Source organism: Numenius arquata, chromosome Z (assembly GCF_964106895.1).
Source record: "Numenius arquata chromosome Z, bNumArq3.hap1.1, whole genome shotgun sequence".
NCBI lineage: Eukaryota > Metazoa > Chordata > Aves > Charadriiformes > Scolopacidae > Numenius > Numenius arquata.
In genome coordinates, this window is record NC_133616.1 from 47163434 (window position 1) to 47235522 (window position 72089).

A 72089-nucleotide genomic window follows, 5' to 3' on the forward strand; every position below is an offset into this window, starting at 1 on the left:
GGCAATGACAGTGTCATGGTTTAGCCTCAGATGGCAATAAAGAACCACACAGCCTTCTCTTGCCCTGCCCCCACCCCCCCAGCCGTAGGGGAGAATAAGAAGAAAAAGGCAAAACTTGTGGGTTGAGACAAAGGCAGTTTAAGAGAACAGCAAATGGAACAGGAAAACAATAACACAGATAGAGGAACGTACAAACACAACAACTGTACTGGACCCCGCGTGCCTCAGCCCCAAGCTGTGACTTTCCTCCCCTTGCTGCCAGCCAGCTCCCAGCTGTAGGCTGGGCATGATGTCACATGGTATGGAATACCTGTGTCCCTGCTAGATCCTGGGGAGAATTAACCTTATGCCTGCTGGAACCAGAACAGACAGGTTTGATCAAACTCAGAAATGCCACACAGCATTGGAATCCAAGACTTAATAAAATAAGCTGATGTGCACTTACAAGCACTATATGTTCTTTGTTTGCATTTAATAACAACTCACTAAAAATGCATCAGCAACCAGGTAGACGAGTCAACCCAGTCTTTGAAGGAACATGGTCCTATGACTTACTGCTAAGAATGTAAAAGTTTGTTTTAAAAAAAATCTCATGGATTGAAATGTACCAGTAAAGCTTTCCCAGTCCAGTAATTTATTCAGTGACCTTGTATAATTACATGACATTTTAAGTTCTGTTTTTAGAATGGATTCACATGCTCTTCTCCACCAGTTTTTGACAATGAGTGTAAGGGATTTTACTTTGTGTTACCAAAACTTGTAGTTCATTACCAATACAACTAACCGTAAAGAATTAAATAGTATTTTAATTGTACTATAAAGAACAGAAAGAGAAGAAAACATGAAATAATTATATGGGTACTAAAATGCATGCAATATTTTATTAGAAACAATACGCTTGCAACATATGTCTACAAAATAAGAGTAGACATTAGATAAAAGACCTACATTATCTTCCATACTAATAGCCTTTGGTCCCAATTACTGAAAATCTATTTTGTTGTAGTACCTGTCTCTTGCAATCACCTATCTGCATTTTTGTCCTTCACATTTTATGAATACACAAACTCTTATATCAGAATATTTTAACTCCCTTTAAACTGTAGCTGTAGTTTGATTTACTTTTTTTTTTTGTCAGCAAACAATATTTTAGTACTATCAGACCATCCTTATATGTTGTTCCCAGTGTCTGCTGGTTTTCTCCCTGCGTTTTCTTATGTTACAACTTAAAAACAATAAGTGAAATGCCTATCCTTGTAATTTTGGAACCAAATTATGCAAGAGAACCGGGAGTCGTCCAATGGACTAAATGAGCTGGTGCCCACAACAAATCTTACAAAAGTGAGTTCATCCCAGTGGAAACACTTCCGTTCTGTATGACAAGAATTAGAAATTTAAAAAATTATCACAGAATGGTTGTGGTTGGAAGGGACCTCTAAGGATCATCTAGTCCAACTTCCCTGTCAAAGCAGGTTCACCTAGAGCAGGTTGCACAGCAATATGTCCAGGAGGGTTTTGAATACCTCCAGAGAAGGAAACTCCACAATCTCACTGGGCAGCCTGTTCCAGTGCTCTGTTACCCTCAAAGTAAAGAAGTTTTTCCTCATGTTCAGATGGAATTTTCTGTTTTCCAGGTTGTGCCCGTTGCCCCTTGTCCTGTCAGTGAGCACAAATGGAAAAAGACTGGACCCATCCTCCTGACACTCACCCTTTAGATATTTGTAAGCACTGATAAGATCCACTCTCAGTCTTCTCCAGGCTAAGCAGACCAAGGTCTCTCAGCCTTTCATAGAATCATAGAATGGTTAGAGTTGGAAGGGACCTTAAAGTTCATCAAGTTCCAACCCCTCTGCCATGGGCAGGGACACCTCCCACCAGACCAGGTTGCTCAAAGCCCCATCCAGCCCGGCCTTGAACACTTCCAGGGATGGGGAATCCACAACTTCCCTGGGCAACCTGTTCCAGTATCTCACCACCCTCACAGTAAAGAATTTCTTTCTGGTATCTAATCTAAATCTCCCCTCTACCAATTTAAAACCGTTACCCCTTTTCCTGTCACTACACTTCCTGACAAAGAGTCCTTTGCCAGCTCTCCTGTAGGCTCCCTTCAGATATTGGAAGGCTGCTATGAGGTCTGCCCGAAGCCTTCTCTTCTCCAGGCGGAACAACCCCAGCTCTCTCAGCCTGTCTTCATAGGGGAGGTGCTCCATCCCTCTGATCATCTTCGTGGCCCTCCGTTGGATCCATTCCAACAGGTCCATGTCCTTCCTGTGTTGAGGACTCCAAAGCTGGACATAGTACTCCAGGTGGGGTCTCATGGGGGCAGAGTAGAGGGGTAGAATCACCTTCCGCAACCTGCTGGCCACACTTCTCTTCATGCAGCCCAGGATTCAGTTGGCTTTCTGGGCTGCCAGAGCACATTGCCGGCTCATGTTGAGCTTCTCATCCACCAACACCCCCAAGTCCTTCTCCTCAGGGCTGCTCTCCAGCCATTCTCTGCCCAACCTGTATTTGTGCCTGGGACTGCCATCTCCCAGGTGCAGGACCCTGCACTTGGCCTGGTTGAACTTCATGCGATTTGCATGAGCCCACCTCTCAAGCCTGTCCAGGTTCCTCTGGATGGCATCCCTTCCCTCCAGCGTGTCGACCGCATCACCGAGCTTGGTGTCATCAGCAAACTTGCTGAGGGTGCACTCTATCCCACTGTCCATGTCTCCGACAAAGATGTTGAACAGCACTGGTCCCAGTACCGACCCCTGAGTACCGACCAGTCATCACTGGCCACCACTTGGACATTGAGCCATTGACCACAACCCTTTGAGTGTAGCCATTTAGCCAGTTCCTTATCCACCGAGTGGTCCATCCATCAAATCCATGACTTTCCAATTTTGTCGTGCGGGACAGGGTCAAATGCTTTGCATAAGTCCAGGTAGATGATGTCTGTTGCTCTGCCCTTGTCCACCAAGCCTGTGGCAGTATTGTAAAAGGCCACCAAATTTGTCAGGCACAATTTGCCCTTGGTGAAGCCATGTTGGCTGTCTCCAGTCACCTCCTTATTTTCTATGTGCCTTAGCAGAGATTCCAGGAGGATCTGCTCCGTGATCTTGCCAGGCACAGAGGTGAGGCTGACTGGCCTATAGTTCCCTGGGTCTTCTTGTTTTCCTGTTTTGAATATCGGGGTTATGTTCCCCTTTTTCCAGTTAGCGGGAACTTCGCCAGATTGCCACGATTTCTGAAATATGATGGAAAGCGGCTTAGCAACTTCATCCACCAGCTCCCTTAGGACCTGTGGATGGATTTCGTCAGGTCCCATGGACTTATGCACCTTCATGTTCCTTAGGTGGTCTTTCCCTACAAGAGAGGTGCTCCAGACCCCTGATCAACTTTGTAGCCCTCCACTGGACTCTCCAACAATTCCTTGTCTTTCTTGAACTGGGGAGCCCAGAACTGGACACAGTACTCCAGATGCGTCCTCACCAGGGTAGAGTAGAGCAGGAGGATGATCTCCCTTGACCTGCTGGCCATGCTCTTCTTAATACACCCCAAGAGACCATTGGCTTTCTTGGCTACAAGGGCATATTGCTGGCTCATGGTCAACTTGTTGTCCACCAGAATTCCCAGGTCCCTCTCTGCAGAGCTGCTCTCCAGCAGGTTAGCCCCTAACCTGTACTGGTACATGGGCTTATTCCTCCCCAAGTGCAGAACCCTACACCTTTCTTGAACTTTATTACGCTCCTTTCTGCCCAGCTCTCTAGCCTGTCCAGGTCTCATTGAATGGCAGCACAGCCTTCTGGTGTCAGCCACTCCTCCCAGTTTTGTGTCATCAGCAAACTTTCTGAGGGTACACTGTATCCCCTCATCCAGGTTTTTCATGAATAAGTTGAACAAGACGGGACCATTGAACCCTGGGGAACACCACTAGCTACAGTCCTCCAACTAGATACTGTGCCACTGATCACAAGCCTCTGAGCTCTGCCACTCAGCCAGTTTTCAATTCACCCCACTGTCCACTCATCTAACCCACACTTCCTGTGCTTTCCTATGAGGATGTCATGGGACATAGTGTCAAAAGCATGGGGGCTTTGTCAAAAGCCTGTCTAGGGTTGTGAAGGTTGGGGGTAGCCTTGGTTGCAGTGACCTGAGATGGTGGAGTTCAGGATTCTGAGTGTTGGCTATGTCTAGCAGTAAAGGACAACAAAATGCACTTACATTTCCTGCTGCTTTCTCAGTTCAAAAATATAGTAGGAAGTAACAAAAAGATACTGTGTTTATTCCTGATGTTACTTTATGCTTTACTATGAAATTTTCCTTTGGCAAACTACTCAGGAACCAATGTTTTCCTTCAAACATGAAAGATATGTCAAGGTGTTTTAGAAGACTGTACTGCATTGTAATGAATCATAATGCTGTTGTTGTAAGTATATATTGAACAGTCTAGGAGGTTCCTGGAGTGTGTCGGGTATAACTTCCTGACACAACTGGTGAAGGAGCCCACTAGGAGCACTGCTGGATCTGCTGTTTGTAAATAGAGAAGGACTTGTGGGGGATGTGACGGTTGGAGCCCGTCTTGGGCACAGTGACTGTGAAATGATGGAGTTCTCAGTTCTCAGGGAAGCAAGAAGGGGAGCCAGCAGGACTGCCATCATGGAATTCTGGACAATGGATTTTGGTCTTTTCAAGACCCTGCTCGACAGAGCCCCTTGGGAGGCAGCCCTGAAGGGCAAAGAAGTCCAGGAAAGCTGGACGTTTTTCAAGGTGGAAGTCTTAGAAGTGCAGGAGCAGGCCATCCCTGTGTGCTGTAAAGCGAGCTGTCGGGGGAAAAGACCGGCCTGGCTGAACAAAGAGGTATTGTCACAACTCAGGGAAAAAGGAGAGTTTATGGTCTTTGGAAAAAGGGGCAGGCCACTTCAGGAAGATTACAAAGGTCTTGCAAGGTTATGTAGGGAAAAGATTAGAAAGGCCAAAGCTCAACTAGAACTTAACCTGGCCTTGGATATTAAAAATAACAAAAAGAATTTCTATAAATATATTAGTAACAAGAGGAGGACTCGGGAGAATCTCCATCCTTTATTGGATGCGGGAGGTAACATAGTGACAAAGAATGAGGAGAAAGCTGAGGCACTTAATGCTTTCTTTGCCTCAGTCTTTAGCAGTAGAGTTGGTTGTTCCCTGAGTACCCAGACCCCCGAGGTAGCAGATAGGGGCGGGGAGCAGAATGAAGCCCCCGTAATCCAAAGGGAGGTGATGAGGGACCTGCTCCAACACCTGGATATAAACAAGTCTATGGGGCCAGATGGGATCCACCCGAGGGTACTGAGGGAGCTGGCAGAAGTGCTCACTGAGCCACTTTCCACCATTTACCGGCAATCCTGGCTAACTGGGGAGGTCCCAGCTGACCGACATCTAACAAATGTGACGCGCATCCACAAGAAGGGTTGGAAGAATGATCCGGGGAACTACAGGCCTGTCAGTCTGACCTCAGTGCCTGGCAAGGTCATGGAATAGATCATCCTGAGTGCCATTATACGGGGCATGAAAGACGTCCAGGTGATCAGGCCCAGCCAGCATGGATTCATGAAAGGCAGGTCCTGCTTGACAAACCTGATCTCCTTCTGTGACAAAGTGACCTGCTTGGTGGATGAGGGAAAGATTATGGACATTGTTTACCTGGACTTCAGTAAGGCCTTTGATACAGTCTCCCACAGTATCCTCCTGGAGAAATTGGCTGCCCATGGCTTGGATGGGAGTACTCTCCACTGGGTTAAAAACTGGCTGGAGGGCTGGGCCCGGAGAGTGGTGGTAAATGGAGTTAAATCCAGCTGGTGGCTGGTCATGAGTGGTGTCCCCCAGGACTCGGTATTGGGGCTGGTTCTCTTTAACATCTTTATCGATAATCTGGATGGGGGTACTGAGTGCACCCTCAGAAGTTTTCAGATGACACCAAGTTGGGTGGGAGTGTTGACCTGCTGGTTGGTAGAAAGGCTTTGCAGAGGGATCTGGACAGGCTGGATCAATGGGCTGAGGCCAATGGGATGAGGTTCAATAAGGCCAAGTGTCGGGTCCTGCACTTGGGTCAGAACAACCCCATGCAGCGCTACAGGCTTGGGGAAGAGTGGCTGGAGAGCAGCCTGGCAGAAAAGGACCTGGGGGTGTTGGTCGACTGTCGGCTGAACACGAGCCAGCAGTGTGCCCAGGTGGCCAAGAAGGCCAACAACATCTTGGCCTGTATCAGGAACAGCATGGTGAGTAGGACTCGGGAGGTGATTGTCCCCCTGTACTCAGCACTGGTGAGGCCCCACCTCGAGTACCATGTCCAGTTTTGGACAAAGACATTGAGGTGCTGGAGCGGATCCAGAGAAGGACAACAAAGCTGGTGGGGAGTCTGGAGAATAAGTCTTATGAGGAAAGGCTGAGGGAGCTGGGATTGTTTAGCCTAGAGAAAAGGAGGCTGAGGAGAAACCTTATTGCTCTCTACAACTACCTGAAAGGAGGTTGTAGAGAGGTGGGGATTGGTCTCTTCTCCCAAGTCACAGGCAATAGGACAAGAGGAGATGGCCTCAAGTTGCACCAGGGGAGGTTCAGATTGGATATTAAGAAAAATTTTTACACTGAAAGGGTTATTAAGCATTGGAATGGGCTGCCCAGGGAAGTGGTTGAGGCACCATCCCTGGAGGTTTTCAAAAGACGGGTTGACATAATGCTTAGAGACATAGTTTAGTAATGTGAGGGTTTTCTTTGTATGGTTTTCTTTTGTTTTTTTATCAGAGTTAGGTTGATGGCTGGACTAGGTGATACTAAAGGTCCCTTCCAACCTAGATGATTCCATGATTCTATGACTCTATTTACTTCCCTTATGGACTCTTTCCTCTCCTCATAAGACTTACTCACCATAAGACTTACCTTCACCAGCTTTGTTGCCCTTCTCTGGACCTGCTCCAGCACCTCAATGTCTTTTCTGTGGTAAGGGGCCGAAAACTGGACACAGTACTATATGTAGAGGTAGTAGTACAGTAGATATTAATCAAGGTCATACTTTGTTTCAGGTTTGCACTGAAAGCCACATGCAGCTGACACTACTAAAATAAGCAATTATTGTTCATTTTAGGAAGAAAAAGTTGGCAAGATGGCATAGCCCTTGTGGCTAATGACTGCAATGACGTGTTTTCTGTCTGTTAGTCTCCTGACTGTGCTAAGATTTGGGTAGACCTTCAACCTCCTGAGGTTATACTGCCCAAGCTTTATTGTTTCAATTTTTTTTTTTTTTAACTTACACCAATTTAATCAATTTTAAACACTTTTTAGAAAATATACACAGTATTTCCCTTCTAATATTGTATAGTAAAAAAATCTGTGAAGAGTATCTAAACTCAGAGGACTCTTGTCAGCAGCATACATATCATATTTCATATAGGAAGCAATAGTGGGCTGTTTGTACTGAACAAGGAATCTGGGATGCCACAGACAGCAAGAAGCACTCAGGGACACAATAAAAAGGGATGTAATTCATCTCAAAAAACCTCTGTGCTGAATGATTTGCAATATTATCTAGCAATTGTGATGTGCAGACAAAATGTAGATCTAGAGGAAAAAAATCCCAGTTGTACCAGCTGAATGCAGCAGATTGATTGTTTATTAGCACTTCAGAGTCATAACATATGGTGTAGGAAGAGAGATTATATGTAACATTTCCATTTTTAGACTTGACGCTAATAAGACTTAGCTAATAAGACCACAAAATACTAATATGGTCATATTCTTCTGTGGTTATATTTCCTTTTGCTACTTTGATGGACTGATCATAATGCACTTACCTCAGAAAATATCACAAATATGGACAATAGCACACGGAATAAACTTGTAGAAGCATTTGATTTCCCTTGGAACAAGTGGGAGATAGTTCTTGATTCTAACCCTCGGTAGACAGACTTAAAAAGAAATTTTGCTGTTGCCACTTTATGTTGTGGATTCAAGTAACCAGAGATAACGCTTAAGTTTGCCATGTGGTGCATGGGGAGAGAGGTGTACTTTAGAATATGATTCACATCTAGGATGCAAAGTAGGAAATGCTGAAAAACAGAGACCAGCTGAAAATCTGGTACTTTTTAAGATTGAGCTGTTGAATGCTAACTGTGAGAAAATGAAAACATATTTTTGTGCCTGAGTTCAGAAAAGGAAAGATAGTATGCTCAATAGCCTACAGATTTTGATAGCCAGGGCACACCTACCCTAGAACAGGTCCATATTGACGGCCATTATTTTTCATGTGATTTGGGGATGAAGACAGAACTAAAACAGCATGGGTTCTGGTGGTACAAACTCTAAGCTATGAGTGTGTGATGATCATCCTACCAAACTACAGGGACCACAGAAGGGGAAAGGGAAGAAGTTGGAGCAAGGCCACAACTAAGATGGTGGCAGAAATATGGGACTGGGCAATGCGGTGAAGAAGCATGGGAGGAGTGGGTAGGTGCTGTGCCGAAGCACGACACCCCAAGCTCTCTGTGAGTCCAATGCCTCAGCAAGTCTTGGCTGAGTTAATTCTGACAGCTCCGAGCTCTTTGATGTTGATGTTGTCAGATTTGCCCAAGACTTGGTCTGTGCACAGGGAGAAAGACCTCTCCTCAAACTGAAAGCTGGGCTCTGGGGCCAGTCTGAGTTGCTAGGATAAGGGACCAGGTGGTAAAAAAAGGACCAGGAGGTAAAGAAGGAGTTGAAGGCTGCCTTCTGCCAATTTTCCTAGTGCATGATAAATACTGTTCTCGCTAGTTCTTATCATTAAATAAACATTAACCAGATATGGCTATTATCTAGTTCAAATTTCCATTCTAAGAGGTGCAAAACAAAGTAATTTATTATAAGAAATCATCTTTTCCAGCAGCAGAAAGATTACTTTATGTCAACAGATGATGCATCTTCATTCCCTGCAGAATCTGGCTATACTGATAATTTTTCAACAAAGTACTACTTTTGTGGTTCTTTACAAGCTGCAATATTCTATGCACATCTGATATCAAATAAATTCATTTTATGGACCAAATATGAGCTGTATTTGCTGTTATCTGATATACTTATTTGTCTGGCTGTATGTTATATATCAGTTATTTCATAAAAAAAAAACCCACCAAAACCAAAACAACAGCCTATCTACATTTCAAAGATTGTAATTGGGATAATTTACTAAAGGTTGCCAGGTTCCCTCCATACAATATTCTCACACAATTTTAGGATGAACTGCTGCCTAACACAATAACACTGTGTTGCACCTCCCTGTGCATTGCACTCTTACCTCAGCAGAAGGGAATTAGTGGAGAACCAGGGGAAAAGGGTTAGAAATACAAGATAAATGCTGTGAAGAATTTGTCTAACAATAACAGAAAAGGAAAACATGCTGATTTGACATTATCTTGAACCATTTTCCCTAGAAAGCTGGAGTGCTGACAGCTGAGACTCACAAGGGCTTAAACACATAGAAATTGTGAAAAACAACTATGCTATCACTAGACCCCAAGAGAAGCTGGTCTACCTCTAAATTTAAATGTGCTTTTTTTTAAAAACAAAAAATAATACAAACCTGCAAACGTTGTTTGTAATATGCAAAGGCTTATACGTTATCCAAGTTATTCTTACTAGGAGACATGTTGCTTATAATAGGAAAAAATACATACGATAACTATACTTTGTGTTATTCTATGCTTAAGCACTTCTATTAGCTGCTTAAGGCACTTAAAGTTTTATTTTCATAAATACTCTTCATGTCATTATTCATATGTGGATAAGATTATGGCTGGAAAATTGTCAAAACCAATGTATTAACCCTATTCCATCAATGGCTGTCCATACTAGACCAACTTTCATATGCATTAACAGCTACAATTTACTAAACAAATTCAGATATTCTGTAATTCATCTAACTACAGCTAGCATCTAAAGCCTTTTATGTTACATAACTATAAGGACTAGGAGTGCTCTCACTATTACCTTTGTAGGTATAGCAGTTCAGAATGAGTAATCCTATAGGAGAAAATTGCCAAGAAAAATGCTAAAAATTTCTAGGTTAGATTTAATATCATTGTGCTTTCAACTGCTAAATGTGCAGTTATATATAAATATTATTGTAGATATGTACCTATTATACAAAAATAGATAGCCATTAATTAAAAGCCTTTAACTGGTGGCCCTTAAAGCACTACCCAGCAAATTCAATGGACTTATTATATTTTATATACATTCAATATCTGAATAAGACTTTAAATAGAAGTAGCATTTTTCAAGGAAACCTTGGTTTCTGCATGAAAATGTTGTGAACTGTGAGTTACAATATCTGGAAATAGGATAGTTTATTATGCTGTAAAATGTATGTATGTTTTAATTTCAAGGCCCATTACATCAGGCAAGAGAATGCAACTAGCCTTGTAGTGTCTCCAGCTGTATGCTGCAGAATTTATTATTTTTTTTTTTAAAAAGCTGCAAATCTCAGGAGAACACACCAAATTACTTAATAAAGGATTTGAAATGTAACTCTTGAAACATCACTGACCCTCAAAATGGTGCACTGGATTCTTATTATGTGAACTTCTATTGACGGCCATTAAACCTTTTTATACTTATGCAAAGTTCATATAAAGTTTTTTTTTAGTCTGAGCTTAATAGCTCGTCAAACTGTTAGGAGATTTTCGAAACTTCTTATTAACCTTTATTTATATAAGTAATTTTCCACTTTTTTTCTTTTCTTATTCATTAAAACAGAAGCAGGTTCTCCAGAGATTATTCTGCAAGACAGAAATGCATAACATTAATACTTACAGATAGTGAAAGATTAAAAGGAAGTGTCTTTGTGTCTTTTCCTTACTTTGTCTGTTTGTCAGTATGCAACTGAATAGGATGAAGTTAACATGCCCTAAAACACGTCCAATTTTTTTTAAAAAATATCATTACGAACATTTAATTGTTACTTGTGTCAAAACTCCTAATTAAATGCATGGAAAATATATGTTTTTTCATAAATTTGACTTTGCAATGTCACTATGATGCCTTCAAAAAAGTGACCTAAAGAAATTACTTTGTTATCTCCATACAAACAGTTTTACTTTAATATCTAAATTTAAGGTTCTTGATCCTTGGCAGAAAAAAAATAATAAAATAAAAACAATTAAGTATTTTACCTTTGTATCCTGCTTAAATGGGACACAAAGGCTGACCACAGGGAGTACAAAAAGTTACTCATAAATCTCTCACAGTTCTGTGTTCTAGAAGAGAAAGAGAAAAAAAAAAAAAAGAGAGAGAGAGAGAGAAAGGAAAAGAAGTAAGGTAGAACTTGCCTCTGGTTTTATTTATCTCAAGATTCTCAGGTTCAGTTTGGTCTGAAACATCTCTTAAATTCAGAAATTAAGATTTAATGGATCTGGAGATGTTCTGTATAAAGGAATGGTAAAGCCCTGATAGCTTTCTTCCTGTTATCAATTTCAAATCAAATAATCCACTAAGAGGTGCTAGTCATTTTAGCTAATTATATTCTTATTTTTTCAAGCATCTAATGCATCCATTTTAATTAATTTGCATTCCAACCCAAGTAATATTCACTGGACTTTGTCTCAAATACAATCATTTTATCTTTTGGATTAGATTAAATTAGAGGGTGGGCTGTATATCTAATTATACTAAATGTTATATTTTAACATCTGCTGCTTTTGGCAAGCCATTAGTCTGGGCTAGAGTTTTTTAGTTGACTCACAGTATATTCCTCTGTGTAAAAGTATCTTGTTATGTACAAAAATAATAGAAGATCATTCCATTAGTGACCTTGCCAAAATGTCCGTTCAAATATTTGCAGTTCCAAAAGTTGCAGCAGGGCAACTTTAAAGTTGCAGGGCTGCAATTTTAAGAAGGGAACTGAACAGAGTCCATGAAAAATCTTTTTTGCCATTGTATTTCAATTATTCAAAATTGTAACTGACATTTCTCACACATAAATGAGAACAGATGCTTGAATGTATAGTATTTCTAAGAGCATTCAGGAAGTACTTGACTTACAGGCCAAGTTCACAACCTTTCCATGCTAAATTGACCTCATCTGTTTAACATTAGACTTTCACACTGTATGTTGATAGCATTACACCTTTCTTATAATTTCTCAGTCAGTGCTTTCACTTTTTGTCTTGCACAGGAAGAAAGGTAAAAATAGTCTTACTGAACAACTGTAGTAGAAGGTAGTGTTGGTGTTATGCAGCTATAGAAGTTTCTACATTCATTCTTAGGATTTTCTACTAACCTTAGTAATCAGCAAAGGACAAAGCAACCTGTAGAAACTGAGGACTTTTGAGTGTAATAAGTTTGCCTAAAGATGAGAATTGTCAAGCTACAGTGACTTGATGCCTTGTGAAATTCCTTCAATATATCCAACATATTAACACCCAGGAGAGGAATATAGGTTTAGTCTTGGAGCAGCTCCTATAGAGTCTAGAGAACAGAATACCATAGAAATTCATAGCTGGGGTATCAGTTGAATAGTAGACTCATTTTGATGTTTCATTGCCTTTGGAAAATCCTGCAGATGTGGAAATGTCACCCACTTGGAAGTTATAATTTAAAAGAAGCTAAAGTTTGTGTCATTCATCTAAGGATAACACTCTTGCTCTTTCTTGCAGTTAGTACTGAAATAATTGAATCACTCTCACAGTTGCATGAAGTGTTCCTAAACATCTACTCAGATAACACCATAGTTCCTTATTACATATGCTTTTTAAGAATGATAATTTTTTGTCACTGTGTTTTCAATGCACAATTTATATTAGCTTATAAAGTGCATTTTCAAACTTTTATTCTAAGGGAGAGAATTCTACGGTTCTTACTCTAACAAAGGGTTCATTAGCCCAGTATTTTTTAAGATCAAAGTGTTGAGTCTGTACCTACCCCCATATTCAGTAGGGGAGATGTAATTATTTAAACTGTAGTAGAATGAAAAAAATGGCAGGGGAACATTATGGTTTGAGAAATGCACAATAATCTATTGTCATTTAGACAGTTATTTTATCACCCGATGACTCTTCCCCACCCAGGAAGGGTAATCAGAAAAAAATAAAGAAACACAAAGGTTGAAATATAAACAGTTTTAATAGAATAAGTCTAAATAGATAACATTAACAATACTAAAGAAACAATATCTCTTTAGTCTGGAGAAGAGAAGGCTGAGGGGAGACCTTATTAATGCCTATAAGTATCTCAAGGGTGGGTTGAAGGAGGAGGGAGCCAGACTCTTTTCAGTGGTTCCCAGTGACAGGACGAGGGGCAACAGGCACAAGTTGGAACATAGGAGGTTCCACTCGAATATGAGAAAGAATTTCTTCACAGTGAGGGTGAGAGAGCCCTGGAACAGGCTGCCCAGGGAGGTTGTGGAGTCCCCTTCTTTGGAGATTTTCAAGACCCACCTGGATGCAGTCCTGAGTAGCATTCTCTAAGCAATCCTGCTTCAGCAGGGGAGTTGGACTAGATGATCTATACGGTCTTTTCCAACTCTAAAAAAAATTCAGTGAAATTCAGTGAAATTCAGTGAAATATTGATCCTGATACCAATATAAAATATATAAGGATTATACTCATCCAATTATATCAGTAGGAAGCTGTGCACTCCCAGCAGTGGACAGCAAATGTTGGACACTCTGAGTGCTATGGCTTCAGGAGGAAGGGGAGGCCTCAGGGTTCCGGCACTGGGGCAAGAATTTTTCTGGATCGCTGCCATTAAAGGGCAAAAACTTTACATCAAACTTTCTAATTTATATTGAATGTGATGTTCATGGTATGAAATAATCCTATTAGCCAGCCTGGGTCAATTGACCAGGTCTTGCTCCTCCTCATCCTCACACCTGGCTACATTTGAAAACATTCAGACCCTTAAACCCACATAGTATAACTGGCTATGAAGTAAATATTTTCACAAGATCAGACACTAGAGGCTTCTAAAAGTGCAGTTTTCCCAAGCATTAGAAGATAAATTAGTCCTGTGTCACTCAAACACGGTCAGGGAGATATTTCTCTCTAAGGAAAATACATGTCTATGTACAAGTGCTCAATAGGATAAAGGAGGAGAAAGCAAAGATTCTTGACTGAGAGAAGATAAAACATTAAAGAGACAATTGGCAAATAATTAGAGCATAATTTGGATTATCAAAATGTCACTTACTTGAACATACACATTATCTGAAATGAATTTGTATTTTCCTTACATTTAGGAAGGAACCAGGTATTGCTTCATCTAACACTGAATCTACTGATGGGCATGTCTGCCGGCACAAGACCTGATGAGAAGAGATCAAAATTGAGGGGATTTTGAGAAGGAAATAGGAAGGTAGAAGTGTGTGTGAAAAAGGTCCTAGCATTGTACGTAAACTGAATCCCCTTCCTGTGTGCAGGTTTTAGCATCTAAAAGCTTAAGTGTATAAACATCACTGTAAGCATTTTGAAAGTCAATATGGGAGATCAATAGCTGCCTAACATGCTTGTAACAGTCGATCTAAGAGTGTATTAGGTTTGCACTCAAATAGATCCACTCAGTGGCAAACTTTGCAACTTTTTAAGAGTATGGAGTCTAAAGTAGACATCATCTAGGTATATCATACAGTGACTATAAAGACAGCTGACTCAGGATTGGTAGCAGTCTTGAAGCAGCGTTACAGAATTTAGTGCAGGCCAATTTTGGTTAAATTGTTTTGCAGTCCACTCCTACACATAGACTCATCTGTGGCCTTGAAATGGGTTCAACCTCTACACAGTGTTACAGTAGTTGGCTGAAGCTGTGGCAGATGTTCCAGCTGTGGCAGTTTCATGGTGGCATAGTGGTGCTAGTTCTACCATTTACCTTTCATTTCAAACTCTGCAAAGTTGTTCTTTCTATATATCTTAAATTACAATGATTAATTTCAGTATTGAAACTAATGATAACAATGCTTTATAAAAAGAAGAAAAAATACCTCTGTAAGCATTTAAGAGGATTTTGGCAGATCAAACATTTGATTAAACCATACTAGCCTTATAGAACTCCTGAAGTAGTAAGATCAAGAGTGTCTTCACTTAGTATTTGGTCAGGCCTAAATCTCGTTTGCTGCTTCTGCATACTAAAAATTTAGAATGCTTCTGTATTGTAAAAATTTGGTGCATTAGAGTTATCTAAATGTTCTGATATTTCGTATCAAGCTGCACCCAACCTTTCTTGATTTCTTAGTCATCAAACTTTGCAATAATAAAAATGTAATTAGAATGTAGAAAATTTCATTAAAATAACTACACAGACCCACTATTTTGAAAATTACTTTGCAATGATAACTGCTGCTGATTAGCAGGCTTACTATAAATCTGGGAGAAGCATTTATACCAAAAAGCATAACCAAAATCAACAACCTCTTTTGAAGTACATTAAAGCTGATGAAATTATCAACAAAATTAACTATTGGATTTCAGACCCCAGGTAAAATAATCAAGGAACATGACCATAGTGTCAAAAGCAGAAGAGAGAGAAGGCTAAAGTCCAAGAAAAGGAAACAAGACAGTAATAGGACAGCAATTGAATATAAAAGGTAGATGAAAATGTTAGACAGTGAAAACTATAATTTCATCGACTTACAATTTGTTCTGAGATGTGTTTTAGGTCAATTTTTATCTTTGGGTAACAGGTCACTGTCACTGAAAAAAGGTAGAAATCATTTTTATATGTTCTGCTTCTCCCTAAGGGAACGAAGTGTTTAGCGTTAAGCAATGAAACAATACATTTCCATCTCTGTTATGAATTCACCTCTCTATTATTCATAGGAAAAAGAAATATTTTACAAGTTTTATTTCTAGGTTTGGTAGATGCTAAAATGCAGCTCTGTGTTTCCTGAACCACAAATAAATCAGGTTCTTCCTTCAATGATAATATAAACTGTGACATCAGAGAGTGTTTTATTTTCACTACTAGTAAAAGGATTGAAACAATTTCATCATATACTGTTACTCATTAAATGTTTTCCACTTGAATGTGGCAATTGCCTGTTAAAAGGCAAGAGATTTCTTTTCTTTATGTAGCTAAGTTCTGACAGCCACTAAAGGAAGCTTACTGAAGTGCAGCTTTAACAGTTATTGATGATTAGCCGTATTTGTATACTTGTACAAATACTTGTACAAATGATCAGAAACATGGTTCTTCATTGCACAGACACAGAAGTGAGAGAAATAGTAATAGACTATGCCTCAGCTCTCTCTTCCGTTGTGCACCTGCTTAGAATGATCATGAGTAGCATTTAAAAAAAAAAAAAAAGTTTATTTTCAGCTGCTGTAAGGTATTAAAATCAGTGGATCTGAAGAGAAGGGTTTGAATCTCAAAATTTTAGCTTAGACTTTTATGTCATTAATAAACTATATATTTTACAAATTCACGAGATTTACAAGGTATGAGGAAGTGTCTGCATCATGTAGGTCTCCCTGGGAAGGTTGGCTGTCATTTTAATAATGTAAAGACATTTTAATCTGTGGCAATGGCCTTTTTCCTCACTTTGTGGTTAACAATATAATTACATAAGGATATGCAAATAGCCAGATTTCCTAACTCCCCACAGTAAATATGACTTAGGTTTTGCTCATTCCAAAACCTTTGTAGAATTCCTTTAAATGTCTTCAATATGTGCTTAAGTATATTAAAAGAAAAAAAAAAGCAGATGAGTAAAAGCCAGAGACACATAAGTGTACCTCTTATTAGCAAAAAACTTTAGTGAGACACATTTAAAACTCCTTAAATTTTAGCTGATAATACCTCTTTCATACTTTTGCAATTACACTGGAGAAATATGATGACATTTTGGTATAAATTTTTGCTTCATTTCTAGTTTTACAGCTTTGAAGGTAAAGGAGGTAAAAATGATCTGAGCTGGTGGAAGTCAGTTCAGTTTCACTAGCTGGTGCAATAATGCCTACTGGATAAGAATCTAGCTCATTATTTTCTTAGGATTGTATTTTCTTTTACAGTTATGATTCTTGCTTAGACATTGTCTAGGTAATGTTCTGTAGGCTGAATATAAACTGTAAAACTGTTATACCAGGTCCATTCTCTCTAGTAAAGTGACTAGTCAGGGGTTACAGACTGAAAATGAGACTTCTCCACTGTTGGCATGCAGCCCAGGCTAGAATCAATCTGCTGGAGTACAAGGAGGGTTGGGGTGGCCTTGTCAGTAATTGCAGTGATCTAATCACACAGCTAGTGCAGAAGCAGTCTGCCATGTTACAGTCAGATATGCTGACTGTGTCCCCTTTCCTCTGATGGCCCACCAGCAGGCACTTCACAGCATGTGCCAGAAAGCTCCTGTGGCTTCCACACAGTGCAGAGAGGTGAGATCCAGGATCAAGTGGATCACATCAAGCCATTCTCTCATGCAAGGTGAGAAGATGGGCTGGAAACGTGGCCATAAGCAGAGCTGAGTGAAACAGCCTGTGTCAGGATGAGTTCAACAGCTCTGTTAATGATCTGGAAGAGGGAGGAGGCAGCAAGACTATTCAATCTGTGAATGATACTAAACTTGGAGAAAGTACTGAGGACAAGAATATATTTCAGGAGGACTGTATGGGCTGACAAGAAAGGAAGATTAAGCTTAGAAACTATAAAGTAATATATCAGAACAACAAAAGACCAAGGAAATATAGGGCCTCATGGTGAAAAACCTGGACAAAAATTGATACCAGCAGCGGGGGGAGGGCGAAGGACATGTGGAGAATGGTGAAACAGTTAGACTACTGACTTTATGAGCCTGAAAATTCCAAATAAATTCTAATATTATATTCTAAGTAAGCAACTGTAGATTTTTTTTTTCCCAGTTTAAACTCACCCGTCTTTCAATTTGTAAATAATCATTCAAATTATAACATGAATCTTTAACAGGAACAAAATTCAAGCCTGTCTTCTATTTCAGCTTGCAGGAAAATTGTTCCTAACCTATGCTCCTCTTCATAGCCTGTGGGAAATGAAGACATCTAACATGTTTTCATCATCATCCCCTGCTCCATCAGTTCCCTGACTCTCTTGACATCTTCTTAGCCTGCCTGGATCAGTTCAGAGTATACCACTTACATTACCTAAAGTGGGAAGACTGGATATTTTGGCATATGGGATGTGGGGGAAGAGAACACCCAGAATAATATGAAATTATCATAAGTAATTAAAAGGATTAAAAATAACTGTTTGAACTGATGGTTCAGTAAGCACTAGTGTACAAACACAGGAATAAGTTACCACTATTTCAGGTTGCCAAAACAACACATCACACCACAGAACTGGAAGGTAAAGTCTTAGATTAGGTGTTAGTAGGACCATGTAAAGTCATTGAATTGTTCAGAATTTGCACCAGAAAATGAGAAAATGAAATGTCTTTCAAAAGTTTCAGACATGAAATATACAACTAAAAGTGTAACAGATCTTTTAGTCAGTGGCAGTGAAGAAGCACAATTTTTTTCGCAGGAATTACTAATTTACAGTATTTTATTGCACTGTTTAAAAAAATTATTTACTGCAGGATCTTCTTTTTTCATGTAAAATATTCTGCAATTTCCTGCATATCAGGAATAATCACAGACAGTGATCTGTGATTTAAACACATATGTAATGCTATGAAAAATAATCTTGTATTCAATGATAAAATTCAAACAGTATTTCTTAAAGTTCAAATTTGCTATTTTATATGTAACTTAAAATTATATAAAGTAGGAGCTGTGCTGTCACTGAGTATTACATTACTCAGAGGAATGCATCACTTCTCATTTTTCTTAGAGATTTACCGTAAGTATCAATAGAAAATACTGAATACAGAAGATAAATTTACATTTTTTACCACATGAATTTTTCAGTATGCATCCTCATAAGAAAGGGCTGATTTGTAAAATACTGAGCAGGTGGAAGATTCAAGAACTTATGTATAAATTTTATAGCCATATATTCAGTATAATTGGATCCTTGATGACATCACCTTTGGATTATGTAAATCCTGCCTTACGAACAATTTATTCCTCAAGGGAGATTCGGTATGAACAAATCTGTACCTCTAATGAAGAGTGTCTAGTTCAACTGGATCGCGCTATTTGTATGACAAATTCAGATTGTCCTTTTCTACTATCTTTCCTTAAAAAAAGAAAATCCATTAACTGGAACAAGCAAACAAAAAAACCCACACCCTATCACCCAGAAAGAAAAATCCTATTTAATTAAAAAAAACTGAGTTTTTAATTTTCAAAATTTTTTTTCAGATCTTTAAGTTCAGCCTCAATCACCTAAATGAGCTGATTTTGGAACTACTGAGTATCTATGGCTCAATCATATCTGTGAGATGCTGAACAATTTTGAAGATTTAGCAGTAAACTGGATTACAGCTTCCTTATTTAAAAATCTTACTAATGTGAATTAATGTGGTTCACTGCCTTTTGAATCTAAATTTTAATTATAGAAACTAGTCTTCTTCAGTTTATGATTATGACTGTCAATTTGCCTCCCCTCTCCCTCATTTTTCACTGGTCTAGTAATTACAACTTATTTTTCCTTAATACCTCTTAATTAGATTCTTTTTTTGTCCTTTTTCATGTCCCTGCAGCTGCTGGCCTATAACACATCTGTCAAAGCAGATGCTCTGCATTCATTTTCAACACAATTTGAAAAATTTCTTTTAGTGTAACTTTGTAGGTAGGAAATCACTGATTTCGCCCTTCTTATAACTTGTTTAATTTCCTACTTGATGTTTTCCTGTGGTGTTTATTACCAAGACATTTATAAAACTTTTTATAACTTTGGCCAGTTTCCAGGTTTATATGCATATGTTAGGGCAATAATAGCACCTCCAAAAGAAGACTCATCTTGGCCTTTATATTTTAATGTTCATTAAGTGATTTCATGCTGGAGAAAGCAACTCCTACATATCTATTATTTCCTTCCAGATATTCCCACTGGCTTGCATATTGCTGTCATAATTTTGTAAATAGATTAATTCTATCTAGCCTTTTGCCTTCTAATAAAATGTTCACATCTGGAATTACCAAAAAACTACCAGAAGGTAGTTTTATATCTATTTATTTCATAGTTGTTTAGAAATCCATCAGCACAATGCAAGCATTTTTTTCTTGCACATTGTTTGAACCATAAGAAATAGTTCATCAGCAAAAATACACTTTCATTTCATTTTGGCTGACATTAATACTGTTGTCTTTGTGCCTGTCTATTAATTCAGATGTGTTCTTTTATTTTCACTGCAATTGCTGAAGATTAGAAGTTGTTTAGAAGATTAGAAAGCAAAATGGCTGGGGCAGGACCATTTGCTGAGAAGTCCAAAGGTCCTTATATAGTGATCACTTAATGAGGAAAAAAAGCTTATAGTAAAATAGTTCTAATCTACCTCTATCTATTAGTCATATAGCGCTTTTGTAGTTTCTTGCCATATAAATCGAATCCAGTTCCAGTCCACAGATTGTTTTCTAAGCACTAAATCCCAGTAGACCACTCACAGAACTAATAAATCAGATGGCGAGAAATAAAGACAGAGACAAGCTAAATGATTTCTCTGATGAGCATTTAGCATAAGAAAATTTAAAGGACTGGAAAGTATAAATATGTCTATAGCACCATAGATAAGATAGGGCATTTTACTATTCAGAAGCAAATGTGTAGCAAATTTGTCAAATTTTGGAAAAAAGCCAAATTTTTCAGTTTGGCTTACCAATTAAAATGAGGAACAAGGTAAGACTTTTAAGAAATTTACAGACAAAAGTGTTAAGGATACCAGAAATAGAAGAAAAATTATATCTGCTTTGGGCCATGTACCAAAAAGAGTGACAAAAAGAAAGGATCACTGAGGATGCCTCCTGGAATAATTTAGGTTACCACTTACAGCTTCTAAATAGATTGATTTTACTTATCACTATTAATAAAAACAAAATCTTTAAATGGTAAAATTTTATAATATTTATCAACTTAATGTGTGTATACAAATTGATACAAAAAAAACTGAGACAAAATATTTTTTTTAAGAATTTATGATGAGAAAATCTAGGAGCCTAAGGCTGAAATTCTGTTACATTTAAATTGTTGCAGTTTCATTTTTTTTTTTTTAAATGAGCATAAAATGTAATACTTTTGTTTGTAATCTTGTCTGTATACTTTAAATATTTACCTACACTTTGAAGTGTACAAGCATTCAAGTAGACACTGCACATGTTATTTGGGAATGTGGTATGGAAGGTAGAATCTTTTTTGGTTTTTGGTTGGTTTTCTTTTGAAAGGGTTGAAGAGAGGTATGCCTTTGATTTCTTGGGGGGAGAAGACATTTTCTCATTATATGATTTGTAGTCTCACCACAGCCTTTGAACGCAACAGGAAAATGTAAGGTCTGAATTTAAGGACAGAAATTGATCAGCCTATCTGGCTGCCTATCTAATGAGGGGATAATTATCCCTATATGTCATAGACTTAACTGTTAAAACTTTATTATTTCTGCTTTTTTTTTGTTGTTGTTTTTATATCCTGATATGACAAGAGTAAAATAATCTAAATACTTATTTGCAGGGAACTTTTTGTTCATTAAACTTGCTGAGAATAACCTTCTGAAAACTGGATGAGAACCTGGATCCTTTCACAAGTCCTAAATACCATGATATGAGAAAATCCCTTGTCTCAAATGAAAGGACAATTCACTAATTCATCTCTTTTCCCAGCGTCTGGATTGTCTAAATTTCCAACACTATTTCATTAACTATAAATATTTGGCTTGTTATTAATATTCACTTCAGACTACCATTACAAATCCCTGCACAGTTGGGAAGTTACCACCTGTGGTAATTATCGTATAGGAGCACTGTAGGAAACACTACCAAAAAAAAATTATGCAAAGAATATTAACCAAATATACATATGTTAAAGTCTCTTACCTTTCGCAAATGAACATTAAAATTTTCTTTCTGATTAATTAATTCTGGTTGCAAATCACATCTGGAATAGAAGAACTAAGAAACTTGTGCAGAAGACATTGTGTTTTTATAGTAATGTTTTCACTTATCCCAGATCAAAACTTTGTTTTATGAGTTTGTAGACATGCATTTTTCTCCTGCACTTTCAGTTCTATGTACTTAGTTTGATATCTTGAAGTTAAATCAGTTATCTGAACAATACTGAAATGAGACATAGTCTTTGTTTGAAAGATTTGTAGGCTTAAAATCAGTCTCCAGAAAGAAGAGGAAAACCATTACCAAAAATATGCTTTATTGACAATCCATTACCCCCAGTTCCATAGTTGGGTTACTCAAGTAGGTTTTTTTTTGAACGTGAGCTTTAAAATAAAGTATTTTTGTTTGTATTCTGAATGGTCCTTCAACTTGAGAACTGTGAAATTACATAGTACAAGGGTAAAACTTGAATCACTGAAAGCTTTAATCACTGAAACACTCATTGATACAGAAAAGCAAAAAAAAAATCAAACAGTTTACTTACAGGGCAATTAAAGTTTAAGATAATAAGGAGTTTACACTTGATTGATATGAGTCGTTACATAATTTAAATCAGAAGAGTATATCGATCACATCTGAGTATTAAGAACATTAGTGAACCATCACAAATAACTTGTAAATAGAAGCAGAACAGATTATTTAATTATTCTGTTGGTGCTATCACAAAGGAAATATTCATTATATGTGTTGGTCAGTGGACGTGACAAGTGGCATGTAAAATACAGAAGAAACAGTTATATGAAACTACTTAATTTTCTTCTCTTTTTAAATCAAATTTTAAAAGTGCTCATATCATGATTCAAGTTGTTCACATAGCTTCAGTGACTTTAGGATCACACTCGTAAAGAGTAGATTGCAGAAGAGAAAGATGAAGACCCATTTTTTAATTTCTTTTATTTTTTATTTAAACCCCCAACTTTGCATTCAGGTCATTCATAGAAAGTTCATTTGCAAGTGAGTATTTTTCAAAGATGGATATGTGAGAGGACTTTAATGGTAATCCTGACCATAACTGGTTAGACTAAATGTAGACTTTACAGATAAGTTCATTTAAGTTTGTTGTACAGGTGTATATCCCTATGCCAGTCATCCCGACTTTATAATCAGTGGAGACAAACAGGAGTTTTGGGGATAGGAAAGGTGTCATTTTGAGCTACTACTTTAGGACAAGATGAATCATCTTATAGAAATATCAGATTCTTTTATCTGTGGAATCTAGACAAGTCATTCACACAAAATTGTCCATAATAGGTGTTAACTATTTGGTACTTGGACCATACCATAGCTTTGCCACAACTGCAAGTTATTACAGTAACAGATATCCAGTAAGAAGATGCTGTTTCAGTTGATAATGCAACCAACTTTCTCAAAACCAACAAAGAAAAATAGTTAAAACAGTAGGAAAGGAAGGTTTATTCACTCTAATTAATAGGAAAAATGAGAGAAGTTTGCCATACAGAAAAACAAACAAGCAAACAAACAAACAAAACTTTTCAAGGAGAACAATGCAGAATGTGGAGAGTCAAGCTCCAAAATTAAAAAGTATAAAACTACTTGAGCCCTCCCTCACACAAAATTAAGCGACCATATTATGAGCATGATTATCAGATGTTATTAAGGTGTTACTAAGAATTTGCTTTGAAACGCTAAGGCAGTTTTGTTTTTTTCAGGAAAGTACTTCGTAAGTTGCTGCATACATTTTAAAAGATGGAGCCAGGAAGTTATTTAAGAAAATTAATAGGCTATTTTAGAACATTACTGCTTATTGTTTAAACTGCTAACTACCACCATATTTCCTATTAATTATTTTGCTAAAATATTGGTTTACTTATTATCTGGATTTATCAAAAGTGATATATGCTCAGCTTGAGGCCAATATTATAAAAAAAAAAAAAAATTTCTATTTAAAAATACATGGTTATGGCTGTGAAATATGCAGACAACTTCTGCTCCAAGATTTATATCCTTTAGCCAAATTAGTGAATCACAATTTGATTCTCATTTGCTTAGATAATGCCATTTCAAATTTTAAAAAGATATAATTTCTGATTGTTTTTACTTTAAATTTATAGCCTAAAGAGCTTAATGTGCATTTAATGATAGTCTCTAAAAATATCAGAGTAACAGTCACTGCTAGGTATGAGTCATAAAAGTTTAACACCACGTTTGCCCGCAGCGTCACTCTTCCAAGCTGCTCCCAGTTCTGGATAAGACCACTGATGAAGACTCATTAATTACTTATGTACCTGTGTTTTTCAAACATTGTTTCAGGTAATTTTTGTATTTAGTTGCAAGGGAATTTTAACACTGATTTCAGTGGGAGTGGGACTGAGGCTTTTTAAAAAGCATCTGTAAAGACGTATGGGTACACTTGGATGACCTGTTTCAGCGGGTTTAAACACTGGCACCATCAGCTATAATGGGAGGGTTTGCTGATTTATCTTATTTCTTGTACTCTTTATAATTTCACAAAGGAAATTGATTTTAGTAAATTAAGAGCTAGCACTTAGCTACAAATATCTAATACAATTTAGTCTTTACAACAACAACAACAACATAATAATAATAGCAACAACAACAACAATAAAAGTAATAGTACAAAATTATGTTGGGGCCATGCAGAACATCTCGAAGATTGATCAAGACCAATTTTAGAACCCTTCTGGACATATGGCAGGTCAAACAAAACTTAATCAGAACTAAGACTATATTGCTTTAAGAATAAGATTTTTTCAAACTGGCTGGACAAAAAAAAAAAAAAAAAAACCAAACCAAAACAAAACAAAAAAAAACATGAAAAAAACCCCAATGTGTGTGGCTGTGAAGGTCAGGCTGGAAAACCACCTGGAGGAACGTATGTAGAGAGAAGTGGCTGAAAACAGTCCCATTCTGTGAGAATGGGAGTGCTCACCCTGCTTGGCAAAACAGCTCAGAAACTAGCTCTCTCTATATATAGCTTTGTGTATGTGAATAAAGGCTGCATCTGGTTCTGCTGCTGCTGCTGCTTCTGCTTCTAGCATACAATTGTGTCCTGATTAATCATCGCTGCATAATTAGTCTTGAAAAATAATAATATGGTACTGGATTTTTTACTTAATGTCTCATTACCTCACAACCAAACCACCTCACCTGTACTAGAACAACCTACTGCATTTTTCTTAAACCCAGCATGGCAAAATGCACTCCAAACCCTCATTGGGGATCATATGTTTAGCCTTTTGACAAAATGATCAGTTAAAATACTTGAAGTGTGAGTATCACCTCCTTAGCACAATAATAGAAGCTGTAGGAAGACTTTGCATGATGTAGCACAAAGGAAGTTATAAAGTGAAAATTGTGGTATATCCTATGCTCAGTGAAAAAAAGCAGGAAGGGCCATAAGTGTAAATTAGGTTTCAGAAAAAGTATTGAGGGCACTAAGAATTACTATTTTCACATGTTTACTGTCCTGTTTGTCAACATTTTATATGCAACATTTTTTTATTTGCAACATTTCAGGACAGATTCTTTCTCAGTATGCCTACCAGGAGATGTCATGATTATACCTTGGGATGATCCATTCATTTATCAAAGATCAGGTTTTGTACAGATCTAGGCTGTATCGAATCAAATTGTGTTTCCAGTGACACTGAGGTGTGATAGTTGCTTCAAAAATAAAATGCCAGCTAGAATGACCTTTGCAAAAGTCTATTTGATAAATTTATTCTGTTAAAGTGAATAGGTGACGAACTAAATTCTTTAAAGCTATTTCATAGGAAGAGCTCTACACAATGGTCTTACTACTGTTTCTTTTCTTGATATTTTATGTTTTCTTCTTTTGTATTTTAGAGTCTTTGCCCTTGCTTTTTTCAGTTTTTTACTCAAAAAAAAATTTAATATTTCTTAATTTAAAACATAGTTTTCCTTTCATCTCACTGATAGGTGGTCAAGACCCTCAATGGCATTGAATTTAATATCTGACCTATCTGAGTTTATGCCCACAGTAACATTTTAATTTTTTTAGCTTTTAAATGAGAGTTAAGTGAAGGCTACTTTGAGTCAATGTACAGTTACTCGTAATACAGCTATTTTTAGTTCTTCCTGCTTCTGCAGTACACTGAGAAGTATTATAAATTGGACAACTTCATAGGTCAGAAAAAGGGCAGTGGCCATTTTGTGACTGGCAGCGTAATGGACTCTGTTCTAAAAATGAATTATAAGCTGCCCAGGATTTAAGCTTCCAGATACATTCCTATCATTTTTGGTCTTCAAGATTGCTATTGGATTTTCATTCTGAACACATTGGTGATCTCAGTAGGTACAGATCCATGGCTTCCACAGCTTGCAAAATTAACAATAAGAAACTGTCTAGTTAGCTCTACAAAAGCCTAACATTTCTCCCTTTGCTTTTGATATATATATCCCTCATGAGTACAAAAATTTTCCTTTTTTTTCTCTCCTGACATCAGGTCTACAAAAAGTTTGTTGACAATTTGCATAGATAATCACAGTGAATCTCAACAAAGTACAGCTTGCATTCAGGACTCGGTCTCTAAGAAACCTGAATTAATATAAAGGCATTTGGAAGCATTTGGAAATGTGAATGCATGAATTTTTACTCTGTAGAGAATAAATGCAGACATGTTAATCAAAAAGTCTGTAAGAAATGAAAATTACATGAAACAGGGTTACTGTCAATCCCATATTTATAATTATTGATTGCCTAGTATGCTGACACTTGGAACTTAACCCAACAGTTAAGCTTAGTGAAACTAAAACCTCCTTCATTGCCAACAGTATTTTGAAATCTCCCCTTTGTGTCTGCCCTATCCTGCAAAATCCAGACCACAAATCCATGCACCCACATAGGGCTGCCTGGTCTACTATTAGATCAGCTGAACATCTGATGCATTCTTCATAAAGATATCCATGGTGCTTCAGTGCAGTTTCAGAACTTTTCCAGGATAATACTGACAGGTACACTTACAACTTATTCCCAGTAAAGTTTAGAATACCTGGATCAGAAGAACTTCAAGACAGAAAGGTATGAGAACAGAGAATTTATTCTTTCAGAAAAGACATGTCATATTTCCTCAGCAATTTCAAATTTTCTATCTCATCTGTATATGTTACTTGTTTGTTAGTAGTGAGCTTACTGTAGTCATCTCACTTTTTTTGGGGAAGGGGGCGGGGGGGGGGAAGGAAAGGGGAAAGTATTTGTATGATTAAAAAAACCCCGCAATAAATAGTAAAAATGTATCAGATAAAAAGCTGTCTAGAAATGCTATACTCAGAATGTATGCTGATTACACTAACAAAATTTACAATGCTTTACAGATATTCAAGTGCTTCCTCTTGAGAGGAATGAAGGGATTTCTTTTTCTTTCAAACTTTCAAACTCTGGAACTCCTATTTGTAATTATACACAAACACAGAGACAATTTTTGTAGGTCTGTTTTCCATTGTTTTGTTCAGTCTTTTTAACTACAAGTGTTTTAGTTGTTTCATATAAGGGAAAAATAATCACAAGGAAAATTCTGCAAAATTAGTATTGTAATACTGATTTTTGTAATTGTTTCATTGGGCAATGTCAGAATATTCTGGAAATTGCAGAATGCGGTGTAGACCCAGGCTTTGATCTTACCTCAAAAACATCCTACAAGCTAATTTGCTATATAAATTTCAGCTTGACAATACATCGTTTTATTGGTGTGCCTGCGGATAGTGTTCCAGTGTCTTGATGCTCCTGTGCTTTCTTCACTTGCTATGCTCTGCAGGCTGCTGGAGGTGAGATGCAGCACAGAAATGTCACTTGATGTAGTGGTGTATGATTAGATATCACTAACAAAATGTTACCACCTAGAACATAGGTGATGATGATCTACTCGCCTTTACTATGCAGATTATTTATTTATTTACATATTTATTTATGGTTACTATTTGTGCCCAGCAGTTCATGTCTTGTAGAAGATACACTCATCTAGTCTAGGTGGGGTCCAATTTTCCTTTTCTTCTGACTTAGGCAATCACCAAAGGATTTTGTTAGAGTAAACAGGCACAGCTAAGGGAAGAGTGCTGTTTGTCTGAAAATTTTTGATAGGAGAGAGACGCAGCTCTCTAATGTGTGTACGTACATCATTTTGCTTATAATTAATATTAATAATGGACATAACAGAAGGATGACAGAAAGAAAAACATGGTAAAAACAATTAAGAATGAGATATAGCTATTCCCTTGTACCAGTACAGGTTCCCCTGTACCAGTACAGGTTGGGGGCTGACCTGCTGGAGAGCAGCTCTGAGGAAAAAGACCTGGGAGTCCTGGTGGATAGTAGGATGACCATGAGCCAGCAATGTGTCCTTGTGACCAACAGGGCCAATGGTGTCCCAGAGTGCATCAAGAGTGTGGCAAGCAGGTCGAGGGAGGTTATCTTCTGCCTCTGCTCTACCCTGGTGAGGTCGCATCTGGAGTACGGTGCCCAGTTCTGGGCTCACCGGTTCAAGAAGGACAGGGAACTGCTGGACAGGGTACAACAAAGGACTACAAAGATGATAAGGGCACTAGAACATTTCTCTTATGAGAAAAGGCTGAGGGACTTGGGTCTTTTTAGCCTGGAGAAGAGAAGACTGAGGGGGGGACCTCATCAATTCTTATAAATACTTAAAGGGTGGGTGTCAGGAGGATGAGGCCAATCTTTTATCAGTGGTGCCCAGTGACAGGACAAGAGGTAATGGGCTTCAATGTAGGAAGTTCCATCTAAACATGAGGACGAACTTCTTTAGAAGTTCTTTAGAAGGTGGCAGAGTACTGGGACAGGCTGCCCAGAGAGGTGGTGGAGTCTCTGTCTCTGAAGACATTCAAAACCCACCTGGACACATTCCTGTGCAACCTGCTCTAGGTGGACATGCTTTGGCAGTGGGGTTGGACTAGATGATGTCCAGAGGTCCTTTCCAACTGCGTATCATTCTGTGATGCTATGATAAGCTGAAGAGTGCAACATTCAAACCAAAGAAAACCAGCAGAATTTACCACTAGGAAAGAAGTAAAATATAAGAAGAGACAATTCAGAAAGAAACGAAGTTTAAAGTTCTTAAATCTTACACATATAGACACCAGCTAGGCTTCTTGGGACAGAAACATCTAGAAAAAGAGCAGGCATAACTCTTTAAATTGAAAAATTGTAAAAGATATGAAGTGTATTCTTTCCCTGTGGAACAAATCTTACCTTTTTTTACCCCCTTGAACCTGTTTTGTAAACAGTTTTCAGAAGAGAAGATCCTTTAATTCTTGAAATATGTTGTTGCTCTTTTAGGTTTTTTCCCTGATCTGTTAGCATCCTTTTTCAATTCATTCCCTTAGCAGACTACTGTGCTAAGAAGATATTATGTTCCTCTACTGCTTGGTATATAACTGTCCTAACACAACCGGACAGTTTTATACCACTAGAAATAAATAGTTACTTTGGGACATCAATGAGCTCTAGGTAACTGACACCAAACTTTTTCCCCTTGGACCAGAACAGTCAGTTAAACTTATATCATAAAGTTGCAAAGTATAATCTCAAGAGCTGTGGGTAAAACTAAATTTTCCCAGGACAATTTTTAGTTGTTTTCTATTCAACTTTTTCAACTATCAGAATATATACCTTTTTCTGGAAGGATAAAATTTCTTCTCCTTTAAATGACTGAGGGATAGTCCCACCACAATAGGAACCCCTTTAACCTTGTAAATGGTACAAGATGCACATTTTTAAGCATCCATGCTTGACTGTTTCACAGAATTTCTCACATTATGCATTTTAGAGTTTTTCAATGTACACTAAGATATCTCAGCCAATAAAATACACTTCTTAAATAAAAAAAGGAATATGATAGATATAGTCTTCGGAATTCTTTGTTATTTTTTGTACATCGCAAACATTTATAGCTACTGGATTTTTTTGTGTGTGCATTTGTTTTCAGTATTTTTTTCTTCAATGTAGCTTCATTTACCTAGGGTTTTCTTTTTGTTTTTCAATATTTACTAGTAGTTCTTTTTGAGGTGCAAAGCAGGGATCTTTTATAATGTTTTGGAAATTATTTTGTTTTAAAAATTTAGTTGAGTTGTTTCATTTTTTTCTTTACTATATATTGAATTCATTTTTAAAAAAGTAGTAACATAGGCAGTACCCTGATTTAAGTAAGGTAAGATAACTGGGCCCTGTACATCACAATTGAAATGGTGTCAAAAAAACTCCATGTATAATAATAAGATTACTTGTTAACAAAATATTAGAATAGTTTTAATGAAAGATGTTGATTAGTGAATGCATAAACCTGTTGATAATAAAGCTTAAAACTGAGAGTAAACCATGTAAATGGTCCATATTTGTGTGGTCTATTATATCTCATGGCAAAGATTATGTGAACTTGTAGATATTGGACAGGCATAAGGGCAAATTTGTCCAAATCAAGAGACTTGGAAATTTTGTTTAAAAGCAAATGTTCCTCCACAGTTTTAATTCTAGTACTTCTTAACTTTTGTGGTGGTTCTATAATCTGAATACTCTTTTAAATTAATAAAGTGTGACAGACAGATGCTTGTATTTTAGATGTCTACTTAATTTATACTTAATATCCTAGAGTAAAATGAGTGGTATTAAAAAGAAAAAAGAAAAAAAAAATAATTACAACAGCAATGAAATTGCTGAAAATAAAATGTATTCAAATTCTTATTTTGATCTGAATTCAGGCTTCATCAAGAAATTATTTGCCTGACCCAGTTAGGTATAATATTCAGTTCTAATTAGGTCTAATATTCAGTTCAAACTGACACTAGATGCAACTATTTCTGCTGTTTACACATATCTTACTTTTCTTGTTCTCCTTCCTTATTTTTGAAGAGAAAGAATAGAGGACAATATTCCATATTCCTTTTTCCATCATGCATATTATTGTTTTCTACTCTTAAGAATATAGTAAAAGATATAAGATATAGTAAAAGATATAAGATCTTTGTACACTCAAATCAGAACTTCAGCAAAAATCGAAACAAGTTTTTGAGTGGACATCTCTTTAAAGTACATGGCTTAGGAGGAGATATTGATTTGAACAGCTTGAGTAATACTTATATACAATATTAGATTATCTTGCCTCAACAATCTTTACACTGACAACCGAAGAGTAAGCAAAGAGTCTACATAATGCAATACACTTAAGATTCTTCATGGAATACATCAATACATCTTTTTTAGATATAGCAAGAACAATAACTGCATAGAATATGTACATCAGGAAAAGAATTAGTTACATTTCCATTTACAGAACTAAAAAAATTCTCTTGAAAGTTGTAACAAAAATATTATTGAGACTTGCTTAACACATTATTTCATATTAGCTGAACTGCAATAAATGCACAATCTTGCTTCACAGTAGAAAAAATATTTTACTGTAGTGCAGGTTACTGCTGGGTAAAATTGTACACAGAGACAATTACCAAGGACTAGCTGATCCACAATAATTTGCTATTTAGATGTAACATGTTCACAGGTCAAAACAAGAGGTCTGAGGAAAAACATTGGTTTCCTTATTAAACCCAAATGAATTGTCTATCCCTATGTTAGGCCCGTAGAAACAATGTTCATTAACCCTTAAAGAATTTTTGTGGATAGAATTCATCCCAGCATAAAGCAGCCTCACAACTAAAACATTTTCTGAAGAGCTGTATATCCACTTAGTAGAGTGTTTCACTAGGCTTATGATTTGAAGCAATTTGCATAATGGCAAATTAGACGAAGGAAAATAGTTTACTGTGGCTTCCAAAAGCATTGCAGTGGATTATAAATGCAGTGCTCTCAGTACTCTGTACTAAGTCAAATACGTGTCTAACTCTAATTGTATGTTTATCTTTTATACACTGCCCTGTGATGATGTACAAACTAGACCTAAAAAGAAAAGCTCATGTGGAAGTATCAAATCAATTCCAGTATAAGGAGGTACATCTTCTGTAAATTTCATGCGGTAATGTTCTTCTTTCTCCCAACATTTAATTTCTGTTGTTTCTTGTGATCTCTTTACACTAATTTGTACCGTTTCCTTCCAACAGACCTTGATCAGTTTTTTCCATATATAAGAACAAAAAAGGACTCAACTAGATAACCTCACTGTTCAGTGGATAAACCCAATGCAAATTTCCAGTCTCTGACAGTGGGCTTTTAAACAGAGGTATGCATAAAACAAAGTAAGCTGTACCTTACCATATACCAAAGTCTGCAGGCACATGCAATGAGGGATTAGAGCTATTACTAATACATGGATTCACAGCCAAATGCTAGGTACTTTGTTTTGCAGAAAAGTGGAATAAACCAGCTCCTTATGGCAGACATTTATTCAGTGAATAACTGTTTTTTAAGCACAGCATTTTATTTTCCTTCAGTTTCAATCAATCTTCTATTACTATGTCCCTATTTTCACTGCTGTCCAGCTCTGGTCTTTCACGTTACAAGGCCTGTTTTCCACAATAAAATATTATCTGCTAGCCCATAGAAGTAGTTTTCAGTTATTTTAAAAGTAAATATGCCTCAATTTCTCACATCAGTTTTTGATAAACCTAAACCTTGAAGTAATACAAATCCAGCTCACATTTATTTTAGTGTCTCATAAAATGGATTCAATCATATTAGAGTAAATTGCTATGGCTACTGAAATTTTAGGGTACTCTAATAGACTCAGAAGAATATGGATGTGGTATTCAAGAACATAATGGAAACCATAAAACCACCACAAAAATCCAACCAATCTATTCTGTGAATAAACAATCAAGAATAAAACTAAAAAAAATGGGGAAAAGAATCTTGCTGTAAACCAACTTAAGCTTTTTGAGACTTATGCTACTATGTGTCATTGGATTACATTGCTGTTGGATAGCCTCAGAAATCAATAACACTGTTTCCAAAATTCCTTATATTCACAATGTACTTGTATAATTGCCATTACACCTGTGATGATAACAGATTTTTTTTTTTTTTTTTTTTTTTTAATTCTCTAGTTCTAGAAAAGATTCCAAAGTCATTTTAAGGGAATCCAGCATCTCGGACACAATACCTTATTTTGGATTACATGACAGTTAGATATATTTAAATATTCTATTATTTTTTCAGAATAAAAACTAAATAATATAAAATAATTTTAATTTTTAATTGATATTTCAGTAGAAATTATTGGAATAGTGCAACTTAATAAACACAGAAAACATTAAAACATAGACTGTTAGTAAAAAATATTTTGCTCTAACAATTCTGCTTACAAAATAAGTATTCACTTAAGATACAAACCAATTCATCATGAATTAATTTGGTTCTGAATTCTAAAAATAGGCAAATGCTCTAGAATTTCATTAAAGTGATTTCTCAAGTATATTTAAGTTTCAAATAGATACAATAGATATAATGTTTTGGGCTTTTTCCTTTCACTTGTAACCTGAAGCAGCACCCTATTGTCTACAGAAGCCTCCAAAGACTGCAATTTGGGCTAACAAAGCAATCTGCCTGTGGAAACACCGAAAGCTTCATTTTAGCTAAGTGTTTGTCTTTTGAACTATTTCAAAATCATCTTCATTATCTGCCCGCTCATTGGAAAGGTGTCACTCAATAGCTGATTCCTCAAGCATGTTGACAGATGCCTGCTTTGAAATGCCTGCTGGATGACCAATGCATCAGCAAGATGTTAAATTATGTTGTCATCTGGAGAGAAGCACTAAGCTGGTAAACTAGCTGCTAAGACTGGCTGCCTAGTGATCTTTGCATAGAAATAGTGCTTCTACCCATAAATATTTTAAGGTCATGGGATTTATTCTAGTTCCTCACAAAGGCTGACATTTTGCAAAAGCCAGGAGCAACTCTGTACTGATTTTTGTTACCTAGGAAATACCTCCCTTTGGTATCTATTAGTATGGGTCAAACTAATTCAGACTGTAATGCCATTAGACCCGTTAAAGTTTCAGAGTGAAAGGATTTTTAGAGCTACAGATGGTAGAGTTGTACCAAGAATATTTTTTCCCTCATTTTGTTTTATATAGCAGCTCATGAGAATTTATACCCTGAACACTCTGATAATCAATTTTCCTTAAAAATACAATGTCACACAGAAAACTAGTAGCTTGTCCTCCTCCCACTGTCACTTTGGTATTCTGCTATTGGGGCAATAGCAAGTATGTTTCACTTGCAAGAAAATTGGTCAGAATCAAAATAGATACTACAGAAGGGCCTGTATGTAGCCATGCCCCTACTGCTCAGCAACAATTGTTCCCCACCAAACTGTTCCCCACCCGCACTTTGTGTAAATTCTCCCCAACATGTGCATCAACTCTTATGGGAACACAGATTTGTATCCTGATGCATTAGAGTATTAGAAGTTTAGTTTTATTTTTTTATGACACAGGTAGAACCTTTGCTTACAGACTCCAAATACAGCTAAAATACAGTAAGTTGTGTATATACTAATCCTAAAGAAAACATTGCTGGAAAAAGTGTATAGAACTTTTAAAAGTGTATAGAACCTAAACATTATTTATTATTTTGTCACATATCCTTGCCCATTTGAAAAATAATGGCCCAACTGTTATTGGTGGAAGTTAATGTTAACATGAGAACCCAAGAGAGGTGTGGAAGTCAGTATTTTGATTTGTCCAAATCAAAATTAAGTTAAGAACATAAACTCAAAACACCAACAAATTACTTAATGGCATACTTATTTCTCCTTTTTTTCTTTTCCATTTCTCATCATTCTCTACCTTCGTTATCAGGCCAAGTAATATGATGAAGCGTATAGAATTCAGTACAGTTAGAATGGTTCTGAAGGGTCTGACCCTGAGTTTTGTACTGTCTCTGAGTTTTGTAATCTTATTAATGAATCAAACTGTGAACCATAAAATAAACTTGTACAATTGTAAGCTCATGTAGGGTGCTTTATAGCTCACTTTGTAAAGCTCTATGTTAAATAGGAGACTAACGTCATTGAATATCCTGGGATTAATATATCTAATATGCATAAAGATCTGATAAAAATGAATCTTGAACCCCACATTACTCTAGTAGTGAGTGAAGTGAAATGTCATGCTGAATGCCGAGAAGAAGATCTGACTCTCTGGAGTACAACCACTACGATTAAAATTAATACCTTAGGACACTACATATCTTCAGCATTGTTGATACATGGATTAAGATCACCTTTAAGCTTAATAAAAAAAAAATAGCATCTTCAAATCAAAAAGAGCATCTTCAGTATAAAAACTGAAACTCTTTAAATAATCTCAGCCCAGATTCTTGCTGTGCACAAAATCCCTTCAAATACCTAAATATTTGTACCCGGAGATTTAACTTGGATATATTTGTAATAGAGATTTTACCATTAACCTAGCTCTATTCCCTATGAAATGTACTACATCATCATTTTTATAAATGGAAATGTAGCTATAAAATACCATTATTGTGTTTTGTCAGATAAGCTTCCAGACGCTTTAATATTTGTTCTTTGTATATTTTCTGCATTTCTGAGAATTTTCTGATATATAGGTTTGTGTCAACAAAAATAAATTCTTGGAAGTAGTTACAGAATATTAAGTCTTCAGGACTTCAGAGGGCTGCTTCAGAGGGGTGCTCCAACATTCCTATGAAGACACTCTGAGAGAGTTGGGGTTGTTCAACCTGGAGAAGAGAAGGCTTCTGGGAGACCTTATGGTAGTTTTCCAATACGTAAAGGCAGCCTGCAGTAAAAATGGGGAGGGACTCTTTATCAGGGAGTGTAACGATAGGATGGGGGAGGGGGGGGAGGGGGGGAGATGGTTTTAAACCGAAAGAGGGGAGATTTAGATTAGAGATTTAGAAGAAATTCTTTACTGTCAGGGTGGTGAAGCACTGTAACAGGTTTCCCAGAGAAGTTGTGGATGCCCCTTCCCTGGAAGTGTTCAAGACCAGGCTTGGATGGGTCTTTGAGCAACTTGGTCTAGTGAAACTCCCTGCCCATGTCAGGGGGATTGGAACTCGATGATCTTTAAGGTCCCTGCCAACGCAAACCACTCTATGATTCTATGATTCAGACTCCATGGAAGTGGAATTGCTCTTAAAACCTCACTTCCTGCAGTTCTGCATTACAAAATTCAATTTGTAAGGTGTTTTTCCTTCCCTGTAAACTTACTTATGGAATAAAGTTTTTGATTGCTTTTTTAATTGATGTACAGGATAAACTGACATTTGATAACAAGAAAACACTGTACTCAAATGTATATGCACATTATGGTGTTAAGTATTTATAAATATGCATGCATATGCCCAAATTTGATGAAGAAATTTTTTGGAGGGGTTGTGATTTTTGTGTTTGTTTATTTTATTTCTCTGCTCATACTCTACAAAATGCCAAACTGGGCAAAGAGAAGTTTTATTAACTCTGAAACCATAGAAACAAATTCTTATGTTACAAATATAGATGTCTGATTTCTGAGAATATCTAAGAAAAAATGGATGTTCAGCTGTGTTAACAGTTAAAATTTTGGAAACTTAATATACGTTATGGTCATTCCATTGCAAAATATTTCTCCTAAAAAGCAGTTTTCACAAGACAGAGTATGTTACGCATGCACTCACAAGTGGACAAAGAGTGAACATGACCAATGAATCGGAAACTTAGTTTAAATCATAATATCTTTGGAAATCATTGATCAGCACATTTAGAAATATTGAGTGCTGTACATCTAAAAATAAAACTAATGAAGCCTATTGACTATTTTAGGTGCCATCACAAAATGAGTAGGTTTTGGACCCCATTCTGCAAACTTCTTTACACTGATGGAGGACCTTATGGAATTTCCTAGCATTTTTGTAGACCTGACATGCATGTGGATATGAAATGTTGTCATATGCCAAAATGTGTTTCTTGTGTAACTATTATCTGATGCAGAAGGTGTGATTCAAGACCTTGGAAAGCAACAGAAAAATTGCCTCTCCTTTTAAAGAATTTTTCCAGAGCACAACTTTAAGTCAAATATGCACAAATTCTGGTAGGAGAGGAAGGAGAAATTACTTCAGAAGCCTGTAACTTCCTCTTATACTTAAATGAAATGAAATTATTTGCATTATATATTATAAAATGCTTAAATGAAATGAAATTATTCGTATTACAAATTTTAATACAATATATCATAACATAAAATATTAAGCATCTGAATGGGAAAAGAGCCTGTTAAAAATGGAATGCTAGTATTTTTTCTATAATAATTTTTATAAAAACCAAATAAACTTCAACGGTTATATCTTTGTCTACAAGTCATGAATAGTATAAATATATTGGCCAAAATGAGGAAGAAAACAAAAATGGCAGTTATCCTTTGTTAGTTTACTTTGAATCAAACTCAGTGGTTTCTAAATGCAATGCTAATTTTTGCTTCTTCTAGCTGAATACTCTTCTGATAATGAAATTTCCTGTTTACTCCAATGAGGTAGTCATATGCCTCATATCTCCTCTTATCACCTTGTACAAGTCCTCTTTCGATTTTTATGGTTTCCAGTTTCTTTCTAAAAAGGGGATTCTTGCTGAAATTTATTCCTCTTGCTAAATCCTCATTAATTTCCTTTCTTTTAATCCAGAGCCAATACTGGAAACATATGATTTGAGACTAATAGAGATTTATTGTTACTATTGTTTCCAGACCTCTTTTGTCAGCTGTTCCCTATTCTTTTTTTTTTTTTTTCATCTTCTGCTCTCTGACTCTTTCTGCTCATTTACCAGACTTTTCATAACTGAAATGTTAAAACTCTGGGGTTCAAGTACTCCAATACTTCAGAAATTAGGCAGAAGTTACAGAGCAAGGGAAAGTAATTTTAAAACTTATTCATTAGAGGAGCAATCATTATTCTTATTAAGGTTAGTCTAGCATGGCATCTTAAAAGTTAAACTCACAGCATCATACATATTAATTTTGTGTCCTATTTTTTCCCCATTTGTGCTCAAATTCATTGATCTTGTTTTGAGAACCAATCTAACAAACAAACAAAAACCCAGCCCCCTCCCCATCAATATTTATGTTTAAAAGAAAAACTTCACACTTTTTTTTTTACTGCAGACATAAAAAGAGATTTACAAGATTTTTTGAGGTGAAAGATAATAGAAGTATCCTAAAATGCTACAGGGTATGGCAGAGATATGGTATGTTTTCATGAGTTGATAAGACCATGAGACAAGTGAATCATCAGGAACAGGAAGGTCAATAATCATCCACTGGAAATATATGGGGAATTTCAGTCATTCATGGAATTTATATATATATAATTGGCTAAGAATAGGGAAAGAACATAACTGTTATGGAAAAGAGCGAAGATGCAGAAGCCAGGGATTTTTTTTTTCTGCTAAGGTGTCTAGTTTTCTGGTAAACAGACATGGAAACAGACTACAGACACAGCATTTACCCCAAAAACCTAGGGAAAAGTCCAGAAATCTCCAGGTCTTGTAGAATAAGGAGGCAGATCCCCTTTTTCCTGTCTTTTACCTCATTTGAGGGCACAATAGTGGGATGTCAACAATGGATTGAGGGTTGACATTAGAGAAAAAAATGAAGACTTTTATAGTTATTGCTGCAGAGTATTAAAAAAGACAAACATTTCCAAAGTTAAAGTCCATCAGTTAAGCCACTTTATCTTGACTCCATTCCATTTTCTCCAGCATGAAGGAAAAAAAATATTGGAGGGACAAAGGAGATTTGTACTCAAAGATGAAGCCAAAGCTAATGCAAAGGTTCTATGGCATTAAAATTTTCTTCTAAGTATATTATATACTACTGCTATACACTACAGAACTACAAAAGAATAGAGCACTGATTTATCTGAAGTAATCTCAAACAAATCAGCGGTCCCCATATATACTCCTGCAATATCATACATCAGCGGCTCCAGACTACAACTAAAAATAAATCACAGTAGACTTTCCAAGGAGTGTGTGTAATGCCCAGAGATAATGTGTGCATGTTGCAGAACTGATGTTTCCATGACTTTGGCTATTATAGATGTATGCTGTATTTCATATTACTTCAGGTTTAAGATAATTGTTTTATCAGCTGCATGTTATTTATCATTTAGAAACCTACTGACAATGATACAGTATTATGTAGAGGTAGGTACTTCTGATAAAGTACCTGTGTAGGCATAAGTGCACACATACTAAGATTTTTGCGTTACATTTCTGAATAAGGAAAATTAAATTTAGTTTTAGTTTCCTAAACCAGAAGTGCAATGTTTTTCACTCACTTCTGAAAAAGATTTTTGTACTTAAGTTGGCACACTTTTTCCTGTAATGTTCAAGAGGTTAAGACCATCTGTATTCATATAAAACGTACCTGTCAAAAGCCTGAAAATATTTCTAGAGAGATTGGTAAAGTTACTATCAGCATACAATGCCTAAAGATAACACAGAAAGAAAAACTGGATAAAAATAAAAGTGATATTAAATGTGAAAATATGCAAATTAGTGCAAAGTTTTCCCTCGTGGCTATTTCCAAATGAGATTTATAAAATTCATTTTTAACTTTCTATAAATTTCATTTATTTTCCCTGTACTGCCATGTACTAGCATTTCTTCTTGATCTTAATTCATTTCCCATTAGTCTCTTGGCTTCCAGAACTTTATTTTCTCCTTCTAATTTTCAATTTAGGAATATAACATGTATGTCTGAGGTCACAATCCACGCTCAGTCAGCAGTCTTTTGTTTCACTAAGATTTAATTAGCCAGCCCAGTGGCATAGAAGAAATGGACCAAATTACTAATTTACAATCCAAAATTTAGGATTGGTAGCAGAATACCACTCTGTGCAACTCTACTTACAAAGCATCCATCATTGTTTTTCATGGGTAAATGAAGATTACAACACATGCATACAAATTTTTACTCACATATTGAGGTTTGCTGACCATGTAGAAGTACCTTTTCTTGGAAGTAGGATTTGTTGGAGTTATTTTTAAACCTTTTTATTTTATTGTAGTTGGTTGTAATTAGTCTTTTCCTTGGAAATAAATATGCATGTAGTCTCTGTTTACAAAAGATTTTAAAACTTCATATAATTTTCTGCTCTTACGGTATTGAGAAAAATCAGTTTAGTAGGTTTGACTTGAAAAGTTGTAATTGATTTATGTTGCAGTGAATTAAATCAACTAGTCATTTTTACTTGTGAGTACAGTCCCAAAACAATTTTTAAACTGAAGTTACACTATTTTTTTTCTCCCTTGAATAAGATCAATATGTAGATATGAATAGCAAAAATAACAACTCTCATCTGCCCTAGTTCTAATGACACTTCAGAAAGGTCACTATAATCTACAATGCTGGAAGTCAAGTGTGAGGTTGACCTGTCCCAATAGCTGAGCCCCTCTGAAATCATTAGCACATTTTAAACATTCTCAGACAAGGTATTATCTTCAGAAATATATTCAAGCAGATTTAATGTTATTTGCAGTGCTTCTAAGAGCCTGCTCCACATAACATTTGTTACACTGGAAAGTTGGGTAAGCTACTTGTTGCAGATGTGACTCTTCATATTTGACTTTCTTATTCAAGTCTTGAAGTATTTGGTTTTTTTTGAAGTATGAAATAATTTTTATTTTGTTTGCTGTTGATGGTTGTACTACTTTTCCTTCTTTCGAAACCTTAAATGACTTAGTCTTTAAATGATTTAGTCCTTAAAGTCTTCCTCTTGAAATCTATTAGCACTGGATTGATTTGATGTGCAAGTTAATTTAAATAAAAATAAAATTCTAAAAGCCAAATGCTTTTAGATTGAGTATTTTTCTGCACTTTATTTTCCTCTGAATTGTTCATTTAAATGATGCCAAGTGAGGGTAGCGGAGAAGTATACTCCTATGTAATTGCTAAATACTAATACTAGAGTAAAAGTTCCTCTGCTTTCTGCGGGGGTGGGGGGTGGGAGGGGAAGATTGATTCTTATAAAGCAACAACAATAACATCTATCAGAAGAATTGACCTAAACCTGAAAAAAGTTTTGTATTTTCTTAAAACTGACATATTATTTACAAAGCCTTGCAGGAGCATATAAATGCTATGCTCAGAAGCATTTAAAGTCACCTAGTCATCTTTCTACTTTTGCTCTCAGCTTTGGATGATACTAACTCACATTTTTTCATTTATTTTAGTGACAGGAACAGAAGGAGGCCTCATGCTGTGCAAGGAGAGGCTGAAGCAGTGAAAAAAGCCTTCCTTATTTAGAAGAAAAGAGGGCCAGGGGGAGAGCTTACTGCTGTGGGAAGGTTCAGAAAACTAAGAGACAGATTCATCCTGAGGTACACAGAGGCAGAAAGAGAGGCTGAAGCATGGGAAATCCCAGTTTGATATTAGAAATGTTTCACAGCGTTGATACTCAAACCACCAAAGGGGATTGCTGAGAAAGACTGGGATTCCCACTCCTTGGAGATACTGAAAAATCAGCCGGATGAAGCCACATGTAACATGTTATAAATTGTCCCTGCTCTGCACGGCTAGTTGGATGGTGTGACCAGAGGTCCTTTCTTACCTAAATTACTGTAACATTCTAGGAATTATCTAGGAATTGTCACCAAGTTGGTGAGGGGTCTAGACAACAAGTCATATGAGGAGAGGCTGACGGAACTGGACATGTTTAGTTTGGAGAAGAGGAGGCTGAGGGGAGACCTCATTGCCCTCCAAAACTACCTGAAAGGAGGTTGTAGAGAGGGTGGGTGTTGCCCTCTTCTCCCAAATGAATGATGACAGGACCAGAGGAAATGGTCTGAAGTTGCAGCAGGGGAGGTTTAGATTAGATATTAGGAAGAATTACTTTACTGAAGGAGTGGTCAGGCACTGGAACAGCCTGCCCAGGGAGGTGGTTGGGTGACCATCCCTGGAGGTATTTAAGAAACGTGTAGATGTGGCATTTCAGGGCATGCTCTAGAGGCCTGCTCTACTGGCCAAGCTTGTAAGGAGTTTTTTTGTGTGTGTATGGTTGGACTCAGTGATCTCAGAGGTCCTTTCCAAACATGATGATTCTGTGATTCTGTGGTTATATATATGCTTCATTTCCTGAAATCTGACTGCTCGTTTCCAGGTGAGCATACAAATCTAGCCCTATTGCCTCATGCTAGTGGATTTAATAAAGTCAAGGTTCAGACCTGCTTTCACAGGAATAGGTACTTGTAGCTTTTCCTTTGATTTCGAGTGGGGTACATACTAGAGACATTTCCTCAAAGTAAGTCTTATGTTAGAGAATCCACTTAAATCTCAGGTGAATGTGAAAATAGAAAGTAATTAGCTTGTTTTTCTATTGAGCCAACTCCCCAAAATTATATTCTTCCCAAAAGAGCTGTAAACAATAATTAGCTCTCTAGAATCTCATCCATTTGTGTACTTGTGATTATAAAAATTTTACTTCCATTTTCATTTTAGATCGTAAGTGGAGATGTCATTTAGCAGTGAATTCCTTTTACATATAAACGACTGCACAAGTGCTTCAATATTCACTCTCAGTTGCTCTACTTTGAAATGACTGTAGTTCAAATGCAAGTATGTATCAAAAAATTAAAAGCTGTAGTGTCAGAAATCCCCTGAGATGGGTATGTTCTTAAAGGCACATACTTCCTTTTCACAATTTTCTCCAGTTTCTTAGAAAAGTTCTGTAGCTAAGCTATGATGATGACTCAAGATAGTCTCCAGGAAAAAGATGAGTTTCCTAAAGAGAAGTTCATCTAGCACTAATGAACCTGGTGAGCTTTGAATAAAAGAAGGACATTATTCCTATTGCTTGCAGTGATCTCAGCTTTTGCAGGGGAAAGTACCCATATGCAAAAATGAATGAAGTTCTGCTGGAACATCTTATATGTGTCTCTGTTAGTGTTTAGATATATTAGTGTAGAAGTTTTGATGCTATATACAGCATATTTTGTCTGAACTTCTCTAGCTAAGAAATATCCTTTTACAGAAAATTCAATGAAAATATTTTGTTGGGGTGTTACAGCATAGCTGTAATTTGGCATTGTAATAGAGCTTTGTGCCCCTTTGGTGCTCATGGAATGGCAATGGACAAATACAATGAGCTTGTGAAAAGGCTTGAACGAGTACCACAGCCTGAAGTCTTTGAAACTTGAGCAGCAGTTTACAAGCGTGCATTGGGTTAAAGTAGTATTTGTCAAAAATTGGAGGCTCAAGGTAGGAGATAGGCACAAAAATTGCATGTGGAACATTAAATAATCATGTCTGCTACAAAGAACTTAGTTCACATCTTTGGTCTTGCTTCTGAAAATCCTTAATTCCAAATTCAAGTGCATATTTTGTAGCAAAGACCTTTTTCCACAGTGTGGACCTCCTTTCAGTGCTGAGAATCTCCCATGAATTATCTCTCAGTCAGGGCTTTCTGTAAAAGTCATCCCATTGGCTCTGAGTCAGCTACTGTGCTGGATATCATCTCAAATACACCCAAATGTAGGTTAATCTTCAGTGGTGGACTACAATGACTCTCTTTTGTCCTTTTTAAAGATAACACAGTTCACTGCACCATTCATAGAATCATAGAATCATTGAATGGTTAGAGTTGGAAGGGACCTTAAAGATCATCTGGTTCCAACACCCCTGCCACGGGCAGGGACACCTCCACTAGACCAGGTTGCTCAAAGCCCCATCCAGCCTGGCCTTAAACACTTCCAGGGATGGGGAATCCACAACTTCCCTGGGCAACCTGTTCCAGTGTCTCACCACCCTCACAGTAAAGAATTTACTCCTAATATCTAATCTAAATCTCCCCTCTTCCAATTTAAAACCGTTACCCCTTTTCCTGTCACTACATTTCCTGACAAAGAGTCCCTTGCCAGCTCTCCTGTAGGCTCCCTTCAGATATTGGAAGACTGCTATGAGGTCTCGGCAGAGCCTTCTCTTCTCCAGGCTGAACAACCCCAGCTCTCTCAGCCTGTCTTCATCGGAGAGGTGCTCTATCCCTCTGATCATCTTCATGGCCCTCCACTGGACCCGTTCCAACAGGTCCATGTCCTTCCTGTGTTGAGGACTCCAAAGCTAGATATAGTACTCCAGGTGGGGTCTCACAAGCGCAGAGTAAAGGGGTAGAACCACCTCCCGCGACCTGCTGGCCACACTTGATGCAGCCCAGGATGCAGTTGGGTTTCTGGGCTGCCAGAGCACATTGCCGGCTCATGTTGAGCTTCTCATCTACCAACGTTCCCAAGTCCTTCTCCTCAGGGCTGCTCCCAATCCATTCTCTGCCCAACCTGTATTTGTGCCTGGGATTGCCATCTCCCAGGTGCAGGACCCTACACTTGGCCTGGTTGAACTTCATGCGATTTGCATGAGCCCACCTCTCAAGCCTGTCCAGGTTCCTCTGGATGACATCCCTTCCCTCCAGCGTGTCAACCATGCCACCGAGCTTGGTGTCGTCAGCAAACTTGCTGAGGGTGCACTCTATCCCACTGTCCATGTCTCCGACAAAGATGTTGAACAGCACTGGTCCCAGTACCGACCCCTGAGGAACACCAGTCATCACTGGCCACCACTTGGACATTGAGCCATTGACCACAACCCTTTGAGTGTAGCCATTCAGTCAGTTCCTTATCCACCGAGTGGTCCATCCATTGAATCCATGACTTTCCAATTTTGAGACCAGGATGTTGTGTGGGACAGTGTCAAATGCTTTGCATAAGTCCAGGTAGATGATGTCTTGTTGCTCTGCCCTTGTCCACCAATTTTTTGGTGAATACTGTGGCAGTGTTGTAAAAGGCCACCAAATTTGTCAGGCATGATTTGCCCTTGGTGAAGCCATGCTTGTTGTCTCCAATCACCTCTTTATTTTCCACGTGCCTTAGCAGAGATTCCAGGAGGATTTACTCCGTGATCTTGCCAGGCACAGACGTGAGGCTGACTGGCCTATAGTTCCCTGGGTCTCCTTTTTTTCCGTTTTTGAATATCGGGGTTATGTTCCCCTTTTTCGCGTCAGAAGGAACTTTCACCAGATTGCCACGATTTCTCAAACATGATGGAAAGCAGCTTAGCAACTTCATCCACCAGCTCCCTTAGGACCCATGGATGGATCAGGTCCCATGGACTTATGCACCTTCAGGTTCCTTAAGAGGTCTCGAACTTCATCTTCTCCTACTGTGGGCAGTTCTTCATTCACAGAGCCCCTGTTTTTGCCTTCCGTGACTTAGACAGTGTGGTTGGAGCCCTTGCCAGTGAAGACTGAGGCAAAAAAGTTGTTCGGTAACTCAGCCTTATCCATATCCTGGGAAGCCAGGTCTCCCGTTTCCTTCCAGAGAGGGCCCACAACTTCCCTAGTCTTGCCTTTGTCCCTGACATATCTATAGAAGTTTTTCTTATTTTTTTTTATGTTCCTGGCTAGATTTAGTTCTGCTTGGGCTCTCGCTTGCCTGATTTGGTTCCTGGCCACTCAGACAGTTTCTTTATATTCTGCCCATTCTACCCGTCCCTGCTTCCACCCTCTATAAGCCTCCTTTTTGGTCCTGAGCTTGTCCAGCAGTTCCTTGTTCATCCACACAGGCCTGCTGGCTATTTTGCCTGACTGTATTCTGTATTTTATTTCAGGGTGATGCTTTTTTCAGCTTCCAGTGCAGCAGCTACCTTTTCTTCTTTTTCAGTCACTGAAAATTAACTCCAAAGCCAGTTGTCCACTTTTAAACCCACGCTAATCAAGTTTATCTCTCAGAAAAAAATCCATTCATTGCATGCACTCAAGCTATTTTCAATTCTCATCAATAATCACCTGAAAATAGACACGCTCTCATAACCACTTCCTAGCCCCTAACATTAAATTCTGCTTTTGCCCTTATGTTCACAACCAGTTCCCTGCTCTGTAATAAATTCTATGTGATTTTTTAAAAAATAAATTAACTTACCTTCTCCCAAGAAAAATCATAATACATTCATTCTCCACAATCAAAATAATGTTCATCATACTGAACCTGGAATCCGTTTCCCTGTATACTTAATGTGTGCTTAGCACTAATTTCAACCAATCACATTAAGCACTTCAGAAAGGTATGAACTGCAGAGTAACAGTGATTTATTTACTGTTAGGGGAGAAGGTAGTTTGTTTCTTGGAGGAAAGATTTTGCTGGGTTTTTTGTTTGGCTTTGAGGGCTTTTCTTTTGCAACCAGGACAGGCAGTTGGGTGGCCTGCTGTAACAGCCAACTTCTCCCACCTTTAGAATCCTAAATCTGCCACTGCTCAGGAGAAAGATCATTCATATAAACTGTACTAAGATGTTGCTGCCAGTCCTTTTGATCAAATTCTAACTCCTCTTTTCTTGGAGAGTAAGCTCCAAGCTCACATATGTTAAATTATACCTTTACCCTTTAATCTTAAGCCATGTCTAGGTCTGTGGTCTGCCCCTTATTGCACACACATTTTTCATTTTCCAGTTGCTCATGTTCCCTTCCTCCCCTGCATATTATCATTATTGTGCTAATGCTATTTATCACTTTCATGCATGAGAGTTCTCCATCTCCAACAATTTTTAGATTTTCTCCTGTTACTTGGCCACCTTTTTGTCACCTCTTGATTCACAACTCTGCAGCTCTCCTTTGTTTTCTTGTATGCATGTGAAAACCAGCATGTGACTAGGATTATGACAGAGTTATTGGATGACACTGTTATATGATACTTCTGCTAGTAGTAGAGACCCTGCTGTCATGGCTTTTAATAAAAATAATGCTTTTCTTCAGCAAAGAAGGGATCTTGACACATTTAAGTGTCAAATTGTCACCAGAGTTGACTCTAGTTATCTTCTACTTCTGAATTCTATAACATTCCTTAAATAGGATTTTGGACATCACTATGCTTGTATTCTCTGCTGACAAAGGAGATAAGTCCAGGTAAGGATTTGTGCACATGGTAAGTCAAAATAGTGCAGAGCAGAAGATGCAGAGTTTGGGGAGAGGGGAGGAGTTGGAGTTTTGCTCTCTTCCCTATCCCTCTAAAGAAACATTTAGACAACTGGGGGAAAGAAGCAGCTTTCAGGGCCACATGGTCTCTTTTGGTTGCTTCAAGCTACCTCACAAAATTCAGTTTCATCTGGAAACCTACATGTCTTTCAGTCCTATGTTACTGCACTTTTTTTTATTCACACCCTCTGCATTCCAATTACGCCTCCCACAGCAAAGGTTGCAATGCCAAAGAACAACTACAGAAACTGACCAAAAACGCCCAGATCTTCAACATAGTTGTCACCCAGTTTCATCAAGAAAAATGTTTCAATTATATATCTTTTATTAGAAAAGTTTCTTTTTTTTTTCAGTTCCCTTTCTTTCATAATTCCTTCTTAGTCATATAACGTGTCTAGACAAAGATAACATTTGGCAATAATAGAATCAATGCATACTGTATACTCAAATTTTTTTGTTTTTATCTCACAATAATAATAATAATATTTATATTATTTAATAATATAATAATAATAATTATTTAATAATATATTAGTCTTTAATAATTAGTTTGCTTTCTCATATTTAAATTTGATTGGCTAGGAAATATTTAGACATAAATCTAAACATGCTTTATATAAATTCAACTCCTGGATATTTAATTCTCATCTTGAAACTGTTTCAGTAAACAGATATCTTTAAATGACTCTTTGTTCACAAAAAATGCAAGCTTCTAACATTTAGCTGATTTTTTTCTAAATCAATAAAAGGTATAGTTTCATTAGCATTAAAAACAAACAAACAAACTAACAAAAGAAGCAACAAAAACCCCATAACAGACAACAAAACCCCAACAGAAATAAACACAGTCTCTAGGTGCTAAAATATAATGTATGAATTTTAAGAGTTTACATGTCATCTTAGATTTGCAGATACTAGAGAAAAGAAAAATTTACACATTGTGTATCTGGATTTGGATTCTTAAAAGACTTGATTAGGCAAATGAACTAGTAATCATAGACTAAATATGTTCTGTCTGCTTGGGTAGTTGCTTTAGTAGGTGGAGAGAGGTGGCAGTAGGTGTCAGAATTCAGCATCCATTTTCAACCTGTACTGGGAGCAATATGAAAAGCAGAAATGGGAGTTGGTTTTTAAAAGCAAGTCGTATTATACCTTTGAAGATATCCCCACCAATAAAGAAAAGATCATGTATGTCCTTGACAAGAAAGGTAATATTGTTGAATTACCCATTAGAAAAAAAGAATCATTACTTAAGGAAAATGGTTATTCAGTGACAAAAACTATGTGATTTTTTTTTTTTTTTAAACCAGTGTTATAATTGTTTACAAGATAAATGCCTTGTTTGGTGCATTTCTGAACGAGTACTAGTTCAGATTTCACAGGTCAATTGCTAGAAGAATAGTGATAGCTGCAATTAAAATGGATTGGCAAAATGGGGGTGGAGAACATAACCATCATAATTACTTTAAAGTCTGTTTTTATTTTCAGACTAATATAAATAGTCTGTTGAGTTGAAATCATTAATATGCATACTTACATTAACCTAAATTAAGAACAATTAAAATAAAAGTAGTGCTATACCAGTCAATTTGACATTACACTAAGTAACAAGCATATTCTTGTACCACTAACTTCTAAGAACAGCTATATATGGCTTATAAATTATTAGTGATACAGAAACATAAGAACTATGCTTTCCTTTTATCTTTGTACAACGAAGACAGATGCCAAAACAAAGACTGCAGATATTTAAATATTACATGCAACTATCTGCCTAGATTTTTCCTTTTCTCTCAAGTTTATTTGCAACCTGTGAAAAAAGTTCAAAAACGTGAGTGCAAACATTGACAATGGATACATAAATAGGATGACCACACAAGCTCCGTTTCCTTACAAAGCCAAGGGGAAAATTATATTTTAGCTGGTGCTGACATATAAAAGTTATGGCCTACACAAAATAGTGTGGATTGCAGTAATACACAAATAAAGATAAAAAAGGCAGGAAGTTTGAAGTAGAAACCATACAAAGGGATGAATAAACACTTAAAAGTGGTCAATGTGTCTAAGAATATTAAGATTATTTAGCTTGTATAAAGCACTGATTTTTATGATATATATAAATGCCAAAAATGGATGGAAATACAGAAGTAGCGGAACAAATTCCATGTAATTTATTAGTAAATTTCACCTCAGTCTTTTTGCAAGATGTTTACTGTCATTGCCATATTCAAAACCACTAATTATTTCAAGCAATCTGTGAATGTACCTATGAAGATATTTCTGACTGGAGTGAAGAGGTGCTGCTAGGTAAATAGAACAAAAATTTTGAAAATGGTTCATACTTTTAAATATGTGTTAAGAACTGAGGATTTTATAGCTCTGATAGCTTCAGAATAGTCTCTGTTTTTAGGAAAAAATCCCCACTATAATCTGACAAACACTGGGAGAAAAAGCATAATGTTGTGTTAGAAGAGCATGTCAGCATTATAGTCTTCGAAAAAGTAATTTTTCTCACATTTCATCTTAGAAACTCTTAAATTGCTATTCTGAAAACAAACACTGTCCTTGTCATCAGACTTCTTTCTTGTCTATTCTAGAAAAACTACGTATTTGCTAGTTGAATCAAACAAGCAGCGGATACTATATTGTATATCACAAAACCACATTTATTATTACTAAATTTTCAATCAGAGAGCAATAAGTATTTTTTTTTAGTTTTGTTGGTTCAGTGTGTCATTTAATTTGCATTGATTAATTTATTCACTATATACTGAAGACCATGTAGAGGAAGAGTGAAGTAGGTTTAAAAGACATCTCAAAGAGAGTGGCTTTGCTTTGTGTGAATTGACAAATGTTTATCCTATAAGGCAAAACTAAACAGTTTTTGCTGTTAAATTGTTTTGGGTTTTACCTTTTCATAATGCTTGTTGAGTGTTAGCTACATGTTATTAATTTGATTCTTGTGCTCTCAGTTTGAGTTTTTATTTTATTTTAAAACTGGGATGTTAGTTGTCAAGTTAAAAGAATAAGAGCGATTTACAGGTATACCAGATCTGAAATAGAGAGTTCTAGATAATAGGCTTTTAAAAAAACACCTTAAAGAGGAGGGTTTAAATAAGAAATTGGGCAAAATGAAAAGCAAAGGGGATCCCTTGGGATTGCTTTAGGCAAGGCCTCAGCTCACCCTGCTTTCGCAAACCCTCTGTCACCTGTCAGAGGGACTGTACCGCATACCTGTCTCTTGTGCCTTGGGGTCATCCTTCCACTGATACACCTTCCCTCTCTGCCCCTCCCAAACCTTCTCTTCTTCTTTTCTCTTTCCTTAGAATAATTTATTCTTCTTCAGGCAAGGACAGGAGACAACTTTCTTATACACATGATAAGACATAACAAAATACTTTCAAAGCACATGAAACAGCCACGTAAGTCACAATATTCCCACCTGACCCCGAAAGTTTGGCCTCATGAGGCCCTTCCTCCTGCAGGGTGGCTGTGAGCCTGCTGGTGAACACAGTGGCTGGACATCAACAGGACAGAGAACCCAACCTCATTCATGGGGAGGTGACCTCCATCAAGGTTAGAAGCAGGGTCCTATGGCCCAAGAAATAGGTGGGCCACAGAGTGCAAAAGTGGCAGGTGTGTGAGTAACCATGCCCTGAAGTAACAGAGGAGGAATTTGAGCTCTTCCCTATCTCAGGGTACAAGGAGGACCATTAGCACACAAAATTCTTCTTCATGTACTGGAACATCTAATTTAGAAATGCTGCATATATTCAGAAACACAGACAAACCCAAGCACATGGATGCAAAGAAGTACCTGGACCACAGCAATGCTTGCAGAAGTCAGATTAATATACCTTGCTGGGTACTGATTTCAAAGCACATTTGAGGCAACTTTTTGCTTGTCATTTCTCCTGGTGGTTTTTCCATTCAACTGCATGGCAAAGTGGCCGAGATCTGATAGCCATCTCTGGAGACTACCTAGTCCAATCCCCTGCTCAGAGTACGATTGTCCAGATCAGGTTGCTCTAGATCACATCCAGTCCAGTTTTGAGTATCTTCAGGGGTGTAGATGCCTCACGCTCCCTGGGCTCCCTGGGCTTCCTGGGTGCTTGTGTTCAATCACCCTTACAGTAAAAAATATCCTCTATACATTCTTATACAGTTCTCTGAAGTATATTTTTGTTGTGGTTTAGTTGGTTTTATACTTTTGAGGAAGAATGTTTGACCTTGTAAATATAAAGAATGTAGCACTACTGAGTTTATTCTCCATTGACCCGATATAAGAAATTACTAACAAAGTCCAAAGCTGATGTACGATGGTACAAAATCAAGACAATCCAAAGCTTGATTTTGAAAACGAAGGAAATACAGAGCTTTGGTCCTTATTTGTCTAAAAAAATGGAGAAAAAATTAAGCAGGATTTTTCACTCAAAATAACTAAATGCAACATGTTTATAACATAAGCTGACTGTAATGAAAACAGTGGAGACATACTGTCCAGCTAGAGGGACCCTTGATCTGACTAATTATTATAGATCTTTTGAAAAATCTGGTTAAAGTAGAGATCTTGTGAAAAATTTTTGCATATAGGTCAGATTTTCAAAGGCAAAATGATATCTAAAAATGAAGGTAAGCACCTGTTTGGCTTTTCAAAAGTACTTATATCAAAGTACTTGCAAATTTGGAAAAAATCCTGCTTAAGTCTACTGTAGTTAAAAATCTGACTGTCATGGCATGAAAAGTCGGAGTAATCTTAGTCAGCCACAAGATAAGGGTCCACTCAGGATCTGGTTTGTGATTATGCTGGTGGACCAAGAGCACTTCCCAGCTTCCAGTGTCTTAGCATGTCTCAGCCACCACTGGGCTGGTAAGCAGCTGGGCTACCGTAAGTCATGATTTCTGCAGGAAGGAAATCCAGATGTTCTCCAGTCCTACTGTAAGAAGGCAAAAGGCTAGGACTCCCTGAGAGTACATCAGCTGGTCACATTAGATAAATCCTGCAAGTAAACAGAGAGAAGTATTTAGAGAATTATTCTGTTACAAGGATCAAAGTACAAGGAAGGTAATTAATTGAAAAGAGAAAATAACACAAACTTTTTCTTAATTTTTCTAATCTATTTATTTATGAAAGTCTTTATGTAATCTTGTTGTTCAAGTTCTAAGATCATGTGAATAACCTTGCAGACCCTGATTTAACATCTACATTCACCAACAGTAGTTATATCAGTATGGGATCAGAATACAGTCCTGAAAATAAGAAAGGTATAACTCTTTATTTGGCCTTGTTTACTCTGGATTGGATGTTAAATTTCCTTCTTGAAGCTGAAATAAATCCAATTAGTATTTTAAGCAGATGTTGAGACTCACATACATAAAAATTACACAGACAAAATATTTTTCCCCTTAAGGGATGTAAGATCATAGTGCTGTTATTTGTTCTCTCCTCTGCATAGAACACCCAACCAGCAATTATTTTATGTTTCTCCAAGTCACTATCTCAACAGAAGATGAAAGCTGAACCGTCCTGTTAACACACTACTCTAAAAAATTACTTAAGATGTTAGCATTCGGCAGATTGGCAACCTTTCTTCTTTTGAGATATACCACTTTACTACCTGTGATAAGTTATGCTAAGATTTTTCTTTCTGTAAACCAGAAGCGCTAAAGCAAATTAAAATAATTAAAATAAAATTAAAATAAAACCGGCAGCAGGGTAGGCAGATCTTATTGCCTTCTTTCAGCTGGATGGTTTTTGCAAGGTTATATTGGGTTGCTACTTACTCTTGCAATAATTATTTTTTTTAATTATACCCAAAAAGTTGAATGGAGTACTTTTTAAAACTTTAACCAGGTTGTGAAACCTTTAGTCCACCCACCCCCAGATATATAATTCTACACACACACACTTTTCACAGGAACCTGATCTATTACTTGTGTACTCAGGATAGATTGAAAGAATACATGCTTTTGGTTTGGTTTGGTTTGGTTTTCCTAATTGATATCTCCACATTTTTTCTTGTCGCCACAAGATTAGTCTTTGAGGAAATAACAACCATTTATAATTAAGAGTATAATTACTGGTTATAAAAAAAACCCAAACAAATCACAAAGCCACCAACCCACAAACCTCTAAGTATTTACCTTTTACTTTAGTTGGCTCAGGGAAAAAAGTATAAAACAGATTATTTTGATCCTTCTCAGCTGAACTGACCCCGCTATTTTCCCCTTGTTTTCTTTGTCTTTAATGTCTTCAAATAACCTCTAAAGTGTTCCCATTCATAAAAATGTACAGAAGTATTTGGCCTCACCTTCTTTGCTGTTTTATTTTTCAGTTCCTTTAGACAAGTAAGCTTTGCAAAAATAAGTTAACAGTTCTAAAAATACATTTATAGATTTCCTGAGTGTGTGTAAAGACAGGTACATTTTTCATCTGCAAGTGAGTCAGTAGAAGTGAACAATTTACTGTCGAATCAAAACAAATAACAACCCAAAGAGAATTTTTCTGTGCATTCAGACTATGGTAAAAATTGTTACAATTAAATCATTAATTTGTAATAACATTAAAAATACATGTAAAGTTAAAAATTATATTTTTATGTGCTATCTACTTGGGATTTATCTAAGAAAAGATGGGATTCTAATTACGTGTCATGCTGATTAGAAAGTAAAGCCATGCTGCCTGAAAAACAGGGTATCTTCAGTACTGCAGTTGTGCAATAAAATTGGGAAGGTGCCTGAAAGTAAGACGGATCAGCAGCTCATTAATAGACTAATCAGGAGGACATCTGTATTCAGGAATAACCTGAAAATATTTACATGTTCCTACATTATTATACAATAGCAATATTTAGACTAAAAAAATGCACTTATGAACTGATTACATGTTGTTGTAAATGCTGGACTTTGGGTCCATGCTTAGTAAATAGGTAAATTGACCAATTAAGATATGCATAGTAAAAGATAAATAGAAAACTAATAACATCTAAAGTGGAATTTTATTTCTTGGGCTAGCACACACTGGAAGCATGTTTTATTACATGGGCATCTCTCGTGACACACTGCCTGATTAAAGAAATCTATGTTTAGGCTTTTTTGACTCATCAGAGCTGAGTTGTTCCTCTGTCTGGAACAGGTGGGGTTAGAAACACTCTGATGGAACCAACTGGGGCTTTTCTCTCTTCTGAACTGAAATTGTAGTCTGCAGTTGCTGTAGCAGTGAGAGGGCTATGACCGCCATTGGCAAAGGCAGTCCATACTTGGAGCATTTGTTATCATTGTATCTTACTTTTTGTATTACTTATTTATCCAGGTCTCTTAAGACTTGCTTTGTTACTGGAGTGGGAACTTAGGGAGAAATACAGACATCTTTTCTTCCTATATACCCACTGTTTAAGCTTTCTTATGAGAGCTTTTGTTTTAAAGATAACACAGACAATAGCAGAAACAGAATGCAAGGTTACGAAAAAGTTTCTGAACAAATATTAATACTGTCACAGCAGTAGTAATTAATTTATTTAAAGGACTCAAGGAAAACATTACCTTGAGCTTGTCAGTCCTTTGCCTTATGACACTTTCAGATCTTCTCTGTTAAGAGGAAACCCTGTGTTGCATGAGGAAATAAATGATATTCCCTGATGCTTTGATCCAAGCTCTGTATAGATTAGGATGGTCTGGGGATTGCTCTAACCTATGTTAGACAGCTACGGTCCCTAAGAAACAGACTGTCATCTGTGGATAGCTGGATCAAAATACACACTTGTCTTTCCTTTTGATAAACAAGGAACTGCAAAGTATGGTGAAATATTATCCAGCTACTCCTGTTGTCTAGCTTTTTTTCCTGAACAAGAAATACAAGGCTTTTTTTCTCTCTCTTTTTAAAAACATACATGCACATATGCACACATCTATACATACCATATTTACATAAAAGAAATGGAACAGGTCAATAGGTTGTCCATTATTCTTCATACACTTAACAACACTAACCAACACCAGAACCTAAAACATGGTGGCTTCAAATTAGCATCAAATTATAATTTCAAATAGAAGCACACTCTCTTCAGACATCTGACAGACAATTCAAGAAAGATGAATTATATTTTGCAAGAAGCATTACATGCAAAGAAGCAATTACTAAAATCCTCAGTATTTATACAGTATACCAGTCAAATTATCTGACAAGTTGAAAAACTTCTGTCATATTCCTTTATATGAAATATTCCATAGCACTGAAATTTATTTCAGAATAATTTAGCAAGTATGAATAATGGATTACTGTGGGCAAAATCTTATTTCCTAAATCAACATGATAAAGTCAGTCCTTTCTTCATAAGTTATAATGGGAAGTTTTCAGTTTCAAAACCGTAAAGGTCAATGAACTAATAATGAAAATATGTCTTATTTGAAAGCTAGAGTGCTCATTCACATGTATATTCTATTATAGGTTCAGAACTGCAGTTTGTTATCATAAATAAAAACCAGATTGGTCCTCCAAACTCCATATATATAAAACAAACCCCAAATAATTCACCTCAAAATTATTGATTGTAGTGGTGAGTAATCTCAATCAAGAGCCCAGATATGAGCTACAGCCACTTACATCTCTTGACATATTTTTATCATGTATATTTTTAGTGCATCTATATTTTGGGAATATAAGGCTCTACATAAAAGTAATTTCACAGTAAAGCAAAGACTTGAAGATGTGAGGAGTTGCTTAATAATCTGCTGAGTAAAGAAAACCACTCCCTGTCTAATAAGTATTTGCATAACTAAAAAAAGGAAAGAATACTTATAAAAAAAAAAAAAAGTTAAATCATGATGTTCTTGAGGAGGACTAGAATGGAAATATAAAACAGTGAAGGAGTAAATCGACTTGGATTCATACGAATGACACACAATGTCAAAAGAGCGCTATGAAGTTTCTGCCAGGACAGGGACTGGCAGATTCTTTCAGGAGGTGCCCAAAGGTTGCTATGGAAAATTATCCCATTACCAGGGGAAAACAGAAACATCTTCTGGAAGTTTCTAAATATCACTCTGTTTAGTAAATTTAATTATTATGTTTCTAATAAATAAGTCTCTTTAATAAACATGAAGGAATACCTAAGTGGTAAAAATGACAACTTAAAAAAAGAATCCCAAAACAGCCCATAATGACAAAATTCTATTTGTGTTCAAATGGCCTGACCTTAATATTAAAGCATTTTTTTAAGTCAATAAAAACATTAGTCAAAAAATAATTCCAAAATTTGATTTTCATCTGAATTAATTAAAATGTTGAGCTAAAATAAACTGACAAAAACACCCTGGATAATTGCTGCTAATAAGATGGCTCTTCCTTCTGCCAGCGACAAACTGAGATTTCTAGCCTTATAGTTTAAGTTACAAGGACGGGTCTAAAGTTATTTTTCACATGGCTCTTTGGAGTTAAAAGAGAACCACTGAAATGATACCACCCTGTGCAGGCTCCATATCTAGGACTGTATGTGCCTGAGGATTTGAAGAAACTCTTACCTGGAAATCAAGAGACGAAGATACATGAATTTAATCCTGAAACAACAAATACTGGCATGGTTCATTGAAAGAAAAGAGAATTCTCCTAGGTAGATGGAAACTGTATGGCAACCTACATACTAGCAAATAATTTATTTTCTATTTTTTCCACTAGATAACTCACTACTTAGTTTATATATCTTAAATCAATAAGGGTCCTGCAACCATTAGGGAATCTCCTTCGATTTAATAGGTTTTCTGACTCTCTTGCTTTGTCAAACAATGGAGAGTTGGGCAGACCATTGCTATTGATGACAGGGTTACAGTGTCCCTCAGAGGCCATCAAGTGCATGTGATAAGGATGACCATTTTGAGATGATTAGTACCTCAAAACCTACCAGTCCAGCAATATTAACAGCACTTTCAGATTTTTAAGGCAGTTCTCTGACAAAGCACTTCACCTTTTATTTCTGAATCATGGACAACCATGACTAGTTCCTCTGCTAGGACATCATGATTTTTTTCCGGTGTTGCTGAAAACACTGAGGTGGCTCTACAGTAACTTTGGTCTTTTTATAGGAGACATGTGTCCTATCCCCTGGCATGCTGGAGCCAACAGCATTTCAGGGTTCTTGAGCTGGCTTACTTTAAAAATTAAAAAGTGGAGAAGTTTTCTGAAGAAATGTATATTCCATATATTTCCATTATTTCCAAAACATCTGCCATTAAAGAAATAATTAACATTACTTACTTTAGACAGTAGGGGATCTTAATTTATTTTTACTTTTTTTTCAAAGCATCATTTAGTATAGCAAGAGACTACATGAAAAGACCTATATGTTTCTCCAACAACCTATCCAACCCTTGTTCCTTTTACCATACTTTGTTTTATCAGCTTTCCAGTAGGTTGTTTCCTTCCACCATAAAAATATATTTATTGAAAAAGTTTATTCAGGTACATTTTTTTTAAGTGTGGAAAAAAAATATCTTTTCTTCTACAGTTGGAGAGACTCAATGCATTGATATGTGAATATATTAAGTTATACAAAGCAGCTGTGGTGAAATTATTTGTTAAGGAAATAGCACATGTTAAGCTTCATGATAACTTTCTTTCATAGGATTGAAATAGAAAATTATATGCTAATTTTCTTTCCAAGTTATTTCATTATGTTCTGTGCAGAAGAGAAAAATTCTCTTTTCAAACTTGCACAGAGGATCTTGATTCCTATGTTATAATAATTTTACTTCAGTGCAAATCTTGATTAAACTTTATGAGAAAATTTAAATTCAATACACATTTCCTTCCAACCATGCTCACCCACTGATAGAAACTATATTTGAAAATTAAAGGCTTTGTCATCTGAACCAAAGCTTCATCCTCTGTAAGAAAGACATCATATTGAAAACCATACAGTTTTCCTCACTTATTTTCTAGGGCTTGCTTCCTTCTTAGAAAAAGAGTATTTCTTAGCTAGAACTCAGATCATTGTACAAGCTATTACAGTCCTCTGTATTTGTCCATAACATTTTTTTGCACAAAAATCTGTGGGCAAGTTACTAAGAGCACACCAAGCACCTAAAATCTCAAAACTTGTTTAAGCCTGTAAAATCCTAGTGGTTCTCAGTCTTAGGTAATAAAATCTTCTAAGTGTCTGAATGTGTGCTGATGGGCAGATCTCCTGCATTAAGAACAAAAAGATGTCTGTGCCTTCCTCAGGTTAGCATGCCAGTGGGATTCACTGCCTGCCTTCACAATGGGCCCTATAGCCTACCTCCTGCCATATCCAAGGGAACAGCAGTCCCAGAATTTCACTGAATTTCACTGAATTTTTTAGAGTTGGAAGGGACCGTATAGATCATCTAGTCCAACTCCCCTGCTGAAGCAGGATTGCTTAGAGAATGCTACTCAGGACTGCATCCAGGCGGGTCTTGAAAATCTCCAAAGAAGGGGACTCCACAACCTCCCTGGGCAGCCTGTTCCAGGGCTCTGTCACCCTCACCGTGAAGAAATTCTTTCTCATATTCGAGTGGAACCTCTTATGTTCCTGTTAAGGAACATAACATATGAACCTGTTAAGTTCTTGACCGTGACTGTTAAACAAAGATTCAAACCCACATTTTTACTCAGCACTAATTTTCTTGGCAAGTGAACGGGTTTCACTTTGTGCAGTGAGCTGGAAGACCTCCTTCTGGCACATGAAAGTCCTCCCTAGCCCTGTCAGACCCTCCAGCGAGCTCCAGTCTGTTCCCTACCCACATGAACACCGCTGTGTGACAGGGTTGTCAAAATATTAGCACCACTTTGAACCTAGACTCTCCATAACCTTGACCTCCATCTTTTTATTTGACTAAATAAATTTGCCTTTGTTTACCTTGTGTGAAACTGCAAATGTGTTGGATGTAGAACAGAGAAACCTGGGGAGAAGGAGGGAGGGCTTCTGGGACATGTACGACCAGCCCATGGGACTTACTGCCATAAGAGATCATAGGCATTGTGATTAAGGGTATTGAAAAAGGATTTGGCATTCACATGTAAATTGAGAACATAAATAATTGCTTTAGATAAGATAAACATGTAGATCCTCATACCTCAGAGCATAAGCCAGTCATTGCCACTTCTGTCACAGGAAACTCCCTATGCAAGAAAATCCACCAACAGGCAGGTTGGCAGTTTGCTGTGCCTTCCTCTGGAGAATCTGTCACTGTCAGGGTCATGCCACCGAGTCAGACGTGGCACTCGCCTAATCCAGAGAGGCCATTATTTCATTTTTATGTTCCCTCTATTTAGACATAATAAGGTCTCTGATCCTCTTTGGCAAAATCAGTCTCTTGTTAAATTTAAGTAAGTGTTCATTAAACTGTGTTACAGTATCACTCTAATGTTGCCTAAATCTGCTTGTACCCAAATTTAGGCCCCTAGAGATGCTCAGCTGATTACACATTCTGTTGAGACACAACCTTTTTCCCCTTTTATCTACATATTTTAGCGCTGCTGACAAGTCAAAGGTTCTAGCTCTTCAACCCTTCATTTACTTGCAGAAATTGCTTGACAGCACTTCGAGCTCAGAGAGGGGACTGCCGGGCACCAGAATCTCTGGCAGCACTTGCGTCTCTGCCTCTGGGAACAGCCACACAGGCACCTCACAACCACCTCACCGTAGGTCTGAGATGAACATGGGGCTTGGTAAACCTACAAGCAAGGGGTCAGATTATTACAGAAGTAATAAGGCTTCAGAAATAAAAATGAACCAAATTTTCAGTCACTGTAACTTGATATCCATCTAACTACACATCTTAAAGCAACAGGGGATTGGCTTTCACTTCTCTCTAACTCTTCCAAGTTTACATTGTGCATAAATGGACTGTTGTGATTGCTCTTGGAAGAAGTTCAATTCTTATTATCCAGCCACTAAACTCTATAACTTTTTTTTTCTTTCTTTTTGTATTGCAATAAAACATCAAAGCTGCAGTTAGGGATGAGAATATTGTTATACTGTGCACTGTGTGTACATGTGCACACACACACACATAGGCACACACAAAATGTATGTGTGTACATACAGCAAAAATTCTTAAATAGCTTACTTGTCAAATTGATACCAAAAAAAGCATTTGATAAACTAAATATTTGTTTGTGTGATACCTGCAAAAAAGTTCCCTCAGCCACAAACACATCCAGATGACCAGATGCATACAGATATGTCACTTGCAAATCTTACACCCTGATTTGGATTATTTAGCCTTATTTTCTATTTTGCTAGCAAAAGTAGACCTTGAAAACCACTTCATGCAGAATGACCTTGTCACTGGAAGAGCTCATAAAAAAAATCATTTATTCCCATATTTGCGTTTAGTATCTGTCATATTTGTAGCACTTGCTAGTAGTCTTAAAGTCCATGAGCAAATATTTAAACATTTCTTCTTTTAAAAAATAACAGATGAAGGTGAAAGCGCTCTGCTTTAGAATCATGTAGATTAAATATTTATTGGGCAAATATTTAAATATTTGCACCCCAAGAAAAGCAATCTGGCAGCATACTATTTCAATTAGCTATCTCAATCAACAAGAGCATTAAACTAATTTACAAACATCCTCATAAGAGAAGACATTGATATTCTCATATTAGACATTTAGGCTAAAAAATTACAAATGAAACTTTTAACAAAGCAGTTGTATTAACCTTTATCTGTTATGAAATTATCTGCTATTTTTAGCTGTCTGGCAAAGAATGAAACAGCAGTATCTATTTTTAAAATAGTGTTAAGTGGAAAGGAACAAAAGAAAACCTCAGCTTGGTTAAGCAATTGAAACAATGTAAGGAAATAATAAAATATTTGCCTCAAAAATAATGTAGAATAAACTCATTGTCTGTAAACAGCATTAAAGTTTCATACAGCAATGGTGTTTGGGTACTTACAGAATAAAAATTCTTGTTATAACTAGGCATTAAAGACTTTCAAAAACTTCAGCAAGGAAAAGTTTTCATGACAGTTGGAAAAGGTTGTCTTTAATGTTTGACAGCCATTACTAGGCAAGTAATTTGGCAAGAGGTGGCATTCAGTTGCCTAGACGTTAATGTGTTAAAGTTATTTGAGATCCTCCAGTGCAATCAGTCAGGTCTTTAGATGACATTTCAGAAGGGTTGGGGTCTCTCTTGAGCCATCTTTTATCATACAGTCCCATGTTTCTCAGACATTGCTAGGTTGGCAGCTGAATTCCACCCAGAAGTCAGTGTGGTAAACTCCTGATGGCTAACCATTTTAATTTCTGAGACTTTTTAATATTTTTGTATTACCATCATGTGCTTCCATAGTTTACAGGTCATTAAACAAGGACTAGTAAATAAATAAATAGAATATAAAGTTACACAAATAAATCCTGTCCATTGTCATCATCCAAGAACAGGGCTGATGTAGATTGTCTGTATTTTATATCATGGCCAGAGTTTCCTTATGCAAAGGGATGGCAGATGGTATGAAGTACTTTAACATTGCAGGGACTAAGCTCCTTCTTCCACTAGGCCGCTTCTGCCTTTAAGGATTTCAAAGTACCTGAGATACATCAAAATCAAGAGGTGATGAATCTGTTGCTTAGATATCTCCTGGAAGATTTGTGGAGATAATAAAAATGAAAGAAACTGCAACACTATTGGACGTGGAAGCTGATAACAGAACTAACTGTCCAGGGGCCAGAGAAATACATTCAGACTGGATATTTAACCACAGAGAAATTACTGTAGCTATTAGGATGTGGAGAAATTATCCACTGACAGCACTGTAATTTGTCTTTAATAGTCAGAAGTTTCTTTGAAAATTTGGTAAACTGTGAATTAAATATATGTCAGCTTTCCTGTTGAGGAGATTTTAGTCAATTACATATCAGTGTTAAATTCTGGTACAGACATAGGGCTTTCTAGGACCTAGTCAAGGCAGAGTTTTGTTAAATTGACTTTAAACTATAGAATGACGTAATTTTATGGAATAAGTTTTCAAATGGCCAAGTAAGAAGGGATGCTGATGTTCTCATTGAAATGAGAACGGCTGAAGCTATTTCAGCTAACAAACTCTCAGCCATTTGAGAATTGAAGGACTTGTCGCTCTGTGTTAATTTGCTATTTATTATGTGTTTCCATAAAGAAGAATATGCAGCACCCTATTTGCTTAGGGTCAGGCAATCTGAGTAAATGGTATATACAGTAGACTTGTCTCCTTGGTCTCCACTGGCCTCATATTGGTATATACACGTGAGAGGAAAAGAAAACAAACAAACAAACAAAACCTCAAAACAAAACAAAAAGAAAAAAAAAGAGGTTGAGCATGACATCATTCTGTTTGCCCTTTTATCCTATATATGTGCACTCAGTATGATCCCTAAGATTGCACACTACCTCAGGGGCAAGTAACGTAAGGCTGGTTTTCTATTTTGCGTCAAGGATAAGAAAGCACACAGCAATAATACCGGTGAAAATTGATGTAATCTATTACTAAGCAATAATGGTGAGGGCCTAGTAACTGGTAAGATGATAATATTCTTTTGTTTAAAGGTGTCTATAATGACCTATCTTTTAAGGAAACTATTAAGTTGTTGGGTTTTGGGGGTTTTTTTAATATTAATTTTCTGCAGTAAAATTGTTACCCAAGTTCAGATCTCAATTTTGAATAATACACATAAGAGATCAATACTTCCCAGCTACACTTATTTCCTACTGCCTGCAGAACTCATTGGCATATCTGTTTATACAGACATATTTTCAGATGCATAGTGTATTTTGCAATGAAGCTGACTTACAGTTTTTCACAACTGAGTCTTCAGAGTTTTTTTCTCCTTTTGCAGACTTTCTTTTTCTGCTATTATACATGAGAGAGGACATCATGTCAGATTGGAAAAAAAAATATACTTAGAGAAGTCAAGCTAGTTAGAGGAGGGGTAATTTAGGAATTCTAATTAGTGACTCATGAGAGCCTTTAATTCTGACAGCATCAAAACCAAATCTGGCATAAAGTCACTAGACTTAGATTGCAATACAGCTGATGAGGAGGAGCATGATCCTGGTGCACCTTTCCTTCCTCCCTAACCTTGGCTCTCATCTCTAAATTACAAGAACTGACAGCAGCAACAGTAAATCAGGAAGTAACAACCACATTTCTGTATTCTCTGACCAGACTGCTGTCCTGGCTCCGGAGGCAGTGCTGATGGTAAGAGCTACTCCATGCCCAAAACCGTTGGACCGTCTTCTCTTCTGGATCCTCTTTTTCAGTTTACTACTGTGTCAGGATCAGATCCTTTACTTATGAACAGACTAGCAAAATGACAATGAAATGAATGACTGAAATGTCACTAAGAGGAAACATTTTTAAGGAGATAAATTCCCATCAATTGTGGTTTTAAAGATTCCAGAGATGTATTTTGAATTTTTCAGGGAGAAGTCACTATAAAATTCAGATCCAAAATGAGATGTGAATAGGTGAGACCTCTGCATTTGCACTGAATTAGGCTTGCACCATAAGAAAAGGGTCATTTCCAAAACTTAGATTCCCAGAATTAAGACAAGTCTGGAAAAAATTACAAGTAGTATGCAGTCACTATATATGTATTTAAGTCTCAGCTTAAGTCTAAAGAGCTCCTCAAAAGCTTTGCCTCTCTCTTCTTTTCTGAGTGGTAGATAGTAACAAAGGCTTGCCAGATGTTTATTTGTAATTTTAGATAGCTACCAAGTAACTCACAGGATTTTTTTTTTTTTTTTTTAAGGGTTAAGTACAGACATGACATTCCAGTCAGTGAAATAGTTTCATGTCATTGTACATGAAGTTCTTCAGAAGAAACAGGTCAGCATTTGAATACACGATACTGCAGCACATTGCACAGGTTACTTGTTTAAAGACCTGACAGTGTTATGGATATGGGTGTAGGTTATTAGAACTAGCTGTCAGAGGTACAAAGCAGGAGCAAACTGATAATCTGTAGGAATGATGAAATATGGAATTAATCTAGTAGAAAAATACATTAGGAGAAACCGTATAACCTTGTCAAGAGTGTTCTTTTTTTGCATACATGTAGGGACAAAGTTTTGCATTATAAATTCAAGGAACATTTATATTTAGCATTGCATTTGCAATTTACTGAGAGTGAAATTTGAATCTAGACAGAGATGAACAGTGAATTCTTATTTAAATTGATCAGATTAACCTGAAACACAACCTCTTTTGTAAACAGGTATTTTAGGTGGGCCTAATCCTTTTTCATCTATTATAAAGATAATGAAAAGTTTGTCTAATGTTAGTTTAGTACTCTTTTAAATAACCTGAATATTTTTACAAATGTCTAAGACTATAGTCTATATTGTTCCAGGGAAATCATATGCCAGCTCATTGACCAAAGGAAATGAAAAGGATTCAAACACATTTCCATTTTTTGCACCATTTTGTAGCAGCTACTGAATAATACGTCTATGATTTAAGCAAATGGTCTAGTTAATCCCAGCAGATAGGGTGTTTGGATCAGAAATCCAATTGACCTGCATATTTTCCTGCAGTATAAAATGTTACTTGTTCTTTTTATAATGTCAATAGAAATAACTGCTTGGTGCTTTAATCAAAATAGTAATATTCTGTACTATATAATCAAAATAGTAATACTATGTACTATAATATCATAATATATTACACTGCAATATATTATATTTACAATATACTACATAGAATTATCATACAATTTACTGTATAATATATCACAGAATCATAGAATCGTCTAGGTTGGAAGGGACCCTTAAGATCATCCAGTCCAACCATCAACTTAACTTTGGTAGAAAAACCCATCACTAAACCATGTCACTAAGCACTATGTCAACACGTCTTTTGAATACCTCCAGGAATGGTGCCTCAACCACTTCCCTGGGCAGCCCATTCCAATGCTTAATAACCCTTTCAGTGAAGAAAGCTTTCCTAATATCCAATCTGAACCTCCCCTGGCGCAACTTGAGGCCATTTCCTCTTGTCCTATTGCCTGTGACTTGGGAGAAGAGACCAATCCTCCTTTCAGGTAGTTGTAGAGAGCAATAAGGTTTCTCCTCAGCCTCCTTTTCTCTAGGCTAAACAATCCCAGCTCCCTCAGCCTTTCCTCATAAGACTTATTCTCCAGACCCTTTGTTGCCCTTCTCTGGATCCGCTCCAGCACTTCAATGTCTTTGTCCAAAACTGGACACGGTACTCGAGGTGGGACCTCACCAGTGCTGAGTACAGGGGGACAATCACCTCCCGAGTCCTACTCACCATGCTGTTCCTGATACAGGCCAAGATGCTGTTGGCCTTCTTGGCCACCTGGGCACACTGCTGGCTCATGTTCAGCTGACCGAATTTATAGAAATTCTTTTTGTTATTTTTAATATCCAAGGCCAGGTTAAGTTCTAGTTGAGCTTTGGCCTTTCTAATCTTTTCCCTACATAGCCTTGCAGCACCTTTGTAATCTTCCTGAGTGGCCTGCCCCTTTTTCCAAAGACCATAAACTCTCCTTTTTTCCCTGAGTTGTGACAATACCTCTTTGTTCAGCCAGGCTGGTCTTTTCCCCGACAGCTCGCTTTACAGCACACAGGGATGGCCTGTTCCTGCACTTCTAAGACTTCCACCTTGAAAAACGTCCAGCTTTCCTGGACTTCTTTGCCCTTCAGGGCTGCCTCCCAAGGGGCTCTGTCGAGCAGGGTCTTGAAAAGACCAAAATCCGTTGTCCAGAATTCCATGATGGCAGTCCTGCTGGCTCCCCTTCTTGCTTCCCTGAGAACTGAGAACTCCATCATTTCATGGTCACTGTGCCCAAGATGGGCTCCAACCGTCACATCCCCCACAAGTCCTTCTCTATTTACAAATAGCAGATCCAGTAATGTTCCCTCCCTAATGGGCTCCTTCACCAGTTGTGTCAGGAAGTTATCCCCGACACACTCCAGGAACCTCCTAGACTGTTCCCTCTCAGCTGTATTGTCTGCCTAGCTGATATCTGGTAGGTTGAAGTCTCCCACCAGGACAAGGGCAAGCGATCTTGAGACCTCTCCCAGCTGCTTATAGAATATTTCATCTATATCTACATTCTAATTGGGCAGTCCCACCATGATATCAGCCTTGCTGGCCCTCCCCCTGATTCTTCCCCGTAGGCACTCAACCCTACTATTACCCTCAATTAGTTCTTGACATTCATAACTCTCCCTAACATACAGGGCCACACCTCCTTCTCTCCTTTCTTGCCTGTCCCTTCTGAAGAATTTGTAGCTATCCATTGCAGCACTCCAGTCATGCGTCATCACACCATGTTTCTGTGATGGTGACTACATCATAGCTTTCCTGCTGCACAATAACTTCTAGGTCCTCCTGTTTGTTGCCCACACTGTGTGCGTTAGTGTAAAAGCACTTCAGCTGGGCTACCGGTCCCACCACCTCTTTGGTATAGGAAGGCCTGACTTCTACGTGACCATTCCCAGGCACAGACATAGTTCCTAATCCATCAATGACCCTTGCGTCTCTGCTGATGGATTCCCCCCTTTTCCCCTTCAAAGTTAGTTTAGAGGCTGTTTGATGAGGCCTGCCAACTCCAGTGCAAAGACCCTCTTCCCCTTTGAGACAGGTGTACCCTGTCTGTCTCCATTAGGCCTGGTGTCATGTAAACCTTCCAGTTCTCAAAAAACCCAAAGTTGTGCCTCGGAGCCAGGTATTGATCTGCTTGCTCTTCTTGTTACTTTCCTCCTGCTTCCCTGGGACTGGGATGACAGAGGAGAACACTACCTGTGCTCCTGACCCGTTGACCACTTGTCCCAAGGCTCAGCAGTCTCTTTTGATTGCCCTTGGGTTTCTTGTTAACAGCTTGTCTCTGCCTGCCTGAAAAATGAGTAAGGGGTAATAATCTGAGAGGCCTACCAGTGAGGGAAGTTTTCTTTTTATGTCTTTAACCCAGGCCCCAGGGAGGCAGCAGACCTCCCTGAGAAGTGGGTCAGATCTGCATATCGGGCCTTCTGCTCCCTTCAGGATGGAGTTGCCAACAATGACCCGTCTTTTTTTCTGGACTGAAGATGTTTTAATGCTGGGTTTACTGACTTAACCCTGGCGACACCTCCGTAGACAGTGAATTATCCTTTCCATCGTGATCGGGTTCCCTTTGCAGAGCGTCATATTTTTTTTTTTAAGATACCTGGGGAATACAATATTTTACTATAAGTTCATAGTATTAGCTTAGCTTGCACACTGAAAACTACTGTAAAGTACCTGAGGAAGTTTAGGGAAGAAGGAAAGACAAACTCCAGTAGTGCTGATTGCACCATGTACCTGAGATTACTTTCTGTTACTCAGAGCTGGTTTTATCCTATGCATTTATTTACAAGATAATTGAAAGCAATTACCTTGGCCACAGATAGGTTCTTCTTAGTTTGCTCCAGAAAATATCTTATCTCTGGGAATGGAACAGGAAACATCTACTGACTGGAGAGATCAGGTGCCAAGGTGCATTTCTTTCTTATTCCTATCGAGTTTTATTTACCCCCTCAGACTCACATTTTCTTCTCCATTTGTCTTTCTATGTCTTTTCTAAACGGACAACATATAATAGACAAAAATATATTCTTTCTAGTACCCATTTAAGTCACTAAATCCTCACTGGCAAAAAGAAAAATTGACCTTTGGCTACTGGTTCTCTTTTAATATTTCACAGTATCTCCTCTTGCAAGTAAGATAGAAGTAACAAAATGTATGCTCTATAGACAAATGTGTTTTGTGTATTTTCAGATTCTCAGCTGCAAAATAGACAAAAGAGCTTTTAAGTGTATTTTCTAGGGTGACTCTGAGTCCTTGTTTAAAATGAACTCTGGATTTCTTTCTTTATTTTTTTGCACAGAAGACTGAGATGAGCCTGGTAATACGTCTGAAGTATAGAGCCAAGGAATAGCAATGTTGCTGCTGGCAAGTGCCATTTGTTTACTATTAAGGTTAGCTGAGAAAAAGATTTTCAATATTTGTATCTCCCCTTAAGGTAAAAAGTATCATAAACCTTTTTCCTTCTCACCCATGACAGCACAGCAGGGTATTTTTTATTTTCTTTTCCTACTGCCTGAGAATTTGTAAACTATACAATAAATAACTGGAAATAAGCTAGTATCTACTTAATTTTGACTAAAACACATATTTGCAACTACCACTATGTGTTCATAATGTGAACTTAGACTCAGCATTAACATATAGTATCCCTACCCCAGCACTCTTTTTTAATGTTTGGGGGTTTTGTTGTTGGTGGTGGTTGTTTGTTTTTTTTTCTCGTAGAAAGTCCAGAGACAGGGATACATTACTGACTTGCAAACACATCTTCTCTGGTGCTTGCTTGCTCTCTGTCACAGGTTTTATTTTGAAGCCCATTAGCCTTAGTCTGTATGTAGAATTATTTATTTGTATTATCCCATTCTCACTTGGCTAAACCAAAATCTCAGCCCTTCTCTCCAAAACTTACATCAGCAATGAGGTTGGCAAGTCTTACTTTATTTTTTAAACTTTTTGTTTCAACATAATGAAGGATGAGCTTTCAAAGCCCCCCAGATGTACAGCCAGAGGAAATTAGTAGAAGAGGAAATTTTTAGAGACCACTATGTTGCATGTAAGATTGAAAGACAAACCTCCACTGGGAATCAGCAGTGTTTGAAAGCCTAGTTTTATTTTTAGATTATTTTTTCTTCCCTGCAGGCAGCCCAGTGAACTCTGTTCTTACTTCCAAAGTCTGCTCTGGGGCAGTGAACACCACCTCTGATAACAGGAAAAAGGTCCTGACTGCAAGCAAGTGAAGCAGTCAGCTGAACTGCTGTCTTGATCGTCTCCCTCTTGACTTTTACCATGACATGCTACTTTGGCTTTTGTTCCTGTATATTTGAAAACTGGGAAACAGTACTGAGAAAAACACATTTTTGGTGCCATTTTTTTTGAAGAACAGTAGCAACACATGCTGCATTGCTAGCAACAGAATCTAGCAACAGAATAGTTTTACTATGTGTGTTTTCTAGCTCTTACTACAATAAGCCAATGCTAAATGAAAAGTCAATATTATAGCCATGTGACTACAATATTTTTGTTTATATGTTTATGTGCTACAATGCCATTTGCAGGTACTACTTCACAAACTAATCACTTTCTGTTTTTACATATAGGATCTTTCTAACTTAACCTGGCAAGGTGTTTTTCAGTTTTCAGTTGTATAAGATGAAAAGATGTATTAAGAAATTTGAAATTCCATTAGAACTCACACTGAGCACTGCAGGGAGAGAATGCATTTTTCAAAATAAAGCTCTCTTTTTTTGGGGGGGGTGAGAGAGAAGGATGGGGTTTTTTTTTTCCCGTGATAGAAAGTTACAAAATCATCATGCCTTCTCTAACCACAAAATGCTTTTAAGTGAGGGAACAGAAAACATTTTGCCTTTGATGTAGTGAAAGGGAGGCAAAAACTAAAGCACAGCAGGGGCAAGAAACCAAGACACGATAGGACTCAAGCTGTTTTACATTATATATACTTATAATTAAAAAAAAAAATGAACCTGTATTACTGAGGTCTTGAAGAAACATTGATAATTAAATCCTAAAGAGAGACAGTTTTATTGTGTCATTTGCAAGTTTTTCTTAAAGTTGTGAACTTTTAACCTTTTTTAGATAAACCTGGGAGACTGTTAAATTTTTGTTCCAGTCTCTGCCTCTGATGTTAGTACTGATGGTTCTTACAATGGCCTACACTAACCTGAGCTTGCTGCCCTATCTTGATTTGCTTAGGATGACACTGGTTAAGACTTTAGTTAGCCTTCACCAGTGCTTTTCATGAGGGACTACTTGTAAAAAGTATCACCAGCAGGTCTCAGAACACGCCCACAGGCAAGGTCAGCTCCTTAGGGCAGCAACGACTTGTGAACTACATTAGGAAAAGAAAACTATTATTACAGAATGTAGGAGAGCTAAACCAGGAGTGTCGTACTTGAAAATGTAAACTTCTTACCCATAAAATAAATTATCCAGAGTGGCTTGGTTAACAGATCCCTTTTTATGTAACGTACAAACTCACATGTAATTCAGGGATGATTATTTTAACATTTTCTTTTAAATATTCATACATCAAAATGTGTATGATCTGCATTAAAAAAACAGGAACAACTGTTACCATTGTGCTAGCAACAACAGTTTTGCCATTGACACTTTCTTGATGGTTTTAATCTCTTATTCCCATAGAAGATCAGGCATAAAATCTTTATATCCCAGAATTATTATTCCAGTGCATTTTAGGGGAACAAATCCTGAATTACAAGGGAACCATTACGGTAAATTCCCAAGGTACAGATAAAATTTAGCTCTTGTTATCCCAAATATTGAATGGTATAGCCCGATGAGAGTGAGCACCAGCTTGTAATCATTCTATATGAATTTTTCTCATTATTGCCCTCAGTTTTCATAAATTGCTTTCAATGCTCCTGGGGTCTACAATGTCATCAAAGAATCCAATTCATTTACGACTCACTCCCAACATTCTGAGAAAGTGAGAAATAGAGACAAATAAACATGGACAGCACACAATAATATTTTTAAAATATTCTTTTCTAGTGTTTAAAGAACTCTGGCTAAGGGCAGTCTTTTAGTTTTATAATTTGAAAAACTTTTTCGATATTTCCATTAGAAGCAGATAAAAAATAAAGGTTAAGGTTTTTATTTTCTCTTTCTATCTGAAAATACTGCATTAGAGGAGGTGCAATTGGATAGCATTTCCTGTCTATTGGATCAGAGGAGATGATACCAGTATAAGACAAATTAAATAAAAAATGTTCTGTGTGGAGGCAAATTGAGCTGGTAATTACAGAGAAGAAATGGAGTAATGGGATCAATTTCCGTCCTTGCAAGTGTTTCTTGTGTTTAGGTCAATTAATTTACTCTGACTGTGTCTACCATTTAGTTGGCAGGCTGTTCCAGACAGTATCCATCTCATACTGTATGTCTTTATGTGTGTATATTTTTCCATCCCTGCAACAAGTTCATTGTCTAAGTTGGAATCTCTTGGCACAACTAAGATGAAAATAATAATGTAGACAGTTTAAATTTTCTGTAAGACTACAGGCAATAAAACAACAAAAAAATCCCCAATAAAAATCTGGAAAGAATGATGTATTAAACAAGAAATACATGATCTAGGGAAATGCACTGTTACAATTGTTAAACCATCAGATATACTAATCTCCTTAGCTCTGTATGAGTATCAACTGCACCTCAAGCTGTTTACATTGTGCAAGATAGTTTGTGCTTCTGTTGTGGGAGTTTTTTACCGAAATGATATGACTGACGGTTTAGAATAAATATTATTTTAAAAAAACTCAAATAGAATCTTGAAACTTGCTAGAGTATTAAATATCTATTTCAAAGTCTTTTGTTCTTTATCTTATGTTACTGACTATATCCTAAAGATATGTAGATATTTGGCAGTCTATTATTTCATATTGCTCTGATTTTTTTCAACAGGGCTTTTTCTTAGCTTTTAATCAACTATTCCTTTTATTGTAGCTTATCTAATTTTATATTATGTTGAAACAATGCCATAAAATTTGATATATGCAACGTATTCACAAACTAACTCAGTCAAGAATTTAGAGCAAGGTGACCATTTTTATAAATTAAACTGTAAAAAAAAAAAGCAAAACTGTGTGATATGCTTTGGTTTGCCATTGCCATAGCTCTATTTTAATAGCTATTGGTGAGGGAGAGCCTGACATCTAGAATCTACATAAAGAAAACAGGTAGTGACCATTGGACTAACCTTGTTCCCTACATTTCATGCAGCCAGATCACTTCTAACACTGAGAAGCTCCCACTTTAAAGAAAATAAAAAGTTGGAGATCTGATTACAGCCAAAATAATAAGCAGAACATTACTCTTCACTCTACCATTCAGTCTCACACAGACGTATGGAAAACAATAGCAAAAATACCTCTGAAATCTAATGATTACTGTTTGTCTTTTGATTGCTTTTGCTGAAATACTCTTTTTATACAACCTACTTAGATATTTATACAATAAACTAAATTTTGCTATTTTGAGAAAAAAAAAACCACCAAACAAGGTAGTGCCTCAAACAGCAATAAGGAGGAGTACCAGCAAGTGCATTTTAAGACTTTTGAAGAAATTTGTCTGATTAA